Genomic DNA, 72089 nt, shown 5'->3' with positions numbered 1-72089 from the left:
GTCTCACTTACTAGTTTATCTCTTAGGACCTCAGCTAATTCATCTGTAAATGATTTTTTGTCTTAATTTACCTCAGAGTTTTTAAATTCTATATTATAATCTATTATTCTATAGCCAAGAGATATCAGTTGACTTCTATTTATTTATATTTAAAGTTCATAATAGTTAGTAAACAAATTTTACTGCATATCCTTTATGGACCAAGCTTGTTCCAGGGATAGGTAATACTATAGTTAACAAGACAGAAAAACTGCCTGAATTCTAGCAAACAATGTTTTGAATGAGGAGAAAAGCAATAAATACTTCAAAAAAAACTTTTTAAACAATGAATTAAAAAATAGACAATAAACACTTCTTTTAAAAATATCTAATTCAGATTTGATAACTATTAGGAAGAAAATAAAATAGGGTGAGGGAACACAGAACGGTAAAGCTACTTAATCAAAAATCAAAAGGACAGCTGAGCTGACTTAATGATGAGCCATGGAGTCATTTGAGCTGAGGTCTTAGTAGTGAGAAGTAGGGAGCCACATGAGAATTGAAGCAAAGGATTCCAGACAGAAGACACAGCAAGTGCAAGAGAGGAAAAACTGTCCCTGCCAGTGTGGCAGTAAAGTAGGGGCAAGTATTTGGCATTTACTCCAGGTGGGGTGAAAAGCTGGTAGAAAAATTTACATGGAGGAGGGATGTGCTTACATTGAAAGAAAAAAACATTTCACTCTGGTCACTATTTGAAGTGCACCTGAACGTTTGTTCCAAGCTAGATAATCCAGGAGTGGCCAGCTTGGAGACGCCTTCCTTTTATAAAGAACAGCTGAGTCCTCACCCCAACCCACCCACTGGAATACAGGCTGTAGAGGAGATTGAGGCCCTGAGTTTTGAGTAAAGTAAAGGTTTCCAGATGGAGGTTATTAGGGGGATTGTGTTAAGTGAGAATGCCATATCAGCTGCATGATGTTTGCAGATGGTTGCAATTTTCCTGGCCAGAGTATACGGTGTGTAGGCACTTTAAGATGATGTGAAGCAAGAGGGAAACCAAGGAGAATATGTTGTTTTTATTTTTTGCTGCATACTGGGAGAGACAAGAATAGATTAGCGTTAATTACTAATGGACGTTTGAGACATAGTTAAGATTTACTCTCTATATATACACACACATACATGTATATACATATTTTTAAATTTTAAGTTCTGGGATACATGTGCAGAATGTGCAGGTTTGTTATATAGGTAAATGTGTGCCATGTTGGTTTGCTGCACCTATCAACCTGTCACCTAGGTATTAAGCCCTGCATGCATCAGCCATTTGTCCTGATGCTCTCCCTCCCCTAGCCACCCCCAACCCCACAGGCCATGTTGTGTGTTGTTCCCCTCCCTGTGTTCATGTGTTCTCGTTGCTCAGATTTACTAAATATTTTTAAGGTAGAACAGTCTGGACTTACTGTAAGGAACATGGCTGTGCAAGCATAGGCCTAGCCAAGCAGGCACAGGCCGAGGTAAACAACCTGCATGACTCAGCGGAATTGGAACACAGGTGCACAATTCCATGCATATAATTATAGCCATGTAGCCATAACATGGGGAGGCTTATTATCTGACTCTGAGCCACTATTTTATGTGAGTTATATAAATGTAGCACAGACACTGTGAGAGAGCTGCTGAATAAAACCATATCCCATCCAGCTGCTGTCTCTTGATTGTTCTTTCAGCTCCCTGCTGGTCCACCCACTCCCCTTAGACCTCAGCTGGGGCTCAAATGTAACATTTAGCGTTGTCAGCAGGATAAAGTGAGTGGATCTTCAGTCCCCTAGGCTCCTGGGCAGGCTATGTGGCCGCAGCATGATGGGCTGTGGTACCCAGTGGCAGCGGTGCTGCTGGGATAGGCCCCAGTGAAACATGGGAGGTAGTGGGCGGGTCTCCTGTGAGTGTGGAGAAAGCACTAAAGCAGCTGGAAGAACACAGTGCTGAGAAGAAATGCAATGCACCTTTGCCGGCAGAGTTGGCTGGGCATTTCTGACTGCCCTGCGGGAAGTACACGCTCAGTCCCTGCGGGATGCTGCACAGGTAAAGGACCTCTACATGCAAGCCACATGCCCGGGGGCCCAAATGCACAGCTTGGAGCAAAACTTGGAGGTAAGGGACCTCCAGACACAAACAGGGCATTTAGAGGCCCAGATAAACATCCTGGAACAGGAGTTAGAGACTGCCGTCAGTGTGACCTTGAGCCCATGCTCGCTGCTGGAAACTCCCCTTCATGAGCAGCCGATGGCGCCTCAGGGGCGGGCTTAGGGGCCCCCTACTGTGGTGGAACACACTCCCTATAGTGCCTATACCTCCGCTGAGCTCCGGGAGTCAGGCAAGCATTGTCGGCAGCCTCCCGGGGAGCCCCTTCTTGCTGGTTACTCAGACTTTGGGGTGAAGCAAGGGTGTGGTGGAACAAGCGGCCTTATGAAGGCCGAGTTCCGGTGGACTTTGTGTCCCTGGGAGTTTATGGGTCTGTGGGGAAACAGGATGGCCATGTCTGCCAGAAAATTGAACTGGGCACTGTACTTGGGGATCCCCTTATGTGTCTGCCACTGTGTTCCCCACATTGCTTAGATGCCCACACACCTGGAAGGTGCTACATTACTGGTTTTTGTGAGTGTGGCAGGTCCCCTGGTGGCTCTACCACTTAGCAATAATGATCTCTGGAGCAGGTGTCGTCACTGTAGAAATGCAGCTTACCGCCTTTGCAGAACACACAGCTGGGGCCCTAAATTACACCAAATTGCCCTCCTTCTGTTAATAAGCTGGATCTCTACCTAGAATAGAGAAACATAATAGGAGAAATAGTACAACTGAGTTATCATAAAGCACACGTAGTAAATGCGGCCAAACTTAAAAGACCCCACATCATAGCATTTAGTCCATATGCAAAGGGTAGGTGGAAATTTTGGGTCAGCTAAACATCATATACTAATTTTGTTAAATATGTTTTGAGTTTTGTTGGAAATTTTTCTGTGCATTTGATTTGTAAATGTGGTTTTGGCTGTTATACGAAGCATAGATAAAGGGATACTGTAACTTATTTTTTGCATCTCATGTTTTATGATGAAAAAGTAACTATTGATCCATCAGATTGTTTTCCCTTTAAAAGGGTTTAATGCATAAATGAATTTTGGAAAACACTGATTTTGGAGCAGGATAGAATATGCATCTATTTTCATGCTACCGTTAAACAGAACTGTTATCCCTAACTTGTCAATAAGAACTCTGAGACTCCAAGTAGAACGTTAAAGGGATGTGGCAATTAGGGATAACAGTTGTCTCATTAGATAATTGTCAGATTTTTAGAATCATGTATGTAATGTTGCCTTATATTTTTATTTCTCATCCAGAGTCTCTCTCGAGCTCAGTAGTCAACATTTATTCTGCACCCTTATGACTATATCCATTTGGGTATCTCAAACGCAGTTGCAAAGCAATATATCTAAAACTTGCTATCTCCTTCAACCAGACCTTCTCTAGTATTTCCTAACTTGTGAATGACACCATCAGACACTAAGTGGTAAAATTGTTTTTAACCAAAACTTCACAATTGACCTCTCATTCTCCCTCTTGCTTCATGTGTAAGACATCCTCAGGTCTTTGCATTTCACGTCCTTAAAAGCTTTTAAATCAGCATTTCTCTATATTCCATTTGTGACTACCTTAGTTCAGGTCTCAACCCGTATTTTCTGAATTAGTTTCTGATAGTAAACTTCTGGTCTTGATTTTACCCAATTCATTCTCCATGATAAAGGCAGATTGGCTTGCTGAAAAAAAAAAAATCACACCTGCTTATAAACTTTGGAAGCCATTGCCTTTAGAAAACACTAATAGCTTAATTTCTTAATATGGCTTATATGTTTTTCATGTTACAGTCTCTGCATATATCTACAAGTTTATCAGAGTAATTTCTTGGCAATTTTTCCTGATATCTTTAACTATTTGTCCTAACTGCAATTTTTCAAATGTGTCATTTTTGTCTTTTGCACATAATACTATTCTGATATCTGGAACACTGATGATTGCTACCTGCCCTCCCTGATTTTTTACCTGTTTCATATCTTTTCCTCACCTACAAAGACCAGATTAAATGCCTCCAACATTTAACCCCCACTTTTGAATGGTGTACCATTTACCCCATTATATCCTAATTAATTGCTTACTGTTTTTTTTTTTTTTTTTTCCATCTAACTGTGAGCTGCTTGTAAGAGGTTCTTATTTATTTATAATTGTACTCCTAGTGCCTTTCACAGTAGTTTTAAAAATTTTTGGTTGAATGCTTGGTAAAAATTAAGTGCTAACTGAATGTAAACAAAACAGGTGTGCTTCAGTCAAGAATAGGTCGAAGTAAACGTTTCATCCAGCATCACTCAGCAAGTTTGGAGCACAGGCGCACAACTCTGTTCACTCTGTAACCTGTTTGTGTAAACTCATACTTGGCTCTAAGCTACTGTTATCTGTAAGGAGTATAACTGCCCTGCCACCTTGCAGGTGGATAGAGGGAGAGAGAAAGAATAAAGCTGCTGATGATATGAATAGCACTGCTGCTGTCACTACATGCATAATAGAGCTGGCAGCCTTGCAAGTGGACAAGGAGGGGAAGCCAAGAAATGACGAGCACACCAGGCAGTGCAGTTACAGGCGTGGGAATGGCAGGAGCCTCAGAACCAGCTACCAAGAAGGGCTGCAGCCAGGACAGGCAGCCAAGACAAAGGCTGACAGAGCATAATAAAGCCATATTTCACCTGCCTAAAGCCCCTCGAGTGTCCTTTCAGCTACCTGCCACTCAGCCACCAACTCCCCTTGGACCTCAGCAGGGGCTAGAACCTGACACTTGGTGTGATACTTGGTGTAGTTGGCAGGATACTGAGGTGACTGAGTCTTCGGTCTTTGCTGATTCTGAGTCAGCCATGTGGCTACAACATGGGTTGTGGTACCTGGTGGCAGCGGTGCTGCTCAAATGAGCTCCAGTGGAAACCTGGGTGGTGGTAGATAGGCCCCCTGCAAGCATGGAGAAGCTACTAAAGCAGCTGAAAACACAGAGCACTGAGAAGGAGCAAGCTTTTGCCAGCAGAGTTAGATGGGTGTTTGTGACTGTGCTGTGGAAAGTGCATGCTCAGTCCCTACAGCATTCCACATGGAGCTATGGGAATTAAAGAAACAGTGCCACTAGCGTCCAGAGGAACTTCTGCCCACCTGGATTCTTTATCTATGGGATGATGGAGCAAATAGTATCTCCAGTTTCACCTCTGGAATAGACAGGTGACTTCCATCATGACTCATCCCTCCCTCCCTCCATCAACAGTTGCATGTGAGCAGGCAGTTAGCAGTGGGGTGAGGCAACTATACTTTAACTAAATTGCTAATGGTGGCCATACAGACAGTGTGGCCTGATGTCTGTGAAATACCAGAAACTATCAGTAGATGGCAGTCGTATACAGACTTGGTGCAAGTCATTCAGAAGGATAATGCTTTGAGACCCAGTCCTGCCCAGGTGCTCCAGCTCAAAGACTAAGTAAGTGCTGCAGCCAGGCGAGGGTGTAGAGCCTTTTCTGTACAGTGAGTGCTCGTACTAGTAGGTACTGGTGCAGATTGAAGCCTTGTTTATGGGAACCCTGATAAGTTTCCCGGCAAGACTGTGTGTGTGTGTGTGTGTGTGTGTGTGTATCTATCTATCTATCTATCTATCTATCTATCTATCTATCTGGCTGTGAAAGCCAGTCAATGGAAGTGAAACCTGTATCTTTGCACTTTGGCATTGGCCACTTGGCTCCCTGCTTATACACTGTGTATGTTTCTCCCATACCTGAATACATTCTGGGGGTGAATGTTTTACATGGCTTAGCAGCTGTCCCATCTATCACGGATTTGATAGACCACTTGACAAAGGAGTTGAGACAACACAACTGTGTGGTGGACTTGACTAATGAATTCTTTTCCAGAGAGCCAGGAACCGTTCGCCTTGATGGGAGGGCGACAATGGACTTTCACAATGTGGCCACAGGGCTAAATGCATACCCCACCATATGTCATGGTCTCATTGATGATATTATGTTAACCTCTGATTCTCTTGCAAATTTAGAAGCAACAATGCCCCTCTTGACTGGGATTGAGATAGTGCAGCTGAGACTTCCTTCCTGGCAGCCAAGCAGGCTATTCAGCAAGCACAGGCCCTAAAGCGATTGGCCAGGGGCACCCATTTAAACTTAATGTGCATGTAACCACAAATAGTTTTGTTTGGGGCCTGTGGCAGCACACAGAGCACTTGAGAACACCTTTTGGTCCCAACTTTAAAAGGCAACTGAGCTCCAGTATTCATAAGAGAGAAGCAGCTAGCAGCTGCATATTCTGCCCTTCAGGCTCATGAGAGTATGATAGGATGGGTACAGTCATCGTGTGGATAACTTACCCAATAGCAAGATGAGTGCGTTCATGGGTAATGACTCCCCAGACTGGTACGGCACAAAATAAACATCCATTTCAGCATGACTCAGCAGGTTTGGAGTGCAGGCACATAGATCTGCCCATTATGTAACCTGTTGGTGTAAGCTCATTCTTGGCTCTGAGCCACTGTTGTCTGTAAGAAGCATAACTGCCCTGCCACCTTGCAGGCAGATGCGGAGAGAGAGAGAGAGTAAAGTCACTGTAAATAGTGCTGCTGCTGCTGCTACTGCACACATAATAGAGCTAGCCACCTTGCAGGTGGACAGGAAGGGGGAGCCAAGAAATGGCAAGTGCACCAGGGAGTGCAATTGCAGACACAGGGGTGGCAGGAGCCACAGAGCCCAGAACCTACTGCTGAGAAGGGCTGTGGCTAGAGCAGTTAGTCAAGACAAAGGCTGACAAAGAGAAAGAGCATAATAAAACCATATTTCACCTGCCTATGGCCAATCAAGTGTTCTTTCAGCTACCCATCATTCATCCACCAACTCCCCTCAAACCTCAGCTTGGGCTAGAACCTGACACTTAGCATGACACCAAATATTTGTTTTTTATAAGGCTTTTATTCTATAAAATTATTTGCAATAATTAATATTTTATTCTATTTTCTTATTTCTTCATTTGTATTTTACCTACTTGTGGGAAAATGTTACTTTTCGTATTTTTGAATATTCCATGGTCTCTGAGGTAGTTTGAAACTCATAGTAGGTGCTGAAAATACTTACTGTTTAACTTAGTAATCAAATTATTTAAAATGCCAGTGAGGCTATGGTTTATACATCAAAATGATTACCTGAAGCTTTTCAGACAAAGACACTGTTTGAGTGACTGAATATTTAATCATCTGATTAAATATTTTTGTACAATTTCATTTTTATGGTTTGAGGGACATGAGTTCTTTAAGCAAAAAGACCCTGACCTGGGAAATTAGACTTAATCAGTCCCAAACCATGTTCAATTAAACAAACACCAATTTGGATGCTATTAATAACAATGTCCAGAAAACAAAACAAAAACATGATTTTTGAATAGTACTTTCCCTTGCAGTTTTTTGCTTATCTATTAAAGAGATTGCAAAAGAGAAGTCATAATGAATTCTCATTACATTTATCTATAGTGATAAAGAATATACAGAAGGATATAAAAATAATGACTTTAAAGGTTATATATGTTAACAACTGGACCCCTGTTCTTAACTAGTGACCTTTTTTCAGACGAATCAAAGAAAAAATTAGAGAAAAGAAATGCCAGCTGATTTTTTTTTGGACAGAGAAAGCTAAGTGATGATATCTAATTATAATTAATATCTGGGAGTTATACTGTATTAAAAAGCCACAGAAGAAAAAGTGATCAGAATATCAATTTCTTTTTCATTTTCATGCTTTGAACATAAGAACATTTTGAAATAACAATGTGCATAGGATTCTGCATTGCTTAGAATAATAAATGAAAGACATAAGACTATAATGATTATTTTTCATATGATTATAAATTACTTACAATTAGTTATTTCTTTCCATGTTGCAGGTATGGAACTCTATTAAATGCTCATATATTTGTACATAATGTAATTTATGACTAAAAATTGTAATGTAAATTCTAAAGTACTTAGAACCAAATAATAAAAGTGTCAAATTTCAAACTTAAGAGATATGTCAGACACAGTAACTGAAGGATATCTATCACATTAAAAGTTCATAAAAGAAATAAGAGGTTAAAATTAAAAATTAAAACATTAAGCTTAAGACACAGAATAAAAGAGAAAAAAAAACTGCCCGTAAAAGAAGAAATTTTTTTTTTTAAAAAAAGAAATTACTAAAGGTTAAAATAACACATAGAATAAAGAGGATGAATTAATTCAAAATTTTGCTTTGGAGAAGTTAATAAAATAGATTAAAATTCTGTCATGATTAGTCAAGAAAAATGGGACTAAATAATAGGACATAATTATAGATAAACAGAAATTAGGAAAATAAATAATTTTGAAAAATTTTATATGACTACATTTGAAAATAGATAAAACATAAATTTCAAGACAGATATAACTCACTAAAAATTATCTAAGACAAAGTAGACAGTCTAACTAGTTCTACAATTATTAAAGAAATTGAATCAATGGTTTAAAATCTTTCTGCATTAAAATTTTAAAAAGTGATGATATTCAAAAGGTTTAAACTTTCAAGGAGTGGATAATGCAAAATATCTTAAATACTCCAAGGAAACAAAAAAGAGAAAATTTCCAACACATTCTACAAGGCGCTTATGAGTTTATAAATATCAGACGAAGAATATTAAAACAAATGATTAGGTTTCAATCCATTTACACTTGTCAATGAGCCCTCAGCACTTCCCACTTAAGGCAGATGTGTATAAACAATAAAGCAAGGTTTCTGTGTACCTCAATCTTTAAAAGCTATTTTCAGAGAGAAATATAGGTTGTATTTCTCTCTTTTGTTTTAAGCAAATAGACATTTGGATTTCGATTGTAAATGAAAACAATGAATCTATGGGGGAAAAAATGAATGAAAAGGAGACTAAGTGTGGTGGTTCACACCTGTAATCCCAGCACTTTGGGAGGCTGAGCCCAGGAAGTTGAGACCAGCCTAGGCAACACAGGTACCCACTGTTCCTTTAAAAAAATTAATAATAAATAAATAAATAAATATAAATAAATAAAATTGTAGCCGGGCATGGTGGTGCATGCCAGTGTTCCAGCTACTCAAGAGGCTAACGTGGGAAGACAGCTTGGGCCCGAACAGTCGAGCCAATGGTGAGCCATGATCATGCCAGGCACTGCAGACTGAACAGTAGAACTAGACCCTACTAGAAGGGAGGGAAGAAGGGGAGAGGGAAGAATGGAGGAAAGAAAAGAAAACAACACGCAGTGATGGAGAATTTGCCGGCTAGAAACTGACATGGTGGGCTGTAGCGAGTCTTGCCTATGAAGTGATGACCTAGTGCTAAGAGTGCAAAACCAGGTTCCAGAGCTTGGTGTAGGGCTCAGGTTGGTCCTGGGCTGAGCTTGGGGACACACTTAGGAATTTCTAGGCAAATAAGCAATGGAGGTTAGGGGCTGATAATAGAGCACAAACACACCATAAGAAAAGAATTGCTTTTGGAAGATGGAATGAGGAGAAGCCCTAAGATTTTAACTCTAGTCTGGAAAGCAGGTCTCAGGGAAGGCATGTCTGAAGTCCAGAAGACCAGGGGAAACCTGAATGCAGAAAGTGCAGCTGGTTACCATGTCATGAAATACAACAACCAGGGAACACCCTTGTGGATTGTGAGCTGTGTTGCTCAGGAAAAATTCATCATTCTACACTGGGCAGTAAATTTATGAACGTTGTTATGATAAGGCGTGTTTCTAATAATGTCTCTAATAATGGCAATATCCTTAGAATAAGCCTTTGATTTTCTGGAGTGTTGAGAGATTTTAGTTACTAAATGCATAAGCTATAGCCTTCTGTTTTACAGATTAAACCTATTATCTATTTGTTTCCCACTTACATAATTCAAGTAAAACAATAAGTAATAATTTTATAAACATAAAAGGAAACTAAGAATAAATAAAATAGAACATTGGCATTTAAGCAAAGGTAAGCAATTGTGAGATCCAAAGAGAGAAAAAAATGAATGTTTATTGAATACCTGTAATATTCCATATAATGTTCCAGACATAGTAACTATGATCTCATTTAATTTTCAGTCTTGTATGATGAAGACAATTAATCTTGTTCTATAAGTAGAGAAACAAACTTATAAAGGGTATATTATTTGCCTAATATTACCTAACCTGTAAGTGATAGACCTATGATTCAAATTGAAGTAAATTTTGGCTTCAAAACCCATACTTATATTGTGCTGGATTCTTTATTTAAGTATCATAAAAGATTTGGATATTGATACTAGACAGGAAAGAGCAGGTTTTCAGTATAGTGACACTAACCAATACTAACGATTGATCAATCTTTGCCTTTTCTCTAGTCCGTGATATTGAAATTATATAACCTAATAAACCGAATAAATTTTTAATATTTTTTAAAAAAATTTGGAATAATTTTGAATTTACAACAAATTTGCAAAGATAGTACAAAGATTTATCTTATATTCCTCAATCAGTTTCCTTTTATTTTAACCTATTATATTATTATGGTTTATTTATTAAAACTAAGAAAAAGAGAGGCATAAGAAGAAAAGGCACACATTTATCAGCATCAGGAACATAGAAGGGATAGCACTACAGACTCTGCAGACATCGCAGATACTTAATAAGGAAATAATGAATTCTTCCTCAAAGGTAAGAAACAAGGCAAGGATGTGTGTGCAGTGATATGCATTGTACCACAACACCTAGCTCTACTACATTGTCAGTAAACATTAACAAAAATTATGCAAATTAGAATTAAACTGTTTCTATTTATAAATTATATAATTTTTTTCTTCATAGAACATATAAATTAATACATAAAACAAGCAAGATATTCTAGAACTAAAAAATGAGTTAGCAAGGTGACAGAATGCAAGGCCAACACACAATCACTGATTGTAATTCTGTATACTAGCAATGAACAACTATAGAACAAAATAAAACTAAACAAAATAGTAATATATACAGTAACTCCACAAAAAATGTAAAACTTTAATACAAATCTAAATAAAATAGTATCAACTCCGTATGCTGAAAACTACAAAAGGCTACTGAAATAAATCATAGGAATTTGTGCAAATCACATGTGGACCTGTGTCTAGACTATTAACAAAATTCTCAAATTTTAATAATCTCTTTAAAAGTTTTGTAAAAACAGCTAGAATATCTGAACAGAAACTTCACCAAAATAGACAGGCACATACAAATAAGCACCAGAAAATATGCACAAACTCATTAGTAATTAGATACATGCTAATTAAAACCTCAATGTGATGCTATTATGCACATATTAGAATGGATATAAAAAGTAAATAATGGCACATTCTGGAAAGGTTGCAGAAAAACTACAACTATCATACATTGCTGATGTGATTGAAAGTTGGTATAGCCACTTTTGGAGAATAACCATTTCTTATAAAGCTATATATACACTTAACAATATAGCCTGACATCTCGATTTGTATTTATCAAAGTAAAATGAAATCTTCACATATCAATCCTACACAAATGTTTATAGAGGCTTTATTTCTAATTTCCAAAAACATGACAAAACTCAAAGTTCTCTCAACTTTGGAACTGATAGATTAACAGCTATACAAGGGTGGTACATCATTTAATGAAATACTACTGAGCAATACAAAGAATCGTACTACTGAAACACTCAACGGCATAGAGGAGTTGTAAATCCATATGCTAAGAGAAAGAAGCTGGACTGAAGGCTGTGTACCCATGTAATTTCATTTTTATAGCATTCTAGAAAAGGTAGAAACTTGAGATAAACAGGTCAGTGATTTCCAGGGACTGGATATGGGAGCGGAGAACAGTGGGGAGAATTTGACTAAACAATGAAATGGGGGAGCCTTTGGGTGATGGAACTATTCTATGCCTTCATTGGTGTATGTTTACATGACCTAATGCATTTATCAAAACTCAAAATTGTATAGTAAGAAGGGTGAAATATATGTACATTTATTTTAATGAAAAAAGAAAAAAAGCAAGATGTTATTTTTAAAAAAGACAAGATTATTTTCTACTTATCATGACGAAAGATTTGGCGATCAGATAAATAAGATATTCTGTGGAGATTTTTCCAGTCTCTAAGTTCTCTGTAAGTTAAGTTCTCTAAGTTCACTGTAAAGGAAAAGCAGGTAATAAAGAGTGAGTGAGTGATTTCTTTAAATACCATGAGAAATATCAGTGTTCTGAGAGTGGTAATTGTGTAGAGACTTGCTAGAATATAAGGTCCAGGAGAGCAAGTTCTACTTCCATTCACTGATATATCTTCAGAGCCTACAAAGATACTTGACATTTAGTAGGTGCCATATAGCAATGCCTACTATAGATAAGAGAAATGGAGTGAGTTTAAATCAGATGATAGTTGTCTTTTCAGCAAAGTACACTACGTAAGCTTAATAAATAGGTAGAGTTTGGTGTTGGAGACGTGAAAATAAAAAAATCATGTGTTTATTTATATTCCCACTTAGAAAAAAAAGGGACAGTGGTTTCAGTTTGTATTTCTAGCTAGGGTCTAGCAAATGATAGGTGCACTAACATTTTGACAACAGAACAGTCATTGAAATAAGGTATAAATATTTATATTCCCATTCATTCTGACCACATATAATCCATTCTCAATAGTATAGACACAAGGAACTTTTTAACTATAATTCTGGTTATGTTTCCCCCTCACTTAAAATTATGTATGATTCTTCATTTTCCCTGAGCTAAAGACAATATCCCCTCAAATGATTGACAAGGATCTGTGTGGTTTGACCTTTATATCCCTGCTAAAATTATCCTTCATACTCAATACTTTAGAGTAAAGCTGACTTTAATCTTAAAAAACATATCAGATTTTAGCTAACATTTTATTGAACATGTTTTGTAGGCTTTTCTACTAAGATCAAATGGCAGTTCCTTTACTTACTCCCCTCCCATTAGAAAAACATTTGTTTTTGCATAAACATACCAAACAATAAACAGAGAATAAGGGAACAAGACCAAAGGCTTAGGAAAAGGAGAGACAAATAGCTATATTCACAGTATACAAGTGGAACAAAGTCTATTATCCACTCCTCTGTTCTTCTCCCACTTGTGCCCCATGGGGAAAAGGAAAACGAGGACTCAGCCATTATATCCATGGCTTTCAGAAATCTAATCAATCCAATATTTTGCCAAACACAAAATCTAATTGAAAACGTAAATTATTTTGGATTGTAAAGAAGATTATTTTGAAAACCATTTGTATACTAATTAAAACTCTAATTAGTTTTCTCTAATGAGAAATATGTGATGAAAATTTTATTTCTCCAGAGATTTTCTGAGAATATTAGTAAGAAGTTAGTTTAGAAACAAGTCGATTAGGATGACTTCTTGTCTAGAAAAATAAACCTAACAAGCATTTTACCTTGCTAGCTTCTTAGAAGTAGAATTAAAGACAGATTACTACAAAAAAATTAGAAGTAAAAATATTGCAGAAATTTTGTGAAAGTCCTAACCTCTGGTGTTTTGTCTGGAAATAAGGTATTTGCAGAGGTAATAAAGTTAAAACAAGGTCATTAGAGTAGGCCCTAATCCAATATGCCTGGCATCCTTATTAAAACACACACACACACACACACACACACACACACACACACACATTATGAAGACATAGACACAAGGAGAACGCCATATGATGTCACAGGCAGTGACAGCTGCAAGTGCTCCAGCTGCAAGTGAAGGGGTGCCTGGCACTGCCAACAGCTGGAAGAGGCAAGAAACAATCATCCCTGGAGGCTTCAGAGAGAGAGAGCAACACTGGCAATGCCTTGCTTTCCTGTTGTTGAACATGAGATTCCTTGTTCTTCAGTTTTGGGACTCAGGCTTTCCATACTCCTCAACTGGCAGACAGCCTATTGTGGGACCTAGTGATTGTGTGAGTTAATACTTAATAAACTCACTTTATATATATGAATATATATTTATATAATATATATGAATATATATTTATATAATATATATGAATATATATATCGTAATATTTATATATACTATTCCTCTAGAGAACCCAGGCTAATACAGATTTGGTACCAGGAGTGGTTCTAGAGAAACAGAATATTAAGAATGGAGTTCTTTTATTGGTTTTGGGTTTCTGGAGTTGGCTCCTTAATATGATTACACTCAAAAATGCTAAGGACACTACTCCCAATAGTATGGACAACACTAATAGTCCTTGGTGTGAACTGTTTAGAGCGTTATGCAAAATAAATGCATTTGACAATCCTGATTCACTGCTCATGAGAGGCAGTTTACAAACCCAGGACCCCTTGAATGAAAGAGAGGCCAGTCCCCTGAGAAAGGACCCCACTACATTACTGAAAACTCATGCAGTGAATCTTTCTCCCAAGGAGACCTCCAGCCTTTTACCAAGATGACTGTGCATTGGGGAAAAGAAAATGATCAGACATTTTGGGGACTGCTGGATACTGGCTCTGAGCTGACATCCCAGGGGACCCAAAATATTATTGTCATCCTCCAACTGAAGTAGAGGCTTATGGAGGTCAGGTAATTACTGGAGTTTTAGTACAGCCCCAACTTACAGTGTGTCCAGTGGGTTCCTGGACTCATCCTGTTATCATTACTCCAGTACCAGAATGCATAATTGCCATAGACATACTTAGCAGCTGGCAGAACCCCCACATTGGATTTCTGACTGATAGGTTGAAGGCTATTATGGTGACAAGGGCCCAGTGGAAGCCATTAGAGCTGCCTCTACCTAGATAAATAGTAAATCAAAAACAATATTGCATATCGGAAGGGCTTGCGGAGATTAGTGCCATCATCAGGGACTTGAAAGATGGCAGAGGTGGTGATTCCCACCGTAACCCACCCTGTTCAACTCTCCTATGTAGCCTGTGCAGAAGACAGATGAATCTGGAGAATGACCGTGGATTATCATAAGCTTATCTAAATGGTGATTCCAGTTGCAGTTGCTGTACCAGATGTGGTTTCATTGATTGGGCAAATAAAAACATCTCCTGGTACCTGGTATGTAGACATTGACTTGGCAAATGCCTTTTTCTCCATTCCTGTCCATAAGGCCCACAGAAACAATTCATCTTCAGCTGGAAAGACCAGCAATATACCTTTACTGTCCTAACTCAGAGGTATATCAACTCTCTGGCTTTGTGTAATAATCGTATTCAGAGAGACCTTGATTGCTTTTCACTTCCGCAAGATATTCTGATTGGATTCAGTGAGCAAGAAGTAGTAAGCACACTGGACTTATTAGTGAGACATTTGCAAGCAGAGGATGGGAAATAAATCCAACTAAAATTTAGGGACTTGCAACCTCAGTAAAATTTATAGGGATTCAGTTTTGTGAGGTATTCCTTCTAAGGTGAAAGATAAGTTGCTGCATTTGGCCTCTCCTACAACTAAGAAAGGGCACAATCCTGAGTGGGCTGGGCCTATTTTGATTTTTGAGGCAATGCATGCCTCATCTGAGTGTGTTACACTGGCCCATTTATTGAGTGATCCAAAAGGCTACCAGTTTTGAGAGGGGTACAGAACAGGGGAAGGCTCTGCAAAAGGTCTAGGCTGCTATGCAAGCTTCTCTGCCACTTAGGTCATATGACCCAGCAGATCCAGTGGTGCTTGAGGTGCCAGTGGCAGATTAGGATGCTGTTTGAAGTTTTTGACAGGCCCTCATAGGTGAGTCACAGTGGAGGCATCTAGGATTTTGGAGCAACATGCTGCCGTCTTCTTCAGATAACTACTCTCCTTTTGAGAGATAGCTTTTGGCCTCTTACTGTGTTTTGGTGGAAACTGAACATTTGACTATGGGTCATCAAGTCATCATGCAGCCTGAGCTGCCTATCATGAACTGGGTGCTTTCTGGCTCATCTAGCCATAAAGTGGGTCATGAACAGCAACATTCCATCATCAAATGGAAGTGGTATATACATGATCTGGCTCAAGCAGGTCCTGAAGGCACAGCTAAGTTACATGAGGAAGTGGTTCAAATGCCCATGGTCTCCACTGCTGTCACCCTACCTTCTCTCCCCCAGCCTACACAAATGGCCTCATGGGGAGTTACTATGATCAATTGAGAGAGAAAGAGAAGATTAGGGCCTGATTCATAGATGGTTCTGCATGATATGTAGGTACCACCTGAAAGTAGACAGCTGCAGCACTACAGCCCCTTTTTAGGACATCCCCAAAGGTCAGCAATGAAGGAAAATCTTCCCAGTGGGCAGAACTTCGAAAAGTGCACCTAGTTGTGCACTTCGTATGCAATGAGAAATGGCCAGATATGCGATTATATGCTGATTCATGGGATGTAGATAATGTTTTTCCTGGATGGTCAGGGACTTGAAAGAAACATGATTGTAAAATTGGTGACAAAGAAATTTGGGGAAGAGGTATGTGGATGGACATCTCTGACTGGTCAAAATCTGTAAAGATATTTGTATACCATGTGAGTGCTCACCAACAGATGATCTCGGCAGAGGAGGATTTTGATAATCAGGTAGATAGGATAACCCATTCTGTGGCCATTACTCAGTCTCTTTCCCCAGCCACCCTCTCATCACTCAGTGGGCCCATGAACAAAGTGGCTATGGTGGCAGGAATGGAGGTTATTCATGGGCTCAGCAACATGGACTTCCACTCACCAAAGCTGACCTGGCTGTGGCCACTGCTGAGTTTCCAATTTGCCAGCAGCAGATACCAACAAGGAACTCTTGATACAGCACCATTCCTCGGGGTGATCAGCCAGCTACCAAGTGGCAGGTTGATTATATTGGACTTCTTCCATCATGGAAAGGGCAGAGGTTCATCCTCCCTGGAATAGACACTTACTCCAGGTATGGGTTTGCCTATCCTGCATGCAATGCTTCCCCCATGACTACCATTTATGGACTCACCGAATACCTTACCCACCGTCATGGTATTTCACACAACATTGCCTCTGACCGAGGCATTAACTTTAAGGCTAAAGAAGTGAGGCAGTGGGCTCGTGCTCATGGGGTTCACTGGTCTTACCATATTTCCCATCATCCTGAAGGAGCTGGATTGATAGCATGATGAAACGGCCTTTTGAAGTTACAATTATAATGCCAACTAGGTAACAATACTTTGCAGGGGTGAGGAAAAGTTCTCCAGAAGTTTGTGTATGCTCTGAATTGCATCCAGTATATGGTACTGTTTGTCCCATAGCCAGAATTCACAGGTCCAGGAATCAAGGTGTGGAAGTGGAAGTGGCACCACTCAACATCACCCCTAGTGATGCACTAGCAAAATTTTTGCCCCTGATCCTGCGACATTACATTCTGCTGGCCTAGAGGTTTTAGTTCCAGATGGAGGAAGGCTTCCACCAGGAGACACAACAATGATTCCATTAAACTTGAAGTTAAGATTGCCACCTGGACACTTTGGGCTCTTCCTACCTTTAAGTCAACAGGCTAAGAAGGGAGTGACTGTGTTGGTTGGGATGATTGACTATCATGATGAAATCGGTCTACTACTCCACAACGAAGGTAAGGAAGAGTATGCATGGAATACAGGAGATCCATTAGGGCATCTCTCAGTATTACCATGACCTGTGATCAAGGGTGATGGGAAACTACAACAGACAAATCCAGGCAGGACTACAAATGGCTCAGACTCTTCAGGAATGAAAATTTGGGTTGCTTCACTAGGAAAAAAACCATGTCCTGCTGAGGTGTTGTGGAAGGCAAAAGGAATACAGAATGGGTAGTAGAAGAAGGTAGTCATCAATACCAGCTACGATCATGCGTCCAGCTTCAGGAACCAGGACTGTAATTGTTATGAGTATCTCCCCCTTCTTTTGTTAAAAACATGTTTGTTCATATATACACTTGTACTAAGAAAATATCATCATTTTGATTCCTTTTACCTTTATTGTGTGACATAGATTTATTGACTTCATATCATCATTTAAGTATTGTTAAATTTGTGTAGTGGTATTTGGCTTAGGAACTGGTGCATTTCCAGTTGTAGGAAAGATAGTTGTATTATATTAGGTATAATTATGAGCTTATTATTGTCTTTATTTGAAAATTATGTACGATCTCAGGAGATGTGTATGGGTTCAAGTTGACAAGGGGTAGATTTGTGATAGTTAATAATGAGCGTCGACTGGATTGAAGGATACAAAGTATTGATCTTGGGTGTGTCTGTGAGGGAGTTGCCAAAGGAGATTAACATTTGAGTCACTGGGCCAGGAAAGGCAGACCCACTCTTAATCTCGGTGGACACCATCTGATCAGCTGCCAGCATGGCTAGAATGTAAAAAGCAGGCAAAATAATGTGAGAGAGGAGACTGGTCTAGCCTTTCAGCCTACATCTTTCTCCCATGCTGGATTCTTCCTGCCCTCGAACATCGAACTCCAGGTTCTTCAGTTTTGGGACTCGGACTGGCTCTCCTTGCTCCTCAGCTTGTAGATGGCCTATTGTGGGACCTTGTGATTATGTGAGTTAATATTTAGTAAACTCCTCTTTGTGTGTTTGGGTCTGTGTATATATGAATATGTGTGTGTGTATGTGTGTGTGTACACACACACACGTATACACACACACACACACACATATATATATAAAAGTTCTGTCTCTCTAGAGAACCTCGACTAATATAGTCTCCCTTCTCATCCACCCTTCTCCCAATATTCACTTGCCTGCTTCTCTGGTACATGTAGTGCATTAAAAGTGCTCTCCCCACAGCTTTAAAATGCACATATTTCACCTCCAACTCATCAAAGAAAATGAGAATCTCTGTTGTTCTCAGTCTGAATTCCAAAATTCCTGCAGAGATAATCTAATTGGCTACACTTACATAAGGCGCCCACACTGGATTGGAGCTACAATTACTAAAGATCAAGTTCACATTGTCTTTATATTAAACATATTTTTAGATCCAGCTGTAAAAATTAATATGTGTTTACCAAAAAAGAAAAAAATGCAGAACGATCTAAATATATAGATCAACCCATGATTCTTTCTCTAGGGTGAAGTGCTATTAAACTTCTAGTGTTTAACTTCTGCCGTTAACAGCTTAACACGGATGTATTAATATGATTTCTCATGAAGAGCAAGTAAATACCCAGGGGGAGGTTCAGAATATAAGGAGTTCTGCTTGTAGAAGTTACAAAGCCAGAAAAAAAAATGTTCTGAGCAAGGTTTACTTCTGAGAAGTGGTGAGAGTAGGGAGTTCTGCAGAGAAGGCAGCATGTGCGGAGGCAGGTGTTAAGTGAGACAGGGCAGGCAAGCTTTTCATAGCACTTTATAAAATACAAAAGTGTCCTGCAAATGTCAGCCCATGTGATTCCTGCAAAAAAAACTAGTGAGATGAGCATGGTTGCATTTAGCTCTTGTGAAGAGACGAAGCCTAAGAGGTATATAGTGACACAGCTATTTCTGATTTTCAGTGGATTCCACATCCAGTATTTGCAAGTCAATTCAGCACAATCTGGCAGGGACATCTACTTGATATGGCATTGAGAGAAGTATATGACAATATACATGGAAAGCACTTAGAAAGTGTCTAGCACACTGTAATCATCTCCATAAGCATAAACTGTTTTGAGGCCTTATAGTTTTATCAACAGTTATCAAATGTTTGCCTTATAGGTTGATGGTCAATATCATGGACTCTAACTAAACTTATGGGTGTATCTTGCATCTGAAAACCGACTGTGTTCTCCCCTGTATATGTCATTTTCCTTATCACTAAAATAAAACAATAATAGAAATAATCTCATAGGTTTCTTACTTTTAAAAGTGAAGATTAAATAAGTTAATATATGTAAAACACTTAAAGTACTGTATGTGTTACTATTATCAAAAGACATTGCATCAACCATCTTAGTTGATGCAATTGAAGAGCCCAGAGTTGGGTGAGTTATAGAGATGGTTGGTCCTCCATCTCAATATGTGCTCCAAGAACCAATTTCTTCCCACCATCTCACTCTGCCAGACACTGGGGCTTCATTTCAGTGCTGGAGGTCCTTGTGATTATTTTAATTAACTTAAGTAAGTCTGTATATTCCTAGATCATTTTTATCTTGTTGTCTCTTTTTTGGCCTGTTTCTATTTGTAAAAATAATTAGTTATCCTTTTTAAGCATGTAATGACTAATTTTTGAGTTTATCCTTGTAATCAATGGTGAGAGAAATGGTTAATTTTAGTACGGTAGTTAGGGCAGACTTAGCAGGTGCCCAAGTCCAGCAATCTGAATGTTCAGTTTTACCAACTCATGTGGTTCATGCTATTCCACAGAGTCTTTGAAGTTAGCTTAAGATTAAAAAGAAAGAAAAAGTCATATAAAGAACCCTCAGTGGCAGTTGTTTTGTTTCTGATTAGAAAAATACATCGATTCCCACAAATTGGGTCAATTTACATATCAATGATTCACTCAATCATTTTATTTACAATGATGCGATTATATGTAATGCCACTTCTCTGATAGGACAAAATTCCTAAAACTTTCCTGATTAAAGAGTAATTTTAAAATTTATATTTTAAAAGCATAAACAATTTTGAATTTAACACAGATCAGTTTGAAATAAGAAATTTGAAGACAGATTGAAAATAGTAAAAATGGAAAAGTTAATAACGGGAAATTTAGAAAAATTGAAATCCAGGCACTTAAAAACAAAACATGGAAAATGTGATAGCTAAAACTTCCAAAAATGAAGCATGCAGCAAAGAAAACAATGGAATTACTCCAACAGAAAGAGTTGATTAGCTGACAGCAGAAGTAGTCAATCTAAAAAGTGGAGAATTGCCAGGTGCAGTCGCTCACGCCGGTAATCCCAGCACATTGGGAGGCTGAAGCGGGCGGATCACGAGGTCAGGAGATCGAGACCATCTTGACTATCACGGTGAAACCCCATCTCTACTAAAAAATTAGCCGAGTGTGGTGACACATGCTTGTAGTCCCAGCTACTTGGGAGGCTGAGGCAGGAGAATCTCTTGAACCCGGGAGGCGGACGTTGCAGTGAGCCGAGATCACGCCATTGCACTCCAGCCTGGGCAACAGAGCGAGACTCCATATCAAAATATAAATAAATAAGTAAATAAATAGTGAAGAATTTATCCATAGAATTACTTAAATAAGAGTTTTGTTAATATAGAAATTCAAAAAAGCCTAAAACTTGATATCTCATGGGAAAACCAACCATGAAGTTACCACCAGACCCCTGCAAGCACTGGTCTTACAAACTGTCAGACATTTTCGAAACAAAAACAAAAAAAATATAAACCAAGAATTGTACGGTCCATCTACAGACCTGCTTAAAGAACACAGACAGCACAGACCCCATAGCAGGAGATGAACAATGGCTTCCAAACTCTACATAAGACTTTTTTTCCACCTTTAAGGAATTTAGTCGAGTTAGAAAGAATGTGGTCTTGGGGGCAAAAATAATAATAATCTGATTAGTTGGCAGAAATTCCTGGCAACCCAACCACAGCATTGAAAGTGCTGTTATTTTACTGTACTGTTCAGCCTGATTTTTATGCATGTCATATTTGAAAAATATATGCCTCCTGGTTCTTTCATACTTTTGAAATGAAAAACAATATTTTTATCTGTATTTTTTTTCTGACCATTTAAAAGGAAGCAAATACTTTTCTTTGATCATCTCTGAAGATTCATGGACAACAACATCATTTAAACTCAAATCATGAGTACTTCCCTAAATGCTGATCAGGGGAATTATTTTACATGCATCTCACTTTCGTTAGACTTGATTTGTTAACAGCATCAACAGAAAAGCAACAGGCACAGAGACTCTAGGACAAAAGGCTGGGGGAGAAAGGATGGGACAGATGATGTAAAAGGGCTGGAAAAAGAGTAGGAAATACCAGGAATCAGACTACAAGGCCTGCACATATGGACAAAGTTGGCAGTTTCCATGGACAAGAAAGTCTTAAGTTTCATTTCTAATAGGAAACTTGAGGCTTAATCAGAAGATTGCAATGAGGACCAGCCTGGCAGAAAAAGCAGGCTCCTAGTTGAACTTCAGGAATAGTTCCTTGAGGCATGAGCTATAGGAGAAGCTTTTAGAGATTTCTGTTTTCTAGGGCAGTTCCTGTTTCTGTGTCTTCCCCATTGACTGGAGTTGGACCACACAATCTAAGCTGACACGATTGGCTAGGTTTTGAAATTGAATATGGCTAATTAGGCGGGAAGGGAGAGGCTGTCCATTGCTAAGGCAGGAAGGGCTGTTTACAGAAAAAGTACAAGGCATGTCTGGTAATATCTGGGTGTGGCAATGGCAGGAAGAGCTTAGGCTGTTTACGGAGGAGGAAAGAACAAGAAAGCACAGGGGCATTTGAAGAGGAACTTATTCTCAACAACCATTTAATTGTCAGAAATTAATTTTATTTTTCCTTCATTTATGAAGTCTAGTTTGATAGAATATAACAACCTTGGTTGGAAATTCTTTTCTTCAAGAATGCTGAGCATGGGGCCCTAGTCTCTTCTGGCTTATAAGTTTTCTGCTGAGAGATCTGCTGCTAGTCTGCTGGGATTCCCTCTGTAAGTGACCTGCCATTTCTTTGTAGCTGCCTTTAAGATTTTTTTTCTTTTGCATTGACTTTGGTAAATCAGATGCTTTGGGGATGGTGGCCTAGTATAGTTTCTGGATGGAGTTGTTTGTATTTCTTGTATTTACACATCACATTTTCTAACACGATTAGGGAAATTTTCATGGACTATGTCCTTAAATATATTTTCCAAGTTACTTATTCTCCGTCCTTCTCTCTCACAAATGCCTATGAGTTGTAGATTTGGTCTCTTTACATAATAACATTTTTCAAAGGTTTTGTTCATTTCTCTTAATTCTGAGGACTAAGCTCTGATTTTTATTTTGCCAAAATTCCTGTCTAAGGGGTCTGGGGAGTCATGTCCTACAAACCATAAATCCTCATCAGATAGGTCTTATTAAACCCTGTATATGATGAATTACTTTCAAATCTGACTCTGGTATAACATTAAAAGACAAGGAATAAAATCAAAATATTTTACTCCAAAACTTGTTTCTCCGTCATATCTTGAAAAGGCCCTTCAAAGCCATGCTTTGTTGAGGATAATCTGCATCTGTAAAGAATCTCTATTAACATAGCTAGATCTTTTTCTTCCAGGCCCTCCCAATCCTGAAGAGAATAACTAAAAGTCTAGCACTGTTTAAATATCTGAATAGGAAACATTTGTCATCGATTGCCTCTAAGGGCAGCCACTATAAGAATTCAAAAGAACCTTGGTCTCCACAATATTTTACTTAACCTGAACATTTCCTTTCTATGGATCCCAGGCCTTTTGACAAACTCAACCAATTGTCAACCAGAAAATGTTTAAATTTACCTATAGCCTGGAAGCCCTCTGCTTTGAGTTGTCCCACCTTTCTGAACCAAACCAATGTATTTCTTAATGTATTTGATTAATATCTCATGGCTCCCTAAAATATATAAAACTAAGCTGTACCCTGACTACCTTGCACACACCTTCCCAGGACCTCTTAAGGACTGAGTAATGGGCCACAGTCACTCATGTTTGACTCATAAAAAATCTCTTCAAATATTTTACAGAATTTGACTCTTTTTTATCAACAGTTCTATTTTCTTTATATTTATCTGAGTTGATTTGAAGAACTATTGAGTTTTCAGATTCTTTCCTGAGCTTGGTCTATTCTGCTGTTAATACTTCCAACTGTGTTAGGAAAACCTTGTAGTGAATTTCCTACCTCAAAAAGTTCAATTTGCATCTTCCTTAAAATGAGTATTTTGGGAAAATGGAGGGATTCCATTCCAAGATAGCCAAATAGGAACAACTCCAGTCTGCAGTTCCCAGCATGATCAACGCAGAAGACGGGTGATTTCTGCTTTTCCAATCAAGATTTACCTGGTTCATCTCATTGGGACTGGTTGGATAGTGGGTGCAGCCCACAGAAGGTGAGCTGAAGCAGGGCAGGGTGTCGCCTCACCCAGGAAGCACAAGGGGTTGGGGGATTTCCCTTTCCTAGCCAAGAGAAGCTTTGATAGACCGCACCTGGAAAAATGGGACACTCTCACCCAAATACTGCGCTTTTCCAATGGTCTTAGCAAATGGCACACCAGGAGATTATATCCTGCTCCTGGGTCAGCAGATCTCAAGCCCACAGAGCCTTGCTTACTTGCTAGTGCAGCAGTCAGATCAACCTGCGAGGCACCAGCCTGGTAGGGGGAGGGGCGTCTGCCATTGCTGAAACTTGAGTAGGTAAACAAAGCGGCCAGGAAGCTCAAACTGGGCAGAGCCCATCACAGCTCAGCAAGGCCAAACTGCCTCTGTAGTCTCCACCTCTGAGGGCAGTGCATTGCTGAACAAAAGGCAGCAGAAACTTACTCAGATTTAAACATCCCTGTTTGAAAGCTCTGAAGAAAGCAGTGGTTATTCCCGGCACAGTGTTTGAGTTCAGAGAATGGACAGACTGCCTCCTCAAGTGGCTCCCTGATCCCCATGTAGCCTAAATGGGAGACATCTCCTAGGAGGCGCTGAGTGACACCTCATACAGGTGGGTGCCTCTCTGGGATGAAGCTTCCAGAGGATGAATCAGGCAGCAATATATGCTGTTCTGCAGTATTTGCTGTTCTGCAGCCTCTGCTGGTAATACCCAGGCAAATAGGATCTGGAGTGGACCTCAAGCAAACTCCAACAGACCTGCAGCTGAGGGACCTGACTGTTGGAAGGGAAACTAACAAACAGAAAGGAATAGCATCAACATCAACAAAAAGGACATCCACACCAAAACCCCATCTGTAGGTCACCAACATCAAAGACCAAAGGTAGATAAAACCACAAAGATGGGGAGACACCAGAGCACAAAAGCTGAAAATTCTAAACACCAGAGAGCCTCTTCTCCTCCAAAGGATTGCAGATCCTCACCAGCAACGAATGGAGAATGACTTTGATGAGCTGACATAAGTAGACTTCAGATGATCGGTGATAACAAACTTCTCGGAGCTAAAGGAGGATGTTTGAACCCATCGCAAGGAAGCTAAAACCTTGAAAAAAGATTAGACAAATGGTTAACTAGAATAAGCAGTGTAGAGACTACCTTAAATGACTTGATGGAACTGAAAACTATGGCACTAGAACTGCGTGACGCAGGCACAAGCTTCAAAAGTTGCTTCAATCAAGTGGAAGAAAGGGTATCAGTGATTGAAGATAAAATTAATGAAATAAAGTGAGATGAGAAGTTTAGAGAAAAAAGAGTAAAAATAAATGAACAAAGCCTCCAAGAAATATGGGACTAAGTGAAAAGACCAAATCTACATTTGAATGGTATACCTGAAAGTGACGGGGAGAATGGAACCAAGTTGGAAATCACTCTTCACGATGTTATCCAGGAGAATTTCCACAACCTAGCAAGACAGGCCAACATTCAAATTTAGAAAATACAGAGAACATCACAAAGATACTCCTTGAGAAGAGCAACCCCAAGCCACATAATTGTCAGATTCACCAAGGTTAAAATGAAAGAAAAAATGTTAAGGGCAGCCAGAGAGAAAGGTCGGGTTACTCACAAAGGGAACCCCATGAGACTAACAGTGATCTTTCAACAGAAACTCTACAAGCCAGAAGAGAGTGGGGGTCAATATTTAACATTCTTAAAGAACAGAATTTTCAAGCCAGAATTTCATATACAGCCAAACTAAGCTTCATAAGTGAAGGAGAAATAAAATCCCTTACAGACAAGCAAAAGCTGAGAGATTTTGTCACCACCAGGCCTTCCTTACAAGAGCTCCTGAAGGAAGCACTAAACACAGAAAGGAACAACTGGTAACAGGCACTGCAAAAACAGGCCAAATTGCAAAGACCATTAATGCTAGGAAGAAACTGAATCAACTAACAGGCAAAATAACCATCTAACATAATGGCAGGATCAAATTCACACATAACAATTTTAACCTTAAATGTAAATGGGTTAAATGTACCAATTAAAAGACACAGATTGGCAAATTGGATAGAGTCAAGACCCATCAGTGTGCTGTATTCAGGAGACCCATCTCATGTGCAGAGACATGCATAGGCTCAAAATAAAGGGATGGAGGATGACCTACAAAGAAATTGGAAAGCAAGCAAGAAAAAAAAAAAAAAAAAAAAAAAGCAGAGGTTGCAGTCCTAGTCTCTGATAAAACAGACTTTAAACCAACAAAGATCAAAAGAGACAAAGAAGGTCACTACATAATGGTAAAGGGATCAATTCAACAAGAAGAGCTAACTATCATAAATATATATGGACCCAATACAGGGGCAACCAGATTCATAAAGCAAGTCCTTAGAGACCTACAAAGAGACTTAGAATTCCACACAATAATAATGGGAGACTGTAACACCCCACTGTCAATATTAGATAGATCAACGAGACAGAAGGTTAACAAGGATATCCAGGACTTGAACTTAGCTCCACACCAAGCAGACCTAATAGACATCTACAGAACTATCTACCCCAAATCAACATTCTTCTTAGCACCACGTCACACTTATTCCAATATTGACCACATAGTTGGAAGCAAAGCACTCCTCTGAAAATGTAAAATAACAGAAATTATAACAAACTCTCTCTCAGACCAAAGTGCAATCAAATTAGAACTCAGGATTAAGAAGCTCACTCAAAACTGCACAACCATATGGAAACTGAACAACGTGCTCCTGAATGACTACTGGGTACATAACGAAATGAAGGCAGAAACAAAGATGTTCTTTGAAACCAGTGAGAACAATGACACAATGTACCAGAATCTCTGGGACACATTTAAAGCAGTGTGTAGAGGGAAATTTATAGCACTAAATGCCCACAAGAGAAAGCAGGAAAGATCTAAAATCGATACCCTAACATCACTATTAAAAGAACTACAGAAGCAAGAGCAAACAAATTCAAAAGTTAGCAGAAGGCAAGAAATAACTAACATCAGAGCAGAACTGAAGGAGGTAGAGACACAAAAAAACCCTTCATAAAAATCAATGAATCCAGGAGCTGGTTTTTTGAAAAGATCAACGAAATTGATAGACCACTAGCAAGACTAATAAAGAAGAAAAGAGAGAAGAATCAAATAGATACAGTAAAAAATGATAAAGGGGATATCACCACCGATCCCACAGAAATACAAACCACCATCAGAGAATACTATAAACATGTCTATGCAAATAAACTAGAAAATCTAGAAGAAATGGATAAATTCCTGGATACACATACCCTCCCAAGACTAAACCAGGAAGAAGTTCAATCTCTGAATAAACCAATAATGAGCTCTGAAATTGAGACAATAATTAATAGCCTACCAATCAAAGAGTCCAGGACCAGATGTATTCACAGCCAAATTCTACCAGAGGTACAAAGAGGAGCTGGTACCATTCCTTCTGAAACTGTTCCAATCAATAGAAAAAGAAGGAATTCTCCCTAATTCATTTTATGAGGTCAACATCATCCTGATACCAAAGCCTGGCACAGACACAACAAAAAAAGAGAATTTTAGACCAATATTCCCGATGAATATCCATGCAAAAATCCTCAATAAAATACTGGCGAACTGACTCCAGCAGCACATCAAAAAGCTTATCCACCATGATCAAGTCGGCTTCATCCCTGGGATGCAAGGCTGGTTCAATATATGCAAGTCAATAAGCATAATTCATCACATCAACAGAACCAACGACAAAAAACCACACGATTATCTCAATAGATGCAGAAAAGGCCTTCAACAAAATTCAACAGTCCTTCTTGCTAAAAACTCTCAATAAACTAGGTATTGATGGAATGTATCTCAAAATAATAAGAACTATTTATGACAAACCCACAGCAAATATCATACTGAATGGGGAAACACTAGAAGCATTCCTTTTGAAAACTGGCACAAGATAGTTATGTCTTCTTTCACCACTCCTATTCAACATAGTGTTGGAAGTTCTGGCCAGGGCAATAAGGCAAGAGAAAGAAATAAAGATTATTCAATTAGGAAAAGAGGAAGTCAAATTGTCCCTGTTTGCAGATGACATGATCATATATTTAGAAAACCCCATTGTCTCAGCCCAAAATCTCAAGATGATAAACAACTTCAGCAAAGTCTCAGGATATAAAATCAATGTGCAAAAATCACAAGCATTCCTATACACCAATAACAGACAAACAAAGAGCTAAATCATGAATGAACTCCCATTCACAATTGCTACAAAGAGAATAAAATACCTAGGAATCCAACTTACAAGGGATGTGAAGGACCTCTTCAAGCAGAACTACAAACAACTGCTCAACGAAACAAAAGAGGACACAAAAAAATGGAAAAACATTCCATACTCATGGATAGGAAGAATCAATATTGTGAAAATGGCCATACTGCCCAAAGTAATTTATAGATTCAAAGCCATCCCCATCAAGCTACCAATGACTTTCTTCACAGAATTGGAAAAAACTACCTTAAAGTTCATAGGGAACCAAAAAAGAGCCCACATTGCCAAGACAATCCTCAGCAAAAAGAACAAAGCTGCAGACATCATGCTACCTGACTTCAAACTATACTACAAGGCTACAGTAACCAAAACAGCATGGTACTGGTTCCAAAACAGAGATATAGACTGATGGAACAGAACAGAGTCCTCAGAAATAATAGCACACATCTACAGCCATCTGATCTTTGACAAACCTGACAAAAACAAGAAATGGGGAAAGGATTCCCTATTTAATAAATGGTGCTGGGAAAATTGGCTAGCCATAAGTAGAAAGCTGAAACTGGATCCCTTCCTTACACCTTATACGAAAATTAATTCAAGATGGATTAGAGACTTACATGTTAGACCTAATACCATAAAAACCCTAGAAGAAAACCTAGGTAATACCATTCAGGACATAGGCATGGGCAAGGACTTCATGTCTAAAACACCAAAAGCAATGGCAACAAGAGCCAAAATTGACAAATGGGATCTAATTAAACTAAAGAGCTTCTGCACAGCAAAAGAAACTACCATCAGAGTGAACAGGCAACCTATAGAATGGGAGAAAATTTTTGCAATCTACCCATCTGACAAAGGGCTAATATTCAGAATCTACAAAGATCTTAAACAAATTTACAAGAAAACAAACAACCCCATCAAAAAGTGGGCAAAGGATATGAACAGACACTTCTCAAAAGAATACATTTATGCAGCCAACAGGCACATGAAAAAAAATACTCATCATAAGTGGTCATCAGAGAAATGCAAATCAAAATCACAATTAGATACCATCTCACACCAGTTAGAATGGTGATCTTTAAAAAATCAGGAAACAACAGATGCTGGAGAGGATGTGGAGAAATAGGAACGCATTTCCACTGTTGGTGGGAGTGTAAACTAATTCAACCATTGTGGAAGACAGTGTGGCGATTCCTCAAGGATCTAGAACTAGTAATAGCATTTGACCCAGAGATCCTATTACTGGGTATATATCTGAAGGATTATAAATAATGCTACTATAAAGACACGTGCACACGTATGCTTATTGTGGCACTATTCACAATAGCAAAAATTTGGAACCAGCCCAAGTGTCCCTCAGTGATAGACTGGATTAAGAAAATGTGGCACATATACACCATGGAATACTATGCAGCCATAAAAAGGATGAGTTCATGTCCTTTACAGGGACATGGATGCAGCTGGAAACCATCATTTTGAGCAAACTATCACAAGGACAGAAAACCAAACACCGTATGTTCTCACTCATAGATGGGAATTGAACAATGAGATCACTTGGATATGGGGCAGGGAACATCACACCCCAGGACCTGTCGTTGGGTGGGGAGCAGAGGGACTGATAGCATTAGGAGAAATACCTAATGTAAATGACGAGTTAATGGGTGCAGCAAAGCAACATGGCACATGTATACCTATGTAACAAACCTACACATTGTGCACATGTACCCTAGAACTTAAAAGTATAAAAAAAAATGAGTGTTTTGTCTTTAGCTCTTGCATTGTTTTACTGGCTTGCCTTGGATTCTTTGAATTTCAACTTTCTCCATCTCAATGAGCTCCCTTGCCATCTACACTCTGAATTCCATGTCTGTCATTTCAGCAATTCAGAAATCATTGCGGGGGTGCCAGTAGGCTCATTTGGAGGTAGGGGACATTCTGGTTTTTTGAACTGCCAGAGTTCTTGTCTGGATTTTTCTCATCTGGAAGGGCTGTCATTACTTTAATTATGCTGTAAATTGAGTATGGTCCACTGGCTTTGTTTTTGGAAGTTTTTCGAGTACTAAGGTTCTGTACAGAGTCTTTGTTACAGAATGATTGTTCCTCATGTTGCAAGGGAGTGAATTAGTAGAGCAATTTAGGACGTTGTAGTTTGGGATAGGAACCAGTAGATGGCACTTGAGAGCAATGGGCAGTGGATAAACTTAGTCAAATGTTTCCTTTGTGTATCTTTGCGGCTTCCTCCCTCTTCAGCCTCAGTGACTGCATCTTTTCTCCTGTCACATTCTGCATTTTCTCTCTGAAGATCTGTTCAAATTATATTGGTGTAGTTGAAATCACCTCTTGCTGTAGGAGTAGCACTTCTTAGATGCATCTAGTTGGTTGTCTTGGAAAAAGGCGTTTTCATTTTTGATCAACAAAAATAACTTACTTGTTTTCAACAGTGTAAATGCTGCTGTGCCAGTGAGTAATACTGATAATAATGATAATAATAATAATAGTTTTAAAATACACATGATTTAGATTCTGCCAATGAGATGCATCCCTTTGAGATATAAAAATGATTCAGAGTTGGATTATTCGGGAGAATAAATGAAAGATTTGAAGGGACCATCATTTTTGCTTCTGTGAATTGCCCCAAGCCAACCTGGTTCTTTACCATAGCTTTCTAATTTGAAAGCTTCCTGAATATCATTAAGGTTGCAATTCTCTTGTGGAGCAGTTTTGCAATGTAGAATAGCCTTTTTTTTTTTCTGGAAGCTTGGCCTAGAATTAATGTATTTAGCCTTTCTCCATGCTTCTGTACATTATCTACAAAACGTTTTTCTTCTGTATTAACTAGTTATAGTAAATTTTCTTGTCAAGAACTCACACCCACAAAGATTGTTTCCTGCTTCTTTGTTGTAACACCATCAGCTAGACTTCTCACGTTCTTTTCTCAAATTGAGGTAAGTTTTAAATTACTCTTGATCCACCAAGATTTTCCACTTGTTTTAATTGCAAATTTATGTTAGTTCAACAAAAAGTATCAAGTCCTACTCTTTGAACTTGCTGGACTTGCTTTAAACTCTGTTGGATCCAATACATATAAAAATAAGTACAACAGATTTCTTATATTCAAAGTTTTTGCTTATGAAAAAAATACACATAAATTAAAAACTAGATTTGACAAATGTTTTTCCATGATAATTTATTATATAATTAGTAATGCATAATTCTGGAAGAATGCATCCTCTTCCTTGAGCCCATGAAATGGTTGATTGACTTGTACTTCTGCTGTAGTATTTATCACATATCTTGGTAGTTGAGTAGTTGAGTGTGTGTACATGTCGGTGTGTGGCTCTACATGTACATATTTTATGTGTAAGCTCTTTGGAGCAAGTCTGATGTATTATTTATTTTCTTTTCCACTACTACCATTAGTATATAGCTGGTAGTCATAAATTGTTATTGAATGAAAGACTGTCCAAAATAGGCAATGTGTATCAGAAGGAATCTTAGAATTCTAGAGAAAAATCAGGCAGAAGTATATTTGTCCTTTATGCAATTCTTCCCTCAATGAAGCTTCCCACACTCTGCAATATATTAACTAAAATTAAGAGGTAATTTATTGTTGTTGCTCTTGTTACTGCTATACAGGTACAGTACTAATGAGCAAGACTGTCCTATATTCAGAGAACTTGTGGCATTAACACTTTCTACCTCTGTTTATTTCCCATGCCTTGCACTGGATTTTGCCCGCCTTAGCTGTGTTGTGTAGTAATAATGAGATTTTTGAAACCAGTTTTCTCAAACACTGGAGCTGGGCAGCTGTTAAAATTCCTGATATCTAGGCCAATATACTAGACCAAGTAAATGCAGAGCTTTGGGAATAAAGTCCTAGGCATAGGTATTTTGTAAAACTCCTTGGGAATTCCAACATATAATCAAAGCTGAAAACATTGTTCTAAAGATGAAATATACTCTAATCGAATCTATCTCTATGACAGTCTTAAGGTAAAAGCTGTTTAGTTTTGCTGTTATTGAATCTCTCTGAAAGAGTTTGCAATCTGACTAAATGAATAACTAAGACATCTTTAAAGTATCCCCAAAGCAAAAACCTTAACTCCTGGTCATAATATATTATGCTAATCATAGGCTTTTAGTAATAAAACTTATTCTAGTCTGACCTATTCTAGTCTCTCTACTGTTCTAAATCGAGGATATGTATTGTTCCATTGATCACTATTTTAGATTTTATGAAAGTTAAATTTCCCAGCTAAAACAAATGTTTAATATATTCCAAGTAGGAACAGAATCAGTTCTTTTAATAAAAATGAAATATATCGAAAACTAAACAGAACCTTGCTCCTATTTTAAATTTCTTTTCCTCAATTAGAGTAATGTGTTTCTTCTCACTGAGGAAACACACATTTTTAATCAAGCTAATTAGAAGTATAATAAATCTAACTCATGATTAAATATGTTCCCTGAGTGCATCCATATGATCAAATTTATATACAGTTACAAGCCAACAGCTAGGAGAAGACTGAGGCGTAGGCAGGTGTCTTGACTGCGAATTCTGGTACATCTTCTTAAGCCTTAATAGTTTTCCTGTTCCACAGACATTTTCCAAACAGTTATTCCTTCTTTTTAGCAAATCATTCCAAGGAAGGAGAAAAACGGTAAAATCTTTTAATAAAACGTTCTGCTCTACCACACATTTTTATTACATTTTTTACACCCAATTTGATTTTTAGATTCTTTTCTCCCACTTATTTCTGTCTTGTGTTTGTTTTACTTCCTCTGAATTTGCTGATTTCATTCATTTCTCAAACTCCCAAGGTTATAAGAACAAAGCCAAGAATGCTAGAAAGAGTTCTGGGTGTGTTCTGCTCTGGCCCCCTGTGAACTAATCATGAAGGTGAGTTTACTTCCTATGCGTCTGGAAAGGCAGGCTGGACTGGCTCATACATTTTCAGATAGTCTCCATTTCATCCAGTCTGTTTTTTTTCCCATGCGCTGGTTGTAAAATGTGTGTGTAAGTAAAAACCAGAGAAAATGTTCTTCAAAAATGGAATCTAGAAGAGGGGAAAATGTCATTTTAATAGCCAAGTGATTTCAGGCAAATTAACGTTTATGCGTCATGATTCCTGATATGGTTTGGCTCTGTATCTCCACCCAAATCTCATCTCGAATTGTAATCCCCATGTGTCAGGGGAAGGACCTGGTAGGAGGAGGTGATTAAATCTTGGGGGTTGCCTTCCTAATTGCTGTTCCTGTGACTGTGAGTTCTCGCAAAAGATCTGATCGGTAGAAAGGGTGTGGCACTTCGCCGTTCACTTGTTTTCTCTTCCTTGCCACCTGTAAGACTAAGCCTTGCTTCCCCTTCCTCCATGATTGTAAGTTTCTTGACATCTCCCCAGCCATGTGGAACTATGAGTCAATTAAACTTCTTTTCTTAATAAATTACCCAGTCTCGGGTAGTTCTTTGTAGAAGTGTGAAAAAGGACTAATATTAGTTCTAAATATTTAATATGGGAATGAAAATATTTTTTATTTCAGGTCTATTATAAATATTGTAGATGAGTTATGGAAAGTACCAGAAAAATATCTGGCACATGTAGACTCTCCTCAAAATATGTTATTTATCATTTTTGTGGTGGTGTTAAGATTACTAGGATAAAAAATGCAGGATTGCATGATCAGAACAAATTCTTCCTTTATAATATGGGTATAAAAGTATCTACTTCTACGGTTTTGTTATGTGAAACAAATTAACTAATGTAAATGAAAACGAGTTGCAACATATAAGTCTTTGTGAACGTCAACTATTATTTGTAGCTTATATTATATATTTTAGACAATCCGAATTATCTTCATTTTTAAAAGATAATTTTACTAATTAAATTCCTGGAAAACATATAAAGATGTTGACTAAATTAAAGCTATAAAATTGAACAGGTAAAATTCCCATAAGGAAATTTATTTCATAAAGCTTTTAGAGGAATGCCAACTATTAAGACCCTGGAGGGGACATTGGAGATGTATCCAGCTTCCAATTTCATAAGGTCTATTTCCTCCCTGAAAGTCCAATAAAGCACTAGAAATCCTGAAGCCAACATAGGTTTGTTTTTTCAATTAAAGATTCTGTTGTTTTTATTCTCACTCCCTCAGGTTATCTCATTTCATGCTCTCTGAAGAAAAAAAAAAAAATCCCCTTTGGATTAAATTTCAATGCTGACATTTTGATGTCAATCCATGTTATATTGGCCACTCATTGAATCCTGTCAATATTGGAGATTAAATGACTTTAAACTTCAACTGAACTCAAAAAGAATTACAACTGGAATAGTTGGAAACTGTGAAAGTTGTCAGAATCAAATTTGTCACTTGTGTTAAAAAAAACAACAACTAACAAATAGAGCTGGAGAATGCTATGAAGAGAGAATTCTCATTTATAAATGCTTGACAAAAAAAAAAAAAATTGTCATAGGAGACTATGCAAAAACCAGGAGCGTGCACAAAGGCCATTGCAATCTTGCACAAAAAATCCTTCTTCCCACTGCAATATTCTATTTCCAAATAAATATCATTTTCTATTAAGAGAGCCTCTCTCTGTTTGTAATTTAGGTTGACAAGATTGATTCCTATTTGTATTCCTTTCCTGAAGATAACAGACTCCAAATCTGACTATAGTCAGTGTTCTTTACAAGTGATTTATGAGTTGAGTAATAAGAAGTTATATTTTAATATGCAAATTTATTATACATGTTATCAATGTTTAGTACAAAAATAAAAAAGAAGAAAATAAAATTACCTATAGTCAAACTATCTTGAGATAACCATCTGCAAAATACTGTTATTTACCATCTTATGTATAATATTTTAAACAAAAATATAATCAGTATAATTATCTTGTTTTTTGAAAACTGATTGTTAAAATATAATATGTTTCTATAAAATTAAATACAATATTAACATTTCATTATATTTGTTTCCAAATACTGGCTATTTAGAATGTTTTAGAAGTTTCTTTTTAAGCACACTTTGTTGGGCAAACATGTATATTGATCTCTATATCCTTAAGACTGATTTCCTGGAAGTAGAATTGCTACACCAAAAACTAAACATAAGTTTAGAGATTTTGATGCACATTACCAAATTGGCCTTTGGATACTTTTTAAGTTAATTACTTTTACCAATTTCTCATACCTATAGCAGTTTGAGTTCATCACAGTTTCTCTTTGACATACCAGCACTAAAATTATCATTACTTCTAATCTTTTATTTTTTTGGAAAGTTTTACTCGTATTTAATGAAGGAAAAATATAAATGCCCATTTCTACAAATACACAGACCAACTTTAAGAACTCATCTTTCATTATTTTTTTCCTTCAGATGCTGGAAAGTTTTATATTTTAATTTGTTGAAAGATTTTCCAAACTTATTTTTGTTATTATACTTTATGTTCTAGGGTACATGTGCACAACGTGCAGGTTTGTTACATATGTATGCATGTGCCATGTTGGTGTGTTGCACCCATTAACTCATCATTTACATTAGGTATATCTCCTAATGCTATCCCTCACCCCTCCCCTCACCCCACAACAGGCCCCGGTGTGTAATGTGCCCCTTCCTGTGTCCAAGTGTTCTCATTGTTCAATTCCCACCTATGAGTGAGAACATGCGGTGTTTGGTTTTCTGTTCTTGCAATAGTCTGCTGAGAATGATGGTTTCCAGCTGCATCCATGTCCCTACAAAGGACATGAACTCATCCTTTTTTATGGCTGCATAGTATTCCATGACATATATGTGCCACATTTTCTTAATCCAGTCTGTCATTGATAGACATTTGGGTTGGTTCCAAGTCTTTGCTATTATGAATAGTGCCACAATAAACATACGTGTGCATGTGTCTTTATAGCAGCATGATTTACAATCCTTTGAGTATATACCCAGTAATGGGATGGCTGGGTCAAATGATATTTCTAGTTCTAGATCCCTGAAGAATCGCCACACTGTCTTCCACAATGGTTGAACTAGTTTATAGTCCCACCAACAGTGTAAAAGTGTTCCTATTTCTCCACAGCCTCTCCAGCACCTGTTGTTTCCTGACTTTTTAATGATTGCCATTCTAACTGGTGTGAGACGGTATCTCATTGTGGTTTTGATTTGCATTTCTCTGATGGCTACTGATGATGAGCATTTTTTCATGTGTCTGTTAGCTGTATAAATGTCTTCTTATGAGAAGTGTCTGTTCATTTCCTTTGCCCACTTTGTGATGGGGTTGTTTGTTGTTTTCTTGTAAATTTGTTTGAGTTCTCTGTAGGTTCTGGATATTAGCCCTTTGTCAGATGAGTAGATTGCAAAAATTTTCTCCCATTCTGTAGGTTGCCTGTTCACTCTGATAGTAGTTTCTTTTGCTGTGCAGAAGTTCTTTAGTTTAATTAGATCCCATTTGTCAATTTTGGCTTTTGTTGCTATTGCTTTTGGTGTTTTAGACATGAAGTCCTTGCCCATGCCTATGTGCTGAATGGTATTACCTAGGTTTTCTTCTAGGGTTTTTATGGTTTTAGGTCTAACATGTAAGTTTCTAATCCATCTTGAATTAATTTTTGTATAAGGTGTAAGGAAGGGATGCAGTTTCAGCTTTCTACTTATGGCTAGCCAGTTTTCCCAGCACCATTTATTAAATAGGGAATTCTTTCCCCATTTCTTGTTTTTGTCAGGTTTGTCAAAGATCACATGGTTGTAGCTGTGTGGTGTTATTTCTGAGGACTCTGTTCTGTTCCATTGGTCTATATTTCTGTTTTGGTACCAGTACCATGCTGTTTTGGTTTCTGTAGTCTTCCAGTATAGTTTAAAGTCAGGTAGCATGATGCCTCCCGCTTTGTCTTTTGGCTTAGGACTGTCTTGGCAATGCGGGCTCTTTTTTGGTTCCATATGAACTTTAAAGTAGTTTTTCCCAATTCTGTGAAGAAAGTCATTGGTAGCTTAATGGGGATAGCATTGAATCTATAAATTACCTTGGGCAGTATGGCTATTTCCATGATATTGATTCTTCCTATCCATGAGCATGGAATGTTCTTCCATTTGTTTGTGTCCTCTTTTATTTCTTCCATTTGTTTCTGTCCTTTTTTATTTCGTTGAGCAGTTGTTTGAAGTTCTTCTTGAAGAGGTCCTTCACATCCCTTGTAAGTTGGATTCCTAGGTATTCTATTTTCTTTGAAGCAATTGTGAATGGGAGTTCACTCACAATTTGGCTCTCTGTTTGTCTGTTATTGGTGTATAAGAATACTAGTGACTTTTCACATTGATTTTGTATCCTGAGACTCTGCTGAAGTTGCTTATCATCTTAAGGAGATTTTGGGCTGAGACGATGGAGTTTCCTAAATACACAATCATGTCATCTGCAAACAGCGACAATTTGACTTCCTCTTTTCCTAATTGAATACCTTTTATTTCTTTCTCATGCCTGATTGCCCTGGCCAGAACTTCCAACACTATGTTAAATAGGAGTGATGAGAGAGGGCATCCCTGTCTTGTGCCAGTTTTCAAGGGGAATGCTTCCAGTTTTTGCCCATTCAGTATGATACTGGCTGTGGGTTTGTCATAAATAGCTCTTATTGAGATATGTTCCATCAATACCGAATTTATTGAGAGTTTTTAGCATGAAGGGGTGTTGGATTTTGTCATTGAATTTTTGCATCTATTGAGATAATCATGTGGTTCTTGTCTTTGGTTCTGTTTATATGCTGGATTATGTTTATTGATTTGCGAATGTTGAACCAGCCTTGCATCCCAGGGATGCAGCCCACTTGAACATGGTGGATAAGCTTTTTGATCTGCTGCTGGATTTGGTTTGCCAGTGTTTTATTGAGGATTTTTGCATGGATGTTCATCAGGGATATTGGTCTAAAATTCTCTTTTTTTGTTGTGTCTGTGCCAGGCTTTGGTATCAGGATGATGTTGGCCTCATAAAATGAGTTAGGGAGTATTCCCTCTGTTTCTATTGATGGGAATAGTTTTAGAAGGAATGGTACCAGCTCCTCCTTGTACCTCTGGTAGAATTCGGCTGTGAATTCATCTGGTCCTGGACTTTTTCTGGTTGGTAGGCTATTAATTATTGCTTCAATTTCAGAGCCTGCTATTAGTCTATTCAGGGATTCAACTTCTTCCTGGTTTAGTCTTGGGAGAGTGTAAGTGTCCAGGAATTTATCCATTTCTTCTAGGTTTTCTAGTTTATTTGCATAGCCTAATGGTAGTTTGTATTTCTGTAGGATCAGTGGTGATATCCCCTTTATCATTTTTTATTGCATCTATTTGATTCTTCTCTCTTTTCTTCTTTATTAGTCTTGCTAGTGGTCTATCAATTTTGTTGATCTTTTCAAAATTACTAGCTCCTGGATTCACTGATTTTTTTGAAGGATTTTTTGTGTCTCTACCTCCTTCAGTTCTGCTCTGATGTTAGTTATTTCTTGCCTTCTGCTAGCTTTTGAATTTGTTTGCTCTTGCTTCTGTAGTTCTTTTAATAGTGATGTTAGGGTATCGATTTTAGATCTTTCCTGCTTTCTCTTGTGGGCATTTAGTGCTATAAATTTCCCTCTACACACTGCTCTAAATATGTCCCAGGTATTCTGGTACGTTGTATCTTTGTTCTCATTGGTTTCAAAGAACATCTTTATTTCTGTCTTCATTTTGTTATGTACCCAGTAGTCATTCAGGAGCAGGTTGTTCAGTTTCCATGTAGTTGAGTGGTTTTGATTGAGTTCCTTCGTCCTGAGTTCTAGTTTGATTGCACTGTGGTCTGAGAGGCAGTTTGTTATAATTTCTGTTCTTTCACATTTTCAGAGGAGTTCTTTGCTTCCAACTATGTGGTCAATTTTGGAATAAGTGCGATGTGGTGCTGAGAAGAATGTATATTCTGTTGACTTGAGGTGGAGAGACATCTGTAGATGTCTATAAGTTCCGCTTGGTGCAGAATTGAGTTCAATTCCTGGATATCCTTGTTAACTTTCTGTCTCATCGATCTGTCTAATGTTGGCAGTAGGATGTTAAAGTCTCCCATTATTATTGTGTGGGAGTCTAAGTCTCTTTGTAAGTCTCTAAGGACTTGTTTTATGAATCTGGGTGCTCCTGTATTAGGTGCATATATATTTAGGATAGTTAGCACTTCTTGTTGAATTGATCCCTTTACCATTATGTAAAGGCCTTCTTTGTCTCTTCTGATCTTTGTTGGTTGAAGTCCGTTTTATCAGAGACTAGGATTGCAACTGCTGACTTTTTTTGTTTTCCACATGCTTGGTAGATCTTCCTCCATCCCTTTATTTTGAGCCTATGTGTGTCTCTGCACATGAGATGGGTCTTCTGAATACAGCAAACTGATGGGTCTTGACTCTTTATCCAATTTGCCAGTCTGTGTCTTTTAATCGGACCATTTAGCCCATTTATATTTAAGGTTAATATTTTTTATGTGTGAACTGGATCCTGTCATTATGATGTTAGTTGGTTATTTTGCTCATTTGTTGATGCAGTTTCTTCCTAGCATCGATGGTCTTTACATTTTGGCATGTTTTTGCAATGGCTGGTACCAGTTATTCCTTTCCATCTTTAGTGCTTCCTTCTGGATCTCTTGTAGGGCAGGCCTGGTGGTGACAAAATCTCTAAGCATTTGCTTGTCTGAAAGGATTTTATTTCTCCTTCATTTATGAAACTTAGTTTGGCTGGATATGAAATTCTGGGTTGAAAATTCTTTTCTTTAAGAATGTTGAATATTGGTCCCCATTCTCTTCTGGCTTGTAGAGTTTCTGCCGAGATATCTGCTGTTAGTCTCATGGGCTTCTTTTTGTGGGTAACCTGGCCTTTCTCTCTGGCTGCCCTTAATATTTTTTCTTTCATTTCAACCTTGGAGTTGCTCTTCTCGAGGAGTATCTTTGTGGTGTTCTCTGTACTGAATTTGAATGTTGACTTGCCTTGCTAGGTTGGGGAAGTTCTTTTGGATAATATCCTGCAGAGTGTTTTCCAACTTGGTTCCATTCTCCCCGTTACTTTCAAGTACGCCAATCAGACATAGATTTGGTCTTTTCACATAATCCTGTATTTCTTGGAGCCTTTGTTCATTTCTTTTTTCTCTTTTTTCTCTAACTTCTCTTCTCACTTCATTTCATTCATTTGATCTTCAGTCACTGGATACTCTCTTCCAGTTGATCGAGTCAGTTACTGAAGCGTGTGCATTTGTCACACAGTTCTTGTGTCATGGTTTTCATCTCTATCAGGTCATTTATGGACTTCTCTGCATTGGTTATTCTAGTTATCCATTCATCAAATCTTTTTTCAAGATTTTTAGTTTCGTAGCACTGGGTTTGTAGTTCCTCCTTTAGCTCTGAGAAGTTTGATCGACTGAAGCCTTCTTCTCTCAACTCGTCAAAGTCATTCTCTGTCCAGCTTTGTTCTGTTGCTGTTGAGGAGCTGCATTCCTTTGGAGGGGGAGAGGCCCTCCGATTTTTTGAATTTTCAGGTTTTCTGCACTGCTTTTTCCCCAATTTTATGGTTTTATCTACCTTTGGTCTTTGATGATGGTGATGTACAGATGGGGTTTTGGTGTGGATGTCTTTTCTATGTGTTAGTTTTGCTTCTAAGAGTCAGGTCTGTTGGAATTTGCTTGAGGTCCACTCCAGACCTGTTTGCCTGGGTATCAGCAGCGGAGGCTGCAGAAGAGAGAATATTGCTGAACAGCAAGTGCTGCTGTCTGATTGTTCCTTTGGAAGCTTTGTCTCAGAGGTGTACCTGGCTGTGTGAGGTGCGAGGTGTCAGTCTGCCCCTAGTGGGGGATGTCTCCCAGTTAGGCTACTTGGGGGTCAGGGACCCACTTGAGCAGGCAGTCTGTCTGTTCTCAGATCTCAACCTCTGTGCTGAGAGAATCACTACTCTCTACAAAGCTGTCAGACACAGACATTTACATCTGCAGAGGTTTGTGCTGCTTTTTGTTTAACTATGGCCTGTCCCCAGAGGTAGAGTCTACAGAGGCAGGCAGGCTTCCTTGAGCTGCTTTGGGCTCCACCCAGTTGGAGCTTCCCAGCCACTTTGTTTACGTACTTAAGCCTCAGCAATGGCGGGCACCCCTCCCCCAGGCTCGCTACTGCCTTGCAGTTAGATCTCAGACTGCTGTGCTAGCAATGAAGAAGGCTGTGTGGATGTGGGACCCTGCAAGCCAGGAGCAGAATATAATCTCCTGGTGTGCCGTTTACTAAGACCCTTGGTAAAGCGCAGTATTAGGGTGGGAGTGACCCGATTTTGCAGGTGTTGTGTGCCACGGTTTCCCTTGGCTAGGAAAAGGAATTCCCTTCCCCCTTGCACTTGCCGGGTGAGGCGATGCCTCATCCTGCTTCAGATCTTGCTCTTTGGCTGAATCCACTGTTCTGCACCAACTGTGTGACATCCCAGTGAGATGAACCCAGTACCTCAGTTGGAAATGCAGAAATCGCCTGTCTTCTGTGTCGCTCAATGCTGGGAGCTGGAGGCTGGAGCTGTTCCTATTCAGTTATCTTGGCACCCTCTCTAATCTTTTTTAAAACACAATGACATTACTTTTACATATGTTTCTTTGACTGGTATGATTCAGCATTGTTCTACAAATTTATTGCTTTTGTTTTTGTACTTTTGTGAATTTTCACTTAGAGCTTTTCCTTACATGATCATTTGAGGGTGTTGTGCTTATTAATATTTAAGTAATTTATTTTGATGAGGTCTGCCCCTTGGTATGAACAATATAGTGCAATCATTTCCTCAGTTTATTTGCCTTTAACATGACTTTATGGTGTTTTTTAACACACAGAAAACCTGTAATTGTAAACAATAAGTATATAACCATTGTATTATTTATATGTTTTATGTCAGAAAGAAATTCTCTACCACACAATATATATATAATCAATTTCCCTGTGTTTTTATAATCATAAATAATTGTAAATAATGACACAAATAATACAAGAAAACATTCTCATTGTGAACAGTTCACACCCAACTGAAATATCTTGTAGAGTGGAAGTTTCCCTTCAATATGAACCTCCTTCCATTCTATTGGCCACCCTAGAGAAAGCCACTGTACAAGAATCCAGATGGATATGTATTCTTCATGATGAATTGCTATATATTTACATACATACATACATACATACATACTTTTTTCTGGGGACATTTTGATTTACATATGTGTGCACCAAGAGGAGATAGAATGTAGTAACAAATCTTTTACTTTGGAGAATATACATGTATAAATTTGTTATCAACTTTGTCTTTGGTAGAGTAAGTTACCAATCTCTCATGAAACAATAGCTACAATGCATAAAAGAAAGGTAAAAGATAATATTTAAATGAATTTTTATCTTTTTACTAGTATTTTTATATCTATTTTCTCATTATATAACAATAATTTTTGTAGGTGGCTAGGTCTTGCTGAGTTCTCTTCATTACATTTCTTTCATCATTTAAAAATGTTTCTATGGCTTAGCACCAATATATATCTAGTAATTGCAAAGAAATAATTGTTAAATAATTAAACCCACACATTTTATTTACTATATTTTTGCAAGCAATGTTTTCACACTTTAATATACAGACAATCTTCAATTTAGCAATTGTCCAACTTAAATCGTTCAATTTTTTGATGGTGCAAAAGTGATACACATTCAGTAGAAACTTTGAGTACCCATACAACCATTTTACTTTCAGTACATCATTTAATAAATTACCTGAAACATTCAACAGTATATTACAAAGTAAGCTTTCTGTTAGATGATTTTGCTAAACTGTAGGGTAATTAAGTATTCCAAGCACATTTCCCATAGGCTAGGCTAAATAATGATGTTCAGTCGGTTAGGTATATTAAATCCGTTTTAGACTTATTATATTTTCTACTTAGGATGCATTTATTGTAATGTAACCCACTAAGTTATGTAAGTCAAGGAACATCTGTATATTCTAGGTGCAATTATTTTTTTAAAAGTCTCATTAAACACTTTAAAGGAAAGGATATTTTTCTTTATTCAGAAGAAAGGCACAGAGAACAAACTATATTCTGCACTTGAAACTTCCACTCAGATATGTGGTGTTTTGCATAGGTCTTATTCATTATCAGTAGAAAAATCACAAGGACAAGTCTCCACCTTGGCAATAATATGCCAAATTTACAGAAGCATTCATATTTGTTCTCCACAACTCTAATCTCTTTCTGAAGTCTTTCTCATTTTTAAAAATTATTCACAAGTCAGTTGATTTATCAGTGGTAGATACAGACTAAAGAGTAGTGAAATGAATGAAGGCTATTCCTACGATCATTAAGCACCTGATAAATCTTTCCTTCCAAGGGATGAGAACATCTTTGGTATAGTGGTATAGTAGTAACTTGCAGGGGAACTTTGAATATGTGCTATTAAAAAAATAATAATAATAACTCACGATGGATGTTAAGGCATGTTTGCTAATTCTGCTGTAACAAATTACCACAAATGGGGTGGACTAAATAAAGAAATGCCTAGTCTTTCAGGTTTGGATGCTAAAATCCAAGATGAAATTATCAGCAGGTTTAGTTCTTTGTGAGAGCTGTGAAAGAGAGTCTGCTCCACATTTCATGCCCAGCTTCTGGTGGTGTGCTGTCAATCTTTGCCATTCCATGGCTTACCGACTCATAACCCACATCTCTACTTTTATCTTCACATGGCCTTCTCACTGTGTGTGTGTGAACTCCATTTGATAAGGACATCAGTGATATTGAATTAGGATCTACCATAATGACCACATCTTAATTAGTTACAGCAACAACAGTATTTTCAAATAAGGTCACATTCTGAAGTACTGAGGGGTAGGACCTCAACATCTGAGTTTTAAGGGGACACAATTCAATCCGTAAGAGTGTTTAAGAGTATTTCCATATATTTTACTTGTACAATATTTTGGAGCCCTTTCCTTTTCAAGACCCTCTTGTATATCTGTTGTTCCTGTCTATTCACCCATCTAGAACGTTTTAATAATTTTTTACTAAGTGTTTACGATGCACATTAAGAATTCTGTTAACCACTATGTTTTGGATTGAATTCTAAACAATAAAGAAAAAAGAATCTAGAGTGATTAGGGCTCTATTCCCATTCATACAACTAATTCAATTGTGCTTTAATATATCTTTTATTCTAAATTTCTGTGTAATAAGTAGTTTTAAAAGGGGTTTCATTGCTTAAAAAATTGAGAAATAATAACATTCAAAATCAAATTTTAACATTAGGGGATTGGTGGAGATAAAATGTTCTGGAATTAGAGAATGATAATGATTTTATGATTTTGTAATAAACCATTGAATTGTACACTTTACAGAGTGAATTTTATAGTATATGAATTATATCTCAGTTTTAAAATACTTTTAAAATCTCAGGAGAAAAGCAGGATATAAAAGTATGTACAAGTAAAGTAGTCCTCTCTTATATGTGAGGAATACATTCTAGGTCCTCCAGTGGATGCCTGAAACCATGGATAGTACTGAACCCTGTCTATATTAGGGTTTTTCAAACACTATACATACCTATCTATGATAAACTTTGCTTTATAAATTAGGCACAGTGAGAAATGAATAATAGCTAATAATAAAATAGAAAAATTATAGCAATATATGATAAAAGTTATATAAATGTGATCTCTGTTTCAAAATATGTTACTGCACAGTACTACTTGTGATCTGTCAATCTGATAACTAAGACTACTACTAAGTGACTAATGGGCAGATAGCATAGACACTATAGATACAATGGACAAAGGGATCATTCATATCCCAGGTGGGATGGAGTGGGATGGTGTAAGATTCCATCATGCTACTCAGAATGACATGCACCTTAAAATTTATGAATTGCTCATTTCTGAAATTTTCCATTTAATATTTTCAGACCATCGTTGACCATTGGCAATTGAAACCACAGAAAGTGAAACCATGATTAAGGAGGGACTATTGTACATTGTAAGTCTAATATTGTCCCACTTGGAAAGAAAAAGAAAAGGCAAAAACCACAAACACCACCAAAACCATTAGTTACTGACCTTTAACACATCAAGTACTATCCTTTAGGCTAGATTATTTAGATTCCCTTAAAAGCTGAATCACATTTACTAAAATTCTTACCTCATTCTTACATCATTCCTTGTTAGACTTTCATAGATTATAATCTTCTCTTCTTTGAAGAAGATATTGTGACTTATCTTTTCATTTCTTGGAAAGCCTTAGAAATTGACTGAAACATAACAGCTATTCAATAAATATCTGTTAATGAAAGTCACACTAGTGACTTAAGAGTCTAAAGAGCTTAAGTTTTGAAAGTAGCCACATCTGGATGCAATTTGAGCCCAGTCACTTTGTGCCCAGGTGACTTAAAAAGGTTTTTTAAATCTTATTATAAGGCCTAAAAAAAGAAGCCAAAATAATATCACCTATTTCAGAGAGTTTTGATAAGGATAATATGTAATAATTTATGTAGTGTCTGCTATTATATAGTAAACATTCAATAAATAATAGCTATGTGTTACTACTATTAATGATAGAATAATCATTGGTTATTATTAAATTGACTATCCTCCTTCATGAATTATGTAATTTTAAATATTATTTCTTCACTTTCAAAGCAGATGCTCTTTATTGAATTGATTGGCTTAGCTAGATAACTCTTCAACATTCACTCATTCAGTCAAGTAGTCAATTAATATTTCTTGCACATTTGTAGCTTCACTACTGGGCAAAGTCAGATGTCTGTGCCCTTGTTCTGGCATCAACTTTTGGCAGTGTGTCTGTTCATTCTGGTTTCTCACACTAAGCCAGCTGTCTCTGTTCCCAGTGACATGGGCTTCATGATTTGTTCTGTCTCCAACTTTGATCTATTTGTTGTGAAGCCCTCCTGGCTTATATGTCAGTTTGCCTTATCACCAGCCCCAGGGTTTATAGTTTTTTGTTTGCAGTTGGTATTAATGAAGTGATTTGGAGTTCAAATCAGGTGTGAAGCTTCTTGATCCAGTCATCTATGCTCTATTGACATAAACCTTGATATCTAAGGTTTATTTATTCTTCCATCTGGTAAATCTGTTAGCACAGTAGCCAAATAAAATTAATTTTATAGTCCCAAATTCTGTCTTCCAAAGCAATAGTACCATCCTGTCCTTTATCTCTTTAAGGAACTATTAAAACAAGCATCTTGTTAGTCCAAAGGATACAAAATTGCAGTTAGATAGGAGGAATAATTTCAAGAGAACTATTGTTCAGCATGGTGACTACAGTTAATTTTAATATATGGTATTCTTGAAAAATGCTAAGAGAATGGATATTAAGTATTCTCACCACAAAAATAACTATGTGATGTAATATATTTGTTAATTTGCTACATTTAACTATTTATGATGTAAATATACTTTGAAACATGTTATACATAATACATACAATTTAATCTGTCAATTCAAAAAATAAATTAAAACTTATAGTAAACATTTCTTATTTTCACTAATTTCTGTATGGTAGTAGAATATGATTTCCAGTCCTCATTTTATTGGTCTATCCACCTATTCATCTATTCATCAGTCTAAATATCTTACCTATTTAAATCCAGAAGCGAATTGATGTCCCTAGGAACACCCTAGTCATTAAGAGTAGAAATGGTTCAGACCCTTAATCAGCTGATTCAATCTTCTGTACATTTGCCTCTGGCTCATACTTCCTATAGCCTCACTGAGAAGAGCAGTGTCCATATTCAGATACCAGATTTAAAATTCTGATAATTTTAAACTCATCACTGGAGTTTAACAACAAATAGTAAAGAATTGAGGTTTTTGTTTTCTCCTTGCCATCCTTTTTTACTTTTTTCCATCTTTTCTTCTGCAGATGTTAGATTTTATAAACATTGTCATGGGAACAAAGTCAAAGCTCATTTCTTCACATTGCTGAGAAATAAATGACTGGGAGTGATTATCACTGGCCTGGGACAAAGAGAAAAACTACACTATTAAATAGAGTTTCAAAACATTTTTATCTGCTATATAATATATTATACTTCCTTTTATATAATTATTCAAGCCCAGTGAGAAAAAGATAAAAACATTCAAAAATACTGTCTCTGAAATGTCAAAGTGCACAGAAGTGGTACATCTGTTTCCACCAGTCTGAATTGGCTTGGATGAATCTTTTCATGGCTCTGTTTTCTGTGATTTGTGAACTATACCAGCTGCTGGCAGGCATTTTATACCCAATTCTGCCATTCCGGCTTAAATGTTATGACAGGACCTTAATTCCCAAGCAGAGCTTCCCAAACATTTCCATTTCTTTATCTCCACTTGAGTCTACATGGAATCAAGGTCAGTAGCAAAGAGCTAGCAATTGTGAAAAATGTGAGCCTGTTTGCACCACAGGGTGCTTGAGTATCAACAATGCTAATTATTATGTTCTGTGTCCCCAACGAGAAGTGCTTTCAATTGAACAATATCACTGTATTGGTTTCTGACCCCTGCTCCCCAAACATTACATAAATTAGGCTCATGTACCTGGTAAAGAATAGGAATATGTTCCAGGTGTTTCAATTAGTGGGGTTTAGGGAGATATATATGTGTTTGTATATATATATATTTCTCTCTGAAGTCTATTTGCATTACTTCTGAATCCTTTCTTGGTCTGTCTATCTGTCTCTCTCTCTCTCTCTCTCTCTCTCTCTCTCTCTCTCTCGACTGAGAAACAGACCTAGAGAGAGACCAATAAAGGGTTCAGAATAATGCAAATAGACTTTAGAGAGAAATAGACAGTAATTCAGGGTACATCAATGGTTTTGTTAGGGTGACACAAGCTGTCAAGTTTTAACAGTGATTCTATGAATAATCATGTCATCAGAAGCAGACATTTGTTGTGTTCTAAGCCCTAGAGTCTCTTTTTATTTTGGTTTCTGACAGCTCCATGGAACAAATCAGACTTATCTGGGGTGTTACGCCACTGCAGGTAACACAAGTCTGTTGAGTTCTCATTCTGAACTACCAACCCAGTTCCTGGCCAGCCCATGGGTGCTGTTCCAGTTAGCGCTGGGGGAGGGTCCAGTCACATGGTACAAAACATGATAACCTATAAATAAGAAACCTTGCTAAGAAGCCACACCACAATTTCTATGGCAAGTCTGAAAAAATTATATCAAGTGAAGAGACAGTATCCATGAGAGTGATTTAAATTTTATAGCACTAGCAATAAAAAATGATTTATGCTCTAGTTTAAATTAAGGATGCCGACGTTTTTCACTAGGAAAACTGTGATATAGGTATAGAATATCTTAGACTCTTTTTCCTGCTATCTGTTCTTTCTTCTACAAGCTTCTAGAAAAAATGCCCAAGTCTTTTTCTGACTGAACATCACTAAGCACATCAAAATTTAACTTAAAACAGATTTTCTAAAAACTACAAAAATTATACATTTATGGAAAGACTACAATGAGAGTATCTGATGAAGCTATAAATAGTGGGGCCATTTGTAGGGAGTAGGGACCCCGAGGCAATGTATGTGGTTATGTTAAAGGGGTTAGGTAAAGGCAGAAACTATGTCTATATTGGGTTGTGTTGGTGGATCAATTCCAAATACCTCTTTTCTCTTTTGTCCTATCATTTTGTTCTATTAATATCTCTAGATTCCATGGCTTTGAGATTATTTGCCTGTGGTGTTAATAATGTGTTTATCTTCTTGGGCTTCTCAACATAGTTGAAGTAAAATCTGGAAGGAACAAAGTACTTTCGATCAGGATACCAGAAGGCAGTTAATTTTGCATCCTTATTCATGTTAAAAAAAATAAACAAAACAACAAAAAAACAGGCTGGGCATTACGGCTCATGCCTGTAATCCCAGCACTTTGGGAGGCTGAGGCAGATGGATCACCTGAGGTCAGGAGCCAGCCTGGCCAACATGGTGAAACCCTGTCTCTACTATAAATTCAAAAACAAAAACAAAAAACCAGGCATGGTGGTGGGTGCTTGTAACCCCAGCTACTTGGGAGGCTGAGGCAAAAGAATCACTTGAACCCGGGAGGAGGAGGTGCAGCGAGCTGAGATCGTGTCACTGCACTTCAGCCTGGGCAACAAGAGTGAGACTCGGTCTCAAAAAAAAAAAAAAAAAAAAAAAATAAAACCACACAATTTTCCCTCTATGCTGTGATACATAAAAGAGAATATGAAAAGTTTTCTTTAAACAAATATTTTCTCTGTCTAGGTTAAACTTAACAGTTTAACCTTAATATAGACAGGAATAACTATGAAATTCTTGTTTAACATAATAGGCTGAAAATATTTTTCAAATGTATATTATCTGTTGCATATTCTGTTGGATTTGGATGGAAACATAAGCCTTTTGTAATGCATAGGATTCCTTCTAGAGATGTATTAGGGAAGCGTTAGCACAGAGACTAACATGATATATGGCATGCAAAGGTAGTTTCCAAAGATGACTTTAAAGTAACCCACAGCAAATCACACTAGGTGTCAAAACTTTCTCGTGTGTTCTATACATTCCTTGCTAAGAAATGACTTTTGTCAGTCAAGGATAGGCAGGAACACCCTAAAATTACTAAGGGTTGTTTTCCTCTGAATTTCTGCATGGTCTGATCCCAAATTTAACAGATCTTTAAAACCCCATTGGATATTAGAATACAGGAAGAACACATTGCATGTGCTAACTGGATGCAGTGTCTTCAACTTCAAGAAATGAATGATTGACAGATGAAACATGTTGTTTTACCAACTTTTTTGTTGTTGTTGTTTAGACGGAGTCTCGCTCTATCATCAGGCTGGAGTGCAGTGGCGCCATCTCGGCTCACTGCAACCTCTGACTCCCTGGTTCAAGCGATTTTCCTCCTCAGCCCCTTAGTAGCTGGGATTACAGCACACACCACCACATCCAGCTAATTTTTATATTTTAAATAGAGACAGGGTATCTCCATGTTGGCCAGGATGGCCTTAATCTCCTGACCTCATGATCTGCCCACCTCAGCCTCCCAAAGTGCTGGGATTACAGGCATGAGCCACTGCAACCAGCCTTACAGCATGTTAACAACAGAATTGTGCTTCACTATTTCCAACTTGACACTACTCCTGAGACAACTCATGGAACACCTCTAAAAATGTCAGCATCTTCCTAAGTACAATTGTCTTTGTTTCCTGTTGAACTACTATTAAACCACTCTTTCCTGGACAAAGTATGAGTACATGGGTTGATACACCAATATCAGAATTTAGACAACAGGGTAGAAAACTAGGTATATTTTGATTTGTATTCTTAATGGAAACATTCCTCATGTGCACACAAGCACACATCTTTTGTTTGTTTGCGTATCAGTCATATAATTATTTTATGAAAATTAGTGGAAATGTCTCATACTTCAGATTTTTGAAGCAGAGCAAAAGTACAATATAAGGGAAACCAAACAACATTTGATTGAGTAAAAGATTAATGCACATAAATAGGTGGCTAAAGTTGATAAATCAGATAATTTTGTCTTTGACTTAGGTGATAATCTGAGGAGAATAATAAGCCTTTTTCTGGCATCAATAGTACTGTACTTGGAAAACTCACTTCAAATGGAACCATTTAAGTGGAATTTAAAATTATATTTTAAGTGGGACATTAAAATGGAATGAGAGTTCAGCTAGGAGAAAAATGTGGGAGCCCTTGAAACCATGCCCAATTAGGAAAAGTCAACTGAAAGGAGCATTCTAAATGAAGCAAGAAAAAGATGTAGAATAGGCATCAGGGTTAGAAACTAGGATTCTAGTTTAATCACTTTTTTGAAATATTGGAGAAGAAGATTAAATAATATAAAACAAAAATCACAGCAAAGTAAGTAATGAAAATTATGGATACATAGACTGGCTTAATAGTGAGTGGAATTTTCTAAGCATTAGAATTGTCCCAGTGGAATAAATTGTTCTAACAATTTGAGAATTTGTGAATTCTCTATCACTGGTGCTGATTAAAGAGAAATTACTCAACAATATTTTGGAAATATTGCAGAAAATAGTGATGTTGTAGAAGAAATTAATAAGTAGTAAAAGTAGATAGTAGTAAAAATAGTAAAACTTAGCATTATTTCTAAGATTTTATTTTATCTTTATGTTAGATTTGTCTATAGCTGGACTGGGAATTCTTTGAGATTAGTGTCTGTACCCAGTACATTTTAAAAATTTTCTTCAGCCGGGCATGGTGGCTCACGCCTGTAATCCCAGCACTTTGGGAGGCCGAGGTGGGCAGATCATGGGGTCAGGAGATTGAGACCATCCTGGCTACTATGGTGAAACCCTGTCCCTACTAAAAATACAAAAAAATAGCCGGGCGTGGTGGCGGGCACCTGTAGCCCCAGCTACTCGGGAGGCTGAGGCAGGAGAATGACCTGAACCCAGGAGGCGGAGCTTGCGGTAAGTGGAGATCTCGCCACTACACTCCAGCCTGGGTGACAGAGCGAGACTCTGTCTCAAAAAAAAGAAAAAAGAAAATTCTTCAAAATTGCTTAAAACTGTGTGCTTTATACATAAGCACTTGACTCTTGATTGGTTAATCTGTGTTAGACAAAAGTTGATACTAATTACAAAGTTTCACTACGGTGCCTCAAGTTTGTGCATGTGACTATATCTTAGGACCGTGCTTTGGGACCTTCTAGACACTTCTCTGGCTTTAGTCATGCCTTTCATTTTTTAATCAAGCTTTCCTTCCACTTATTGACTAGTGTGTCCTTTAGGAATATGTTGTCATTCCTCTACTTTAGTTTCATGGCCCAACCCTTACTGCAACTGCACTTTTGGAGTGAGACTGTGATCACGTCCTTCATTACTCAGCTTAGCTCCTTAACCTACCATTGTTTCCTTCCATTATAAGAAATTGTGTACAGAATTAATCCATTTCAATTAGTGGCCTGTCAATTCAGTGATGGCTATTTAAAATAAATTAGTTCTAGAACTACATCCGCATATACTCGATAATTTGAATCCAAGTATAAGAGCAACATCATAAGACAGAAATAGAAAACCATTTCTAGTAGTGAAATCATTATACAGTAATATGGATTGTAAGTCAGTCACTCCTTTTACAGTGTATTTTGGATTGTTATTTTGTACTTTTGACAGCAAGGAAAAATTGTGAATTTCTTTTTCAGAGGCTGCTGTATAGTCAGTCCTTTGGTTTCTGTTTGTTGAATCTATTTGACTAGTTGGTTGCATGGAGACATAAGAAGGCTCAGCATCCATGTGCGGGTGGCATTGCATAGCAACACTTAGCTGACGCTATGCCGCTTATTTGATCGGTTCCCTGGTACACCTTTAGAAGTCTGGATTGATATTAAACTAAAAATAATGTTTATATTTACTTAGTTTAGTTTTTTTTCACTTTGTTAGATTACTTTGAAAATATTTCTTCTTTGAGTCATTATAAGATATTTACTATGTCCAATAATAGGATATATGAATAAAGTGTCTGACTATCTTATTACTTTACAGAGTAAGAGGTTAAAAAAAAAAAGTTTGGAATTTCCATCAGATTTCTGAATAAATGATAAAGCATGTTGACCATCTCATGATGATGTTCATGGAAACAATTATGATGAAGGTGATGCTGACCACGATAGGTGTGCATACAGACCTGAGATAAGATGATAAGTTTCAACCATTTTGTGGCTTTGTGCTACACACTTTCAAGCTCATCAACTAAATTTGCCTAGAAAAGTCAAGCCTTTTAGAAAACTTAAGTGATTCTCAGTCTATGAGGCATGAGAATGTCCTGGTGTGTATTTTCAAAACATTCCTAACTTTTCATTTCTCCCTCATCTGTTTTATATGCAAATGTTTCTCTATAACTGATAGAACCTTTGTGTGAGACTTGCTGCTGACTGAGAGGCAAGAAAAAAATCTTCCTACAATAATAGATTTGCTTTGTTAATTCAAAGTCAAGTCCCATATTGAAAGAACCTTGAGCAGAAATGACATATAATGCAAGTGAAGTAGGATGCTCCACTTTGGATCAGAGTCCACTTACTAAAATCCAGTCAAGTTCAAGTGTGCTTGAGAGTCTGGAGGAATAGTTTAGCAGAAATCTGTTTGCATCAGGATCTAAGGAGCTTCCTGGGAAAAGAGGTCTAAAAAAAGCAATCTTGAGTCCATAACAAAGTTAGCTTCCTAAAGAGAAGTCCATCCTTCTAAATACATAGTGTGAAATCAGGAATGTGCCGATGACCTGATCCACTGCAATGTATAGGATTAGAAGGAGAGGAGCCACAGAGTCACAATTTAGTAATCAAATCTACTAAGGCCAAGATTCTTAAATCTTAACATGCATGTGAATGACCTAAGGATTTTGTTAAAATGCAGATTCTAATTCAGTAGGTAGGTTGGGCCAGATGACGCTAATGACTCTGTGTTTGAGAGAATCCAAGTTCTCCAGTGTTAGGATCTATAGTTCTCCTGAAGATCTAAAAGATAAAGGTTCAAAGCAGTAATATTATAGTGGTTCTTTCATAGTGTGACAAATTAAAGAGCAGCATTTCCTATGCATTGTCACCAGACACTGAATATATTTGTAATATCATAGTCATCAGTCCCAACCAAGGCACCTGGATGAGCCAGCAGTGGCACTAGAGCCTTCAGATACTGAGAATGGGCTCCAGGAGGAGCAGCGGGCCACTCATCTTGGTTACAGCAGGATGGCCCCCAAATCCTAGCACAAAAATGAAGACTTTGCAGAGTACAAGGCCATGGGGTGCTCTAGGAAAAACAAAAACAAAAAAACAAAAACCCTCCTTAGCAGAGGGGAACGAAACAGAAAAAAAAAAAAAAAAACAAAAAAAAACAGAAAGAGAAAACTGACAAAGGCATAGAGTGGTAACTGGATGAACTCAAGTGTACTTTCAAGAATCATTGCCTTGGATATGCCCATAAATACAGCGGGTTGTCAGGGTTGCACTTGGGGAATGTGGGAAGCTGCTGTAGCAGGCAGGGTAGAAATAAAATGGGAAATCACAAAAACTTTTTTTATAATAATGCTAGAAGACAATTCATTAAATTTGATAGTTTCAATGGTAGTTCTGCTTACAAAGCCTCACTATTAAAAATCACATTTTTGTGACTGAATATAACTTAATGTACAGTGTACTGGAAGAAGGTTAAATGGCCTCTGAAGGAGGAAAATACTTTTCCATGGATAGACTCTGAATTGGTATTTCTTATAAATTTTATTTGTCCACGGTAAGCCACACAAACCTTTTAGAAAACTTTTTACAAGGTGATTCTCAACTGAGAAGGTATATCACAGTGTCCTGGTGTAGAGTTTAGACAAATGCCTATCTGACTAGCCTTAAACTTCTCCCCTACACAGTGAGGTACTATTCTAAATAGCAACATGGATATGCTAGATCTTCAAAACCTCAAAATGATGCAAATTGCAATAGCCAAAACTCACATATTGTCTTCACAAGGAAAAACCCCTGGGAGATTAGAGTCTGATTCAATATCGTCAATCCCAGGTGATTTACTTCCAAAGAGGAGTCTCTATACTAGATATCTGAGTCCAGTTTGTGCTGCTATAACAGAATATTTGAGACTGGTTAATTTTAAAAGAACAAAAATTAATTGTGTCACAGTTCTAAAGTCTAGGAAATCAAAACCAAAGTGTCAGCAGGCTTGTTGTCTAGTGAGGTCCAGTCTTTGCTTTCGAGAAGCATCTTGAATGCTGAGTCCTCCCATGGCAGAAGGCAGAGGGTAAAACAGGATAAACTGCCTTTGTAAAGTCAAGCCCATTAATAACAGCACCTAATCCAACTTAGAAGGGGAAGATCCCTCATGACCTAATCACCTCTCGAAAGCCCCTTAAAAAACTTAGAAAAAGGTGTTGTTTTGCCAAGGCCTGAATTTAGGAGGAGATACATTCAAATCATAGCACTACAATAAAAAACTAAGATAATATTGTTTTAATATCATAATTATTGAATATTCTGTAAATAACAATACCAATAATACACATGAATTTAATTTCCCATTGATTAGCTAACATATACAAGTACTTTTTCATACATAATTGGAATTTAAAATTACAATATACAAGAGACTTGAGCACAACTTTTCAGATATGAGCTGACATTGAGATGACTTACCTCTCTGGTTTATAATTCTGTACTTTTATTAAGGCAACTTAGTGTATTGGGAAGAATACTGGCTGTAGTCAAGTGACGTAGATTTAAATCTTCATTCTAGCATTGTGACCATGAGCAATTTACTTACCACTTTAAGACACAATTAAATTATCTGTAACATGAGAATAATTAACTTACTCATTGAATAGTGAAGATTAAATGGGAAAACATGTTGGATATCTAGCACAATGGATGACACAACTGTTAATTTGTTGTCTCCTTTCTGGGCTCTTGATTCCTCATCTGTAGAATGTGGACAGTATTACAATAGCTCCCTATATCACAGAATTGTGATGAGGATCAAGTTAACTAATAGATAGGAAATGGGCTTCTGTAATATTTTTGGACAACTTCCTTACATTTTGGTAATTTTCTATTTTCCCAAGGAAGACAGAAAACTGTCATTTATAGTCTTCAGCTAGATTTTTCTGCTTTAACTAGTTAGACTGCATTCCATTGCTTGCAAATAAGAACTTTACATAGTATAGGATATATCATATGCTTCATAAATTATTTACATTTCCCTTGAGTGTGTGTGTTTCCAGGAAGTGGGGGTTATAGAGGTAAAGCCTCATATTATGACAAAATAAATATGTCCTTAACCAAATCTTAGGAAAACAGTGTAACAGTTAAACTTCAGGGTATTTTTACCAGAGTTTTGTTCAGCTAAATATGCTCATCAATTCCCCTCAAATGGGGAAGCAGCATTGTACATCTGAGAGAGACTCAAGGTATCTTAATAAAGAATTTGGGACAATTGGGCAGTCGTATAGAAAAACAAAAAGTAAATTTCTTCTTTTCTTTCTCTCTCTTTTTTTTTTTTTTGAGATGGAACCTCGATTTTGTCGCCCGCTGGAATGCAGTGGCATGATCTCAGCTCACTGCAACCTCCGTCTCCTGGGTTCAAGCAATCCTCCTGCCTCAGGCTCCCAAGTAGCTGGGATCATAGGTGTCCATCACCACGACCAGCTAATTTTTTTGTATTTTTGGTAGAGATCGGGTTTTACCATGTTGGCCAGGCTGGTCTCAAACTCCTGTCCTCAGATTATCTGCCTGCCTTGGCTTCCCAAAGTGCTGGGATTACAGGCATGAGTCACTTTGCCCAGCCTCTTACTTTCTTTTTACACCAACATCAAGTGTAGATGAAGCAAATATTTGAATGTAAAATAAAATTAATACAAATATCTTCTAAAATGTTAATTGAAAAACAAATCCTAGAATGAAGACATTCTTCAAATTTGGACATGCCACCTAAAAACAATAAATGAATGTTATCTGTGATTGCATTAAAAAAAATCGGACAGACAAAAAATTACCAGATGCAAAATTAAAGGTAAAAGAAAAACTGGGGAAAATATTTTCAACACAAATTATAATACATAAAAATCTCATTAAAAATGCAAAAGAACAAATCAAGAACCTAACAGAACACTGGACATAAAAATTATTCCAACAGAAAATTAATTCCCTCAGGCACTCCATCCTGTGGCACACTCCTGAGCATTCCAAGCTTCTTGGGAAGCTAAGGCAAGAGGATTGCTTGAGCCCAGGATTTCCAGTCCAGACTGAGGAATATAGCAAGATCTCGTCTCATAAAAAGAAGAGAGAATTACTGTAGTGTTTAAACATAAAAAATGACCTAATCTATTGTAATAATGTACAGCATCGTTATAAGATGCTATTTTTATATCAAATCAAGTAATTTGATGCCACAGTATTTTGGTGGAGTGGGGGTACTGACACTCAAACATTACTGATGGGAGTATAAGTTGGTGTAAATTCTATGAAAGAATATTAGTCATAGATATTAATGTGCTTTGCTTGCACATATGATTCACTTTTTAGGAATTCATGCTCCAAATATGATACTAGTGAACCTAAAAAATTATAATAAGACTATTTATTACAACATTGCTTAATGTAGGAAAACACTAGAAGTAACCTAAGTGTTCATTAACAAGGAATTGATTAAATAAATTATGGTAACTCCATATAGTGAAATTGAGTGAATATCAGCATTAGGGTTATGATTAATGTGAATGCTGAAAAAGAATCCCCAAGACTATTTAAGCAAAAATTATCAAGCCATGGAACAGTGCTAAGTAAGTGCTGAGACGTCGCTTTTGCATATTTCAATGGATAATATTGAGTTTCATATCCATGCCTTGTGCATGTAAAGTGTCGCTACAGGAATACATAAGAAACTCCTAACCATGGTTGTCTCTGAGGAAGAAAACTAGCTGACCAACAGACTGAAAGTAGTCTGATATTTTACTTTGTATATATCTGTACCTTTTGACTTTCGTGTGATGGGCACACATCATTCTTTCAAAAAACGGTGAATTAAAAAATTAAGAAAATAACAGAATTATGATACTTCAGTTGTACGTGACTTCTCTTAGATATTAGTGGAGGAGCAATGGCAGAAAGATGTTTGAAGACAAGATTTTCTAACTCTAAGATCACAGTCCTTTTCCTGATGTTGCATTCACATTTTAAACAATTCTCCAGGGATTACAGAAGTAAATTAAGTAACACAATTTTAAACTAACATGAACATTTTTAACATCCTATTTAGATGTGAAAAAATATATCATATTACGTTTTTCCTGAGGAGAAACAAAAGTGTCACGAAGCCATGTACATCTGGAACTTATTGATTTGTCCGGTTGAAATTTAACGTCATGCACATTGTACATTGATTTTTTTCATGCATTTTCCCTTGCTGAGTCTGCAAACTTCCTGTTAAAATCAGTACATTGTTTTGAATAAAGTTCCACTAAAGCTCAATTAGATTTAAGTGTGAGTTAAAATCAGGTGACCATGAATCCATATTTACAAGTTGCTAACAAGCATTAACTTGAAGTCATAAACTAGCATTTTACAAGCTGAATGAAAGGGACTATGAATCACAGCTTCAAATATTGCCCATCTTAAGTGATGCAAGAAGTTTACATTCCTTGTGCTAGAAAAACATCAAGGATGTCCTTTCAAACCAAAGCATTTTAAACCATGAAAAGGTCAATAGAGTCTCACGTCTGATATCTTCAATTTCATACCTATAAAGCAGTCTGAAACACTTAAAAGGCTCATAGAAGAAAGCACTTGTCAATTTTAAAGCAAGAACACAGTGAAAATAGCTAAAAAAAAAAAAAAAACCCACATTTTAAAAATGTTGCTTAAGAAAATGTATGTCTCCAAGACATTTTTTCTAGCAATTTCTTCAAATGACTACAAGTTAACTTACTGTCTGAATAGTCTGAATAACTGCCTCAATTAGATTATACCATAACAATCGTAATTTTTATTGACTGATCTGATATTTTAAGTAAAATACAGATACTATTTTTGAGATACTAAATTATTTTTGTTTTTCATAATGTAAGGGTCTTACTTGTTCCAACAAGTGCCCAGGCTGGATGAGATCTATCTCAGGGGATCCACTAATGACCCACACAATTACGTGAGGAAAACTGGGTTTCCGTCAGATTGTGTTTGGGAAAAAGAGGGGGAAGAGGAACCTCTTGGGAAAAGGGACACAGCCTTATACTTAATGGTACGGGTCCGAAGAAATATTGTAATACCCAACTTCCACCACTAGAGGGACTGAATATAAGTAACTGATTATTATCAATGAAGTCATACTGTTTTGCATTTCCTATTCAAAGCGTGCAAAGGTTACCTCTAGAGCATATGCATTTTAGTATGAATTAAGTTTAAAATTGCTTTGAAAGTGAAAGAACACCACCCCCAACAAATGTCTTAAACATAATAGATATTAAATTCATTCTTAGGTAAACAAAATATTGTGGAAAGCAATCGATGGATAATTTGAGAGCACCATGATTATTACAGACCCAGATACCTTGTGTCTTGCTATTTGTCTATTCTTAAAATGTGATTTCTACTCTATGATCTAATATGGAAAAGAAAAGTAAAGAAAGACTTTCTTACTAACCAAACAAACTTCCTGAAAGTTTTGCATTTGTACTTTCATCAAATTGGAAAGAATTAAGTTACATAGCTTTTAGACTGGGCTTGAAAGGAGGTTGCAAAATGTGTTTTTTATTATATAAAGCCATGTGGCTAGCTAATAAAGATTGGGGCTGTATTCCTGAGAAATGAATATTGGGCAAAATATCGCAATTCCAACTGCAGATCCCCAATTTAGCAACGAAGAAACTACATCAAGAGTATTGGTACAACCACATTTCTTAAAAATGTGTCTTAGATTGCCTCTAAGAATTTCTTCTAAACTGCTTACATCAGTTCCTCAGGTTACTCTGGTAGTGGTCATTCTCAACAAGCGCTATCTCCTTCATAATTATCAAATGTATACCCCACTGCTCTATTTCCATACCTTTCTGCATAGAATTTTTATTTCAGTGTTGAATCAGTGTGAACGTTTTTTTTTTAAAGACAGTTGAAAAGACAATCAAAGATGCATAGTGGGAAATTGCATGTATATAAATTGAATGATGACAAATAAACAGCTTAGTTTTCACATAAAAACGGGGTAGTCAGTCACAGTGGCTCATACCCGTAATCCCAACACTTTGGGAGGCCAAGGAAGTGGATCATGAGGTCAGGAGTTCAAGACCAGCCTCACCAACATGGTGAAAATCTGTCTCTACTAAAAATGCAAAAATTCAGCATAGCTGGGGAGGCCTCAGGAAACTTAACAATCATGGCAGAAAGGGAAGCAAACATGTCCTTCTTCAAGTGGCAACAGCAAAGAGAACAAGAGCTGAGTAAAGCGAGAGCCCCTTATAAAACTATCAGATCTCATGAGAACTTACTATCAGGAGAACAGCATGGAGGAAATTACCCCCATGATTCAATTACCTCCCACTGGGTCCCTCCCACCACATGTGGGGATTATGGGAACTAAAATTCAAGATGAGATTTGGGTGGGGACACAGCCAAACCATATAAGTGGATATGTATGTATGGTGTGTGTCTATGTGGGTTTTTATGTATGGATGTACATCTGTGTTGGGGGAAGGTGGGAGCCTGGGTTTGTACGTGTGGGATGGTGTGTGCATATGTGTTTGTGTAGTGTGGCATATGTGCGTAGTGCTTGTGAGTAGTTTTAGATATAATTGTGGAGGGTTGCAGTGGGGGCTGGTAAACCACAGAGGACTTCAGGCCAAGGTTGATAGAGTGGATGCCATGTGTAAACACACCAAAGTGACTGAGCAGTATGTCCCAGTGTTTCTAAGTCAGCCTGAAAAATGAGACCACACTGGAAAAGGGGAGAGAGAAGAGACCAGAGAGGGAGATGTGCGGATTTTACAATGAAGGTCTCTATTTTCTGCTGCTACAGCGATTTCTCTCTGGACTGGACTCTGGGATCTGACTCATTCAGGAGAAAGGAGAAAGGGAAGAGGTATTCTCTAAATTCCCTTGCTCTTTCACCTTTGTCAATTTGTATGTACATATGTTGATTTAGATAAAATAAAAGGATATATCTTCCAAAACCAAAGCGACAAATTTAGTACGCTAGAGAGAAAGGTATGAATGATGGAATCAAGGCCCCAGTGGTGATTTGTGAGCAGGGTTTTAAGAGCACGAGAACATAGAATTGGTAGCTTGTTAGGTTTCCAAACTATACATATGGAATTCAGAAACATTTGTCACATAAGCACTATTTCCTCAGTGATTTATAAAATAGAGTCATGTGGTGATTCAGAAGACAAGTTAAGTAATTTGAGCTTTAATAAAATATGTTAGTAACATTTGTAAGGAACTGATGTAGTCAATAGAACATTAAGTTAATTAGGGATAAGCAAATTCCTTAAGTCTAAGGTATATATATGCTTTAAAGGTATTTTAACTCTTCTGTGTCCCATGCCTGATTCTGCTTCAGTGCCTCATAGGTAGGGCTCTGGAATTACTATTTTCATGCAGATTATGGACCACAATTTTTGGCAGACTGCACCAAATGCTGACACTGAGAGATGATCAGAGGTTACTGAATATTGTAGGTTGAATAATATTCCAGAGATCCCCACACTCTAATCCCCAGAAACTGTAAATATGTTACCTTACATGGTAAAAGAGACATTGTAGATGTGACTAAGTGAAGGATATTGAGATCAGAAAATTATCCTGGATTTTCTAAGTAAGCCTAATGTAGTCACAAGGGTCCATAAAAGAGAGAGAGAGGGGGATCACAATCAGCAGTTGGAGATGTGACAACAGAAGCAGGAGATAGGAGGAATCCAAGGAGTGGTCAAGAATGAAGGAATGCAGGTGACCTCCAGAATCTGAAAAAGGAAAGGAAGTGCGTTCTACACTCAGAGCCTCCATAATGAACCTGCCCCGAGGATACCCTGATGTTAGCCAACTGGGACTTATTTTAGATCTTTGATCTCTATAATAATTAGATGACAATGTCATGTTGTTTTATGTTTGCAAATACACTGAACATCCATCTTAGGGAAGCCAGTTTTAAATGTATTTAAACATAAATGTAAATATAGAAAATCAACATAGGATAAATATGAGATGAAGAAAGATAATTAGCCTCACTTGGAGTTGGGGATGGTAAAGACAGATACAGAAGATGAGGTGCAGGGTGGGTGGGGGTGAACATAAGAGTGGAATAGAATGATTAAAGAGCAAAGAAGCTCAGACTGGCTTGTAGTCTGGATGAAGAATGAGGATCTCAGGGAACCCCTGATAATATGTGGATAAAACTGCAGCTTTGTATAGGAGAATAAGCACGAAGAGAGGAAGTTGTAGTAAGAAAAAAATTTTTTTTCCAAAATAATTGTATATGCTTTAATATAAAGACTAAGATTAAATCACAATGTGCTAAACAACAAATACAGAGAATACCTTCCTCATTATCATTATTTATTATACAGTTATGAACCAATTTATTGTACTAAGCTGTCCTGTGGGTTTTCTGAAAAATAAATCTCATTTTCACCACATAAAGATATTTGCCTGTATTTGGTAAAAATAAGATTTCAGAAATATCAATGCATTTAAGCAATGATTGAGTTCCAAGACTCATCTAAGGGATTGTGACCCAAAGATTACTGTTTATTTATTTATTTATTTATTTATTTATTTATTTATTTAAATTATACTTTAAGTTCTGGGGTACATGTGCAGAACGTGCAGGTTTGCTACATGGGTATATATGTGCCATGGTTGTTTGCTGCACGCATCAACCCATCATCTACATTAGGTATTTCTCTTAATGCTATCCCTCTCCCAACTCCCCACCCCCTAACAGACCCCAGTGTGTAAGCTTCCCCTCCCTGTGTCCATGTGTTCTCACCGTTCACCTCCCACCTATGAGTGAGAACATGTGGTGTTTGGTTTCCTGTTCCTGTGTTACTCCACTGAGAATAATGGCTTCCAGCTTCATCCATGTCCCTGCAAAGAACATGAACTCACCAAAAAAAAAAAAAAAAAAAGAAAAAAGATTCTTCAAAGCTTGACATATCAAATTGACTTTTAAAAACATTAACCAATTGTCCATTACAGACCCAGCTCTGTATTTGCTGAAATAGAAAGAAATGGAAATTCTGGAATGGTTTACCAGCATTCACACTCTTCCCTTTTAGACAAATTTAATGGAATCAGACACAGATTTCAGACTCACATGATATAAATTGCATGTGGCTTCTGTTGTGGATTTTGTAGGAGTAGATATTTGAGAGCTGTAAATTTCAACTTTGTGCAATTTTAGTCTAAGAAAAGAAATAGCTTGAATACAGGTCAAATAAGTTCTAGGATATTTTCCAAAAGAACATGCTAGATAAAAAAATATAGAGAGATTCAAAGAATAATAGAGCTGGAAAAGACTTCATAGATTATTTTATCCAGCTCCTTCAGTTAAAAAAAAATTAACAAACAGATCCAGAGAAAGGAAAATGCATACCAAACTCACACAGCAAATATGCAACAGACATAGTAAAACCAGGATCTCTTTTCATGTAACCAATAACATTCCCATCTTTTTATATTGGAAATCAATTCGTGAACTTGAAAAGACAATTGCCTACTTGATAAATTAGAAAGAGTGTTGAATGACATTTCTACAATGAGTGAACAAAAACACTTTTATCAGGTCCTAGGATTCATTCTAACAATGAAACAAGAATTAATTAATTTCCATGTGCCAGACACACTGCTGACAATCTAAAGATAAATAGGACACACTGCTTGTCTTGAAACAAAGACAGATATGTAAACATCTATGCATATAAAAGCATGCCAATTTCGACTCTAAATTGTGTCAACATCTGGGATTTAGACATTTCTCAAAATATCTTTCATACTAGTAAAAAAAAATCAGAATTATTTGAATGAGTAAACAATGACTGTCTCTGGAATGCTGAGGATCAGCAACCAGGCACGTGGGGTGGGAAATAAAATAATTTTTCATTTCATATCCTTTCATTCATCTGGATTACTTTTACTATGTTCTTGTCATTTTTAGTGAAAAATGTGAGTACAAAAAGATTTTTACAAAAAATGCAAAAAAAAAAAAACCCTATAATAATGCGGTTGCTTTTTACAGAATCATATCCATCTTCCACATTAATTCCAACCAGATCTAGAGGTCTAATATTATGGAGAAATATATCTCTAGGAAAATTAGTATGTTTGTAGATATTGTATGTAATATCTGTACACATTGGAAAACAAGCCAGAAATGCATGCATACCTGGACCAATGGGAAGAAAATCCTATCTTTCCCATTCTTGCATAAACATAGTGTGTCTTAGGCACATTGGAGTTCTCTAGTGAGGACCCAGGGCCTCAGGGCATTAGCAGCAACCCAACCTGGACACTTGGAGGGACTGGTGTTCAGTAGCAGTGCTCAGGGGCAGCTTGCTGAGAAGACTCAGGTGGTGGTGTGGAAAGAGCTCATAGCTTCTGAGGAAAATGTGTTCACCAAATAGGATCATAACAATAAAGAAAAATTCAACAAAGCCACACAGTAGCAGATGAAATGTGATTCAGAGAAATGCTCTTCATTAAAGTTAACATTATCCTTATTTGTATCCCACAATCCATAGGACCTTGCATTTAATATATGAAGCATGGATTTACTATATAAAGGTAGCTAAAGAGATTTAGACAAATAATAGAGGTAATACTCGCTATAATAGAGAATTATTCAAGATATAGAAGGTTTTACACACATGTATGCACACAAGTGGCCAAGTGTGGGCCATAAATACCTGTACATTTATGTCTTAAATTATTCTTGCATTTTCCCAAAATGCACATTTTTCAAAGGGAATACGTCCTCTTTACCTGTGGAAAGACTACTAGAAAATTAAAATTGTTTTAAAAATGTGGCCCATGTCAAGTCATAATGACTTCACCTGTAATAAAAGCTTTATTAATATGGATGAGTTAAAAATGATCAAGTTAATCGGTTTGAGACATGATGAAAATCTATCAGAGCAGAAAAAGAACTAAAAATCTACGTCTTCAAAAGCCAAGAACAATTAAATTCTCTCAAGGAAAATGTCCAAGGGAATTTCACGATTGCAGGCAAGTGATGATGAAGAGACTCAAAGATATCACTCAGTTAATTCCCTGCCACAGCAAGATTGCTTCTTGTGATGAGTGTGGAGCTCCAAATATACCTTCTTTTCCAAGAATGAATGTTACTAAAGGGATAAAAATCTTTTGTTTCCTATGATCTCCATGGTGGTTAACAGAGGACAATTGTTTTGCAGTGTGCCTTGTGGGATTTTTGTACATAAGTTATAGCATTATTTCTAAAATTGTTAAGACCCATTAGCGGATTTTGCAATCGGTTTGGTGTTGCAATATGTTTGTAAGGAAATAGACTAGACTATAGGATGATACGTGATATTAAAGGTACCTCTTACTCAGGAAGGGTGACTTGTAAAATACTTGTTTTATTTCTGTGCATTTGTCCTGGAGCACATCGTTAAAAGTGTATATTAGAGTACATCATGGAGAAAAAGAAGTTTCAATGCACTGAATAAAATGAGTGAGACTCACATTCTCACTTTCTTCCCAAACAGGAATTTCTACATGCTCAACATAATAGAAGGAGGTGGTTGTAGGTTTCATTGAGTTCCCCAAAGAGATTTGTTGAAGTTCTAACACCTGATACCTTGGGATGTGACCTTACTTTGAATAGGTTGAAGATGTGTATAATGAAGTTGAAATGGGAAGAGTTCCCATATCTTTCTTGCAGAGCATGCAACAGGGGTGTGGCTGGCTTCTTGGGTGCCCCCCGCAGCTCAAACCCTTAGGGGGAACATGCAGATGGGCAGGTTGTGGGAAATGTGGGCTCCAACCCCATAGCAGCAACTAGGGATGAGTGTTTACAGCTCCCCAAATCCCAGTGGGTGTGTGTTAGAATGCGCCCTTTCAGTTTATCCTCAGGCGGCTGAGTTAATCAGCTCAATTAGACCCTCTGCCTTATGGCAAGGACAGAGGGCTTTTTGTATCCTAGGGTTCTTGTCCTGGTGTATCAGAAATATCGGATAACACGTGGGCTTGGAGAATGAGTAAAAGGTTTTATCCAGTGGTGAAAGTAGCTCTCGGCAGATGGATGGGAGCCAGAAGGGAGATGGAGTGGAAAAGTGGTCTTCCCCTGGAGTTGGGCCACTCAGCGGACTGTCCTCCCACCACCCCCAGCTGAATTCCACGTCATTCACATCATTTCGCGATTAATGGCTTACCAGAGTCTGTTGGTGTGTGCTTCTGCTGGTGTATTCCTCTCAACGTCCGGTCGTTTGTGTGTGACCACTAGGGTCTCGGGGTTTCTATAGGCACGGGATGGGGGCGTGGAGGGCCAGAGTGGTCTTGGGAAATGCAACATTTGGGCATGAAAACAGGAGTGCCTATTCTCCCTTAGGTCCGTGGGCACGGGCCAGAGCATGGAGCCCTCCCCAGGGACCGCACCCTTTGCCCCCAAGCACTTCCCTGCACCCCCTCCCATATCAAAGTTACAATGAAGTCATACTAGAGTAGAGTGGGACCTAATGTAATATGATTAGTGTGTTTCCAAAGAAGAGGAGAAAAGACGCGGAGACAGACACAGCCGGAAGACAGTCATATGAAGACGGAGGCAGAGATTGTAATGATGCTGCCACAAATCATGTAACATATGGGGTTACCAGAAGCCAGAAGAAGCAAAGAAAGATTCTTCTGTAAAGGATCTGGAGAGAAAACAGTCCTGCCATTGCCTTCATTTTAAACTTTTCGTCTCCAGAACTGTGAAAGGATAAATTTCTGTTACTTTAAGATACCTGGTTTGTGGTATTTGTTAAGGCAGCCTAGCAAACTAATCCAGAGGGAAATCTGGAGAAGCAAAGAGTGAGGAGAAGATATGGAAGTTAAGAGAAAGTAGCACCTGGTGCTGTGAAAATTTGGACACACCACCACATAACTTACCTTACTATATCTCAAATTTTAATTAAACTGTGCCCATATATATAAATATCTTAAAAGAAAATTTCTTATGAAAGCAAGTTAAACATTTGTTTTCTACATTCAGTGCAATACGGAGATAGTAGAAATAGGAGATCTCAAGCCACAGAGCATACAGGTAAGGAACCAGCAGAACCATTTCTGAGATCTGCAGACTCTCACAGAATGCATGGTTCTTGATTTGGCTGAGTTCAAGTGAATTAGAGATGCATATCTGAGCATCAAGTGGTCCCTAAGTGAATTAGTATGTCCTGCATTAGTGTTAATGGTGTATTTCTGGTACCCATAGCAGCCAGTTCTGTCATAGGCTCTAAAAAAGAATTGCTGATTGCTGAATGAATGAGTCTGCAATAACCACAGCAGGAGGAATGGAATAAGTGGCTTGCAAATTCTCTATCTAGTGAAAAAATTTAAAAAGTAATATACTATGATTTTGTGTGCAAACATGGTTTCCGGCCTTTCATAAAATGCTAGAATGAACAGTGACCTAGCTATTGTGATGTGAGAGTCATTAAAAGACTTTCACTCCCCAACATTAACCTCATTTACAGACAGTGTCTAACATCTCAGTGTCATTCATTTTTTTCCCAAGACATTGCTGCTTTAAAATAATCACAGCTGAATTCCAAATGAATCTGGTGCTGAGAAAAAAATAGAAATTAAATTTTAAAATAAAATTGATTTTTTGACAAGGAGCAATGAGAACGAGAAAAGAAGTCATAATGTTCACCTACCAGTTCAGAACATACCCAGTGAGAATTACCATGACATTTGAGGATGTGACCAGTGCCCCTAGTTAGTACTTAGAAACAGTCTTTTCCTGGGTGGATATGCAAATTGACATATGTTTTCAATCAAGCAAATACCCATTAAATATTGAATAAAATTTAAAATACAAAAGCATTATTTGAAAATAATTTTATAGCATGCTTCTCCACAAAATGATGGCATATTTTTTAACATTATGCAAATATCTTTGCAAGAAACTTAATGTGATGGTGCCTCATTTCAAATATACTTATCTTCACAAAGGATACCTCTTGCTAATAATTGTCTAAACCAGCTTCAGTTTGTAGTATGTACATCTCTGTTTGCTTCAAGATAGTAATTCTAAATTGTGTCTCATCTCAATTTTCTTATAGCATTTTCCTCAATGTATTTTAGCTTTGTATCTCAATATCTTCAGATAATTATTTTCAAACTATGTAATGAGAATTAGGTTCATATTTTATTATAACAGAGTTTGAAACATATTAAATGTTCAATCAATTGAAATATAGTATGCCTAATGCTGAGAGATCTGTGTTGCAGGGTATAATGATTACTTAATGTTTTACCAATCTAGAAGGAGAGGGAAAACATGCAAAAAATCTCGAGAAATACGATATATTATGTAATTAAGGACTAAATTGTGTGGCTGGTACAGATTATAATAACTATAGTAGTTCAAGAGAGAAATTGATCAACAAAGATGAAAATATCCTAAGGAACATTTTAGGGAAGATACAAAATGAGAGTCTATCACTAGTGACTAAAGATGAATTAACAATCTTCCTTTCCTCTGGGAATACTGGGAAAATAATACAATGAGAGCTTGTATGGCACAGAAATGAAAAGGATGGTGGTAATCCTGGAGCATGTTATAACAATGGCATGAATGCCTGGCTGAGATTTATTCTGACGGAGCCCTGGGAATCCAGGGGAATACCCAAGAAGGCCTCAGGAGGGAGTGGGCATGGGACACACAGGTGAGATCACGTTAAAGAAAATCCAGTGCACTTGCAACTTTTCCCAAACCAGCATGTAATAATCTATAATAAAGCAGAAGGTGAAGAAAAATCATAAGTTCAAAGTGAGAGGAAAATATTTGCTCTTTAAAGACAGAGCAAGCTGCAGATTACTTCAGATTATCAACACTATGTCCCAGCAACAGGCTTCCTTTCAGCTAAAAACTGCAAAGAGTTTATCTATTTTTGAAGACTCTTCTTTATCAGATGTTGCTTAGCCAAAGGAAGAAAACTGGTGCAAAGATAAAAGGGTCTTCATTCTTTCTCATTTTTAACTGAATTTTGACATGTATAGGAAATGAGTTTAAACAAATATTTAAGTTGATGGGCATCGCAATTACATGGTTTTGAGCTTTCCAGATTACATGAATATTTTAAATTAACACATGTACTCAGAAAATATGTACATCTATCATGTATCAAAAATGTTTCCTAAAAAGAAATAGTGTAATAATCCAATAAAATTTGGCTTAGTGTTCTGCTAACTGTTGCCATCCATAGAAACTGACTTCATTAATGAAGAGACTGTATATACTAGTAGGTTGAAAAATTAGGAGTTGAAGTGCAGAAGCAGGCAGGATAGCATGACATATCAGCTTCATGTTGCCAATGATGTCAGAGGCTTTTTCTACCATTTTCTTCCACCATCTTTAGCCTGTGGCTTTCTTTTCACCTTGCTTCATGAGAAGATATTACTGCTAGAACGCCTGCCATTATATCAGCATTTCAAACAGGAAAAAATGAGAAGTAGGAGGAGGCATGGCATAAAGATAAGGGCAAGTGCCAACTGTATGAAGAAGATAATTTCTAACTTTCCTCTGAGTTCTGTGAGTCTAATGGCATTATAGTCCTAAGGCAACAGAAAGGGTGCTTTAATATTAATATAAAGCAATCATAACATCCTTCTATATTCAGCAATATGATAAAGATATAAGCATTTTGTTAGAAGAAAATGTAGAGAATATATATTTGTACAAGTTAGTATTTTTATTTTTTTTAATTTTTTTATTATACTTTAAGTTCTAGGGTACATGTGCATAATGTGCAGGTTTCTTACATATGTATACTTGTGCCACGTTGGTGTGCTGCACCCATCAACACGTCAGCACCCATCAACTCGTCATCTACATCAGGTATAACTCCCAATGCAATCCCTCCCCCCTCCCCGCTCCCCACCATAGGCCCCGGTGTGTGATGTTCCCCTTCCCGAGTCCAAGTGATCTCATTGATCAGTTCCCACCTATGAGTGAGAACATGCGGTGTTTGGTTTTCTGTTCTTGCGATAGTTTGCTGAGAATGATGGTTTCCAGCTCCATCCATGTCCCTACAAAGGACACAAACTCATCCTTTTTTATGGCTGCATAGTATTCCATGGTGTATATGTGCCACATTTTCTTAATCCAATCTGTCACTGATGGACATTTGTGTTGATTCCAAGTCTTTGCCATTGTGAATAGTGCCGCAAGAAACATACGTGTGCATGTGTCTTTATAGCAGCATGATTTATAATCCTTTGGGTATATACCCAGTAATGGGATGGCTGGGTCATATGGTACATCTAGTTCTAGATCCTTGAGGAATCGCCATACTGTTTTCCATAATGGTTGAACTAGTTTACAATCCCACCAACAGTGTAAAAGTGTTCCTATTTCTCCACATCCTCTCCAGCACCTGTTGTTTCCTGACTTTTTAATGATTGCCATTCTAACTGGTGTGAGATGGTATCTCATTGTGGTTTTGATTTGCATTTCTCTGATGGCCAGTGATGATGAGCATTTTTTCATGTGTCTGTTGGCTGTATGAATGTCTTCTTTTGAGAAATGTCTGTTCATATCTTTTGCCCACTTTTTGATGGGGTTGTTTGTTTTTTTCTTGTAAATTTGTTTGAGTTCTTTGTAGGTTCTGGATATTAGCCCTTTGTCAGATGAGTAGATTGCAAAAATTTTCTCCCATTCTGTAGGTTGCCTGTTCACTCTGATGGTAGTTTCTTTTGCTGTGCAGAAGCTCTTTAGTTTAATTAGATCCCATTTGTCAATTTTGGCTTTTGTTGTCGTTGCTTTTGGTGTTTTAGACATGAAGTCCTTGCACATGCCTATGTCCTGAATGGTATTACCTAGGTTTTCTTCTAGGGTTTTTATGCTATTAGGTCTAACATTTAAGTCTCTAATCCATCTTGAATTAATTTTCGTATAAGGAGTAAAGAAAGGATCCAGTTTCAGCTTTCTACTTATGGCTAGCCAATTTTCCCAGCAACATTTATTAAATAGGGAATCCTTTCCCCATTTCTTGTTTCTCTCAGGTTTATCAAAGATCAGATGGCTGTAGATGTGTGGTATTATTTCTGAGGACTCTGTTCTGTTCCATTGGTCTATATCTCTGTTTTGGTACCAGTACCATGCTGTTTTGGTTACTGTAGCCTTGGAGTATAGTTTGAAGTCAGGTAGCGTGATGCCTCCAGCTTTGTTCTGTTGACTTAGGATTGTCTTGGAGATGCAGGCTCTTTTTTGGTTCCATATGAACTTTAAAGCAGTTTTTTCCAATTCTGTGAAGAAACTCATTGGTAGCTTGATGGGGATGGCATTGAATCTATAAATTACCTTGGGCACTATGGCCATTTTCACGATATTGATTCTTCCTATCCATGAGCATGGTATGTTCTTCCATTTGTTTATGTCCTCTTTTATTTCACTGAGCAGTGGTTTGTGGTTCACCTTGAAGAGCTCCTTTACACCCCTTGTAAGTTGGATTCCTAGGTATTTTATTCTCTTTGAAGCAATTGTGAATGGAAGTTCATTCATGCTTTGGCTCTCTGTTTGTCTGTTACTGGTGTATAAGAATGCTTGTGATTTTTGCACATTAATTTTGTATCCTGAGACTTTGCTGAAGTTTCTTATGAGCTTAAGGAGATTTTGGGCTGAGACAATGGGGTTTTCTAAATATACAATCATGTCATCTGCGAACAGGGACAATTTGACTTCTTATTTTCCTAACTGAATACCCTTGATTTCTTTCTCTTGCCTGATTGCCCTAGCCAGAACTTCCAACACTATGTTGAATAGGAGTGGTGAGAGAGGGCATCCCTGTCTTGTGCAAGTTTTCAAAGGGAATTTTTCCAGTTTTTGCCCATTCAGTATGATATTGGCTGTGGGTGTGTCATAAATAGCTCTTATGATTTTGAGATACGTTCCATCAGTACCGAATTTATTGAGCATTTTTAGCATGAAGGGCTGTTGAATTTTGTCAAAAGCCTTTTCTGCATCTATTGAGATAATCATCTGGTTTTTGTCTTTGGTTCTGTTTATATGATGGATTACGTTTATTGATTTGTGAATGTTGAACCA

This window comes from Macaca mulatta, chromosome 18, assembly GCF_049350105.2.
Source record: "Macaca mulatta isolate MMU2019108-1 chromosome 18, T2T-MMU8v2.0, whole genome shotgun sequence".
Taxonomy (NCBI): domain Eukaryota; kingdom Metazoa; phylum Chordata; class Mammalia; order Primates; family Cercopithecidae; genus Macaca; species Macaca mulatta.
This window is presented reverse-complemented; position numbering follows the sequence as displayed.